The 72089-nt window shown below is 39.2% G+C and overlaps 1 protein-coding gene across 1 annotated transcript; it reads right to left on the bottom strand.

The window, feature by feature from the left end:
• Nucleotides 1-7215: 7215 nt before the first annotated feature.
• On the bottom strand, nucleotides 7216-48927 carry MTPN (myotrophin). The gene is made up of 4 exons (XM_063319641.1): nucleotides 48499-48927; nucleotides 19371-19484; nucleotides 18116-18199; nucleotides 7216-9805 (listed from the first exon to the last, which is right to left on the bottom strand). The coding sequence occupies exons 1-4, from the start codon at nucleotides 48568-48570 to the stop codon at nucleotides 9719-9721; spliced, it is 357 nt and encodes a 118-aa protein (XP_063175711.1). The 5' UTR covers nucleotides 48571-48927; the 3' UTR covers nucleotides 7216-9718.
• Nucleotides 48928-72089: the final 23162 nt, after the last annotated feature.

Consider the following 72089-nt stretch of genomic DNA (forward strand, 5'->3'; position numbering starts at 1 on the left):
AGGTATCAATTTTTAATCACAAAACTGTATCAAAGTCCATGGATCAGGGAAATTCCTACCTCTTATTACCTGGTGATCAATGGTCCCTAAGTAAGATAAATTACTCTCTCTGAAAAGAAAGCAAACTAACTTACAAAAAATAGAAATCAACTTCTATACTAGCTCTTCCTCTGCCTATTTACATATACAGAAGTTTCCCCCAGGCTACAAGGGATTATTCTATTTTAATCATAGGGCATACAAAGTACACATCCCAGCGTTAAAACAGAGAACTGAGAGACAGAATAATCACTTCATCTACCATTATAGGTAGATGAATTTGTGAACACAAAGAAAAAGCTGACTGAGTTTCTCATTTTGCCAAAAGAAAGCCTGGAAAAACCTAACAGCCAATAACATGTTAGAAAGTGACAATGTTTCTTACTATTAACCTGTCAAAAAATAAATTTAGCATAATTTCAAAACCTCTGTAAGACAAGCTTTTGTTTTTATTTAGTCAAACCCCTTAATAGGCCAACTCCCTTACTAGCTATTAGCCTTATCACTGCCGCTCTTACATTAAATAAAACTTAACAAGAAACTTGCTGCCCTCTCAGTCCTGCATCCACAGAGGGTGTCATTGCTTTTCTTAACGCAACTGCTGTCAAGAATGACAAAGGCAGCTTTAAGGCTGCTGGTCTCAGCCATCAGCTTTTTAACAGCAGAACACAAAACATTTGAACAAATATCCCAAATCCTCAGTAAATGGATGAGACAACATGGCCATTCAGTAGGTGCACACAGCTACTACCTGGCAATGGTCTGAACATTTCCTCGGGAGAGGATCTAGTAGAATACACCGTTTTCTGAAAAGGTTTACACTAGACAGGTCGAGCTCATGTCACCTCTTTCAAATCACCATTTCCTCACTCCGGTAAATTGTCACTATGTGAAAAGAACAATAATCTGGTTGAAACCTTTTTTTAAAAGGTGATAATTTTCTGCCTAGATGGCCGTGAAATTATTGATGGGTTTTCACAGCCACCAGTGGGAAAAATGCATTTGGAAGTCACAATGTGTCACAGCTGCTCTCTGCCAGGAAAATGCTTGTGCGTGCAGCAGGCAGCTCCGCATTGACACGGGCCTCTGCTTCACAGCAAAACTCAAGTTCAATAGAGCAGCATTTCTCAGTCCAAATGGCTGAGTAGCACCAAACACCTAAGCTTTTCTAAAAAAAAAAAAATTAAAAACAACAACAAAAAAATCATAGAGCATGTTGCATCTATCATTTCGGAGCAGGAAGGCAATAAACAGCATCTTCAGCATGAACACACAAAAGTGTCACAGAACATTGTAAGTCAAAATATATGAAATGCCAATGAATTTCAGGCATTGGGATTACAGATTATGTCTCACAAATGCACACACAAATCTTATTCATAAAAATATCGAATGCTGGTTTGTTGAATGCAAAACCTGAATGTAATAGCTTTCTTTGCCTTATCACCTCAACAACTATTGCCCACCACCACCACCCCCAGTCTGAAGTTCAGATGTTTATGAATTTGGCTTATAACTGTTATCAAAAATGTTTTGTCTCCAATGGCAATTGTGAAGAAATGAGCTCAAAATAGAAAATGGTCTAGGAAAAACTACTCAATCACTATGGGATCTTATTTTCATATCCTTCCCTTACCTCCTTTGTTTGTTGGTGTAAAATTCTGCAGGGCCTACTCCAGCTCCTCTCCGGCTTCTAGGTCTGTCTTTTTACCCTTCTGCATTACAGCTGGTCTTTTAAATGCTGATCTTTACTATACCGTTTTGTCTAATTAATTAAAAATAAGATATCTGTTGCTGAGTCATCCTGCCATTAAAATGTCAAACCTTGGAGGGATGCAATTGCTCAGGTATATTCTGTATTATGCTCTATCACAACTAACAAGAAAATTGGAGTCGCAAGGCCAACTACACTGTAAAATGCAGTAGAACCACAATACACATGATGTCTTCTGTTTCTGCCAGCAGTATGATGTATTAACCATCAACAGTTCAGTATGTAAATTAAGTCCCTTGCAAGTTTAAGAAAATTATATTGCTCCAAAGGTCGAAACAAAATAAAGAGTCATTTACATTCTTCCTACCTACCTGTAGCATTATGAGAGAAGCAGTCAAAAGGGTGTCAAGCACTCAAACAATGTGTAGGTTAAAACACTTGTGTTACATCCACTTTACTTCAGGGTAGCACCAAGGATCCCCGTGGCACCACTGATACTACTGTATTTTGCAACCACTTTGTCTTCCGGTAGCATTCAGAAAAAAAACAAAAACAAGGAGCAAGTAAATCATATAATTCCAATCCTCCAACTATTCAGTGGACACCTGATGTGAAGAAAAGCAGTAAGGAGATAAAACATCCGATAAAAAAAGAAATAGGACATGCTACCGTAATATTTAAAGTGGAGAACAAGCCTGTAGTAGTAAGGAAATAGGATGGGAAAGAGTCTTTACTTAATTCTTCCTCTTATGCTTTTAATTCCTCCCTTCCAGTTATAGATGACATACAGCCTTAGATGGAGTATTTTCTAGTAACAGCTACAAAAAAGTTCCCTGCCTACTTTCTAGGCACCTATTAAAAAAGAGAAAGCTGTGATGAGGGTAAAGTACAGCATTTGAAAGCTGTACATTCAGGAAGGGCACATAAAGATGAGAGAATGGGAGCACATGTCACAGGTCAGCTCTGGCATATGAAGAACAAATGCAGTTGACAGAACGTGACCTTTAGAAACCACTCAGGAAAATTCTGACATCAATTTATAGTACATTTCACTTTCTGTAAATCTCACCTCCGACAGTAAAAACACCCAACCTTCAAACCCAACCTCTGAGCTTTGCAAATTGGGAACAAGGGGATCCTCTTTTCCCCAAAGCAACCATCTGTTAAGTAAGTGCTAATTTATTTCTTTTTTAAAAGAAAAAAACCACAAAAACAAACCCAATATATATCCATCTCTTTATAGTGAGAACACAGCTTTAGATGCATCTCCTTAAGTATACAGGTTATGCAGCTTTATTGCTGTAGGCTAGGTCTTTTTTCTTTCAAGTTATTATTTAATATGGCTTTATAAGTATTTCATTTATAGCTGTCATCAGAAATTTCATTAATTTATAAGCTTGGGTTTTGTTCTTACGCTTTAACCCTCTGACACTAGAAATTGATGTACTTCCCATCTGTTTCATATCTCTCTTTAAATAAGCTCTTCAGTGCTTTTGAGAAGGTTATTGACACCAACTGCAAAACACACAAAAAACCCCTTTAAGGCATGTCACGTCCTGAGAGATAACCCTTCAATCAGCTTATAGGTTAAATGCACAAAAAAGAAGGAAAGAAATTAAGTTTTCCTGCTAAGAAGTGAAACACAGATAAGTTTGTGCATGGTCATAAACCAAACCCATTGCTGTTGTATTCATCTCAGTTCTAATGATATCTCATCACATGCCTCAAACGGAAACTCAAACATTTCCTCTTATATTCTATTTATGCCTACTATTTAGGATTTACCTACATGTAGATATTGCTATCAGGTGTAGGACTAGGTTTTCATTACAATTTGTCAAAAGTATAGTTGTGAAGTATCCTTCAGTACAACTCTTCTTAGATAATAGATAAGCACACACTAACATTGGCTACGTTTTTCATTTAAAAATAATGTAAATGATACATCTCTGTTCTAAAAGGCAGAGTTAGAGCTTTGCTTTATGCAAAGAGGTATGCAAAGGGACAATGAAAGAAAACTAAAAACCATTCTTGTTTTAGGAAGCTTCCTAAAGCACATGCAAGGCCCAAACACCCCGCAAATAAAATATATACAAGTAACAAGAATAAATTTGGGAAAGACTTTTGGAACCTAACATTAGAATATTTTTTCATTGTAGAAGGTTACCATGTTATGATGGCCATAGTTCACCCAGTATATAATGACAAATTACTGTTTAACAGCCTTTAACAATGGCAGCTATCCTCACTCTCTGCATGCCAAGAGATAAGATACCGGGAAGTCTTTTGCATTGCAGAAACTGAATTAAGTAATAACAACCCCATTCAGATATCTGTCTTAATCTTAGTCCTAATTCAACTTCTACACCTGCCCTGTGCTATAGTGGATTAGGAAATACTACAAAAGTTTAGGGCATCATGCAGCTCTCATGCAGGGCTATCACCACACCAAACACAAACCAAGCTGAATCATTACACAGAGACATGCGAATACTCATCTGGTTTGGTGGCTGCACTGATAAATTGGAAGGGGAAAAAAACCAAAAGCCAAACCCACAAAATTTTGTGTCAACCTGGAACGTATCTGTTGGTTTTCCACTGAAAATAAGTGAAAAAGACCTGGGTGGTTGGATTTATGTCACAATATGCTGCCACTCTTTAAATAAAAGGCTGTATTTCTTAATTAAGTGCATTCCAAAAAGAAAGAGGAAGTATAACTTAATTTCCATGAAAAGCTACATGCTTTTCAAGACTTCCCACCTCCAAACACTTTTAAGGCAACATAGTTAAACATTGATCCAAACTACAAAATGGTTTCTTTTACTTTGAAACAAAGCTTTGCTGAACAAACTGCATTTTCTTCTGAATGTACTGAGGAATTACTTCCAGTTAGAGGAAAACGATAAGAAACACACATGAAGGAATGCTTCAAAGGTAAATAATTTTATATAAGAACTAAACCTGAATTTAGTGTAGGTCAAGAAATTATTTTTGAGACTGAGTTTTGTATCCTTCAAATTTATGCTCAGCTTGAGACTACTGAAAGAAATTTTCCCTTTGCAAGTTTGATAGATGAATTGAAACACACAGCCTATTGTGGTTTTGGCACACTGTCCCGCCTCTCAGCTTCAACAGTCATGAGATGAACCTCAGTGCGTGACAAGGAAGACCTCTATTCATAATTTTGAAATGTTGCAAAATGAAGGTATATTTGTGGGAAACAGGAACTCACTGAAAAGTACGGTACTACAGTACACACTGTATTCTGTGGTGGCCTGCAGTATTCATAAAACCAGTAACATTTAGGACAGAGGAGAATGGAGATGGGCACACAGGTGCTTTCCAAATGCAATCTGAACAGTGAAGAATCAAGACATTCCAGGACTTCTCCTATTCGAAGCACGGCTCTCCAAATTAACATTAGATCACGATAGAAAGCAATGGTACCTAAATGCAACTTTTCTTAGTTTAAAGTTAGAAACATTGTTTTGACTGCTAAGGCAGGGAGAGAGGAGCACTGTCCCTAGGAAAAATGCAAACACTATATGTTTTTGAAGCCTTTCAAGGCACCACATGAAACAAAGTGCTTTCCAAGCAACACATCTGGTAAGTTTATAGCATAACTTAATTGAAAGCTGTTCCAAGATGTCAGATTATAAGTAGAACAAAAATATTTTGAGAATACACTTTTCTGAAAACAGAGAAACAATCAAGTGACCCAATTGAAAAAATTGCTTTCTTGAGCCAACTTCCTTTTGGAAGGGAGCTGAGAAATCCATTTGTTCCAAAAGATCAGCCATAAACAAATATTAGGAAAAGTGCTTACATGTAAAGACTAATTTGGTTAGCCAGGCACTGAGGAAAGTGAGTGAAAGAAATCTGCGTTCTGAACCTTAACTAGTATTTACTCCTACAGAAGAGCTACCCATTAAAAAACAAAAACCCAGTAAAATGAACACAGGAACTGAAGCACACACATCAATCGCCACTAGCCATCACAGTGTTTGAACTGCTTTCGTATTAGTGATGAACTTGTCCTGAATTTTTCCAATATTTGACTGAAAGGCTGTGCATACAGCATTAGAAGTCCCTGTTTTCCAAGTTTAGCACTGAAAAAGAGACAAATTAAGTTTCTTTTGAAATATTTTTTCTGTATTTATAGTTTTCCCTCACCTTCCTGTACTTTTTCTTTAAAAGTGTATATTTTAAAATAAATCTTGTCAAACAATTCAAGCAATTTGATCTAAATCTCCACTGACAAGCAAAATTATAATAGGAAATTCTAGCAAAGTCACCATAAATATGCAACAATAATAATAAATGCATATTTTATTTATAATTCAGCTGTGCTTTTTGTAAATAAATGTTTCAGTTTCTTCGATGAAGTAAAGGACAGAGTGAATTGCCTTAGTCTTCACAGGTAATGGGCGGAACATGCCTCTATCTGCAAACTGTCTCTTAGAATTTAACATGAGTAAGAGATCTTCAACATTATGCGTTACCATTTAAGCTGGAAATGCAGACTACAAGAGAAGAGAATCAACAAAACCTTTTTTAAATGGATGTAATAAAAAAGCAAAACAAAACCAACTTTGTACATTTAGTTCTCAAAGCAGCTTCCATTCCACATTTAAGTCTTATAAGTATCTGAAGATTTTAATCACCGTACATGTGAGCTGGACCTTAGATGCCTTCCATGCAAATAAAAAGTTGTAGCCAGAGATTAATAAAACACAGGAGCAGAAAGCAAACTAAAACTCCACATTTTCTTATCGCACAATTCAAGTTTATTCCATTCATTCTTGCAACACAAACTTAAAAATACAGTATCATTTAGCATTCTGATGTCTGAACCATGATAATGATGAACCCAACTGTGTCAAAACAGTTAACAATGGTGAAAAGAGGAAGTCAAATATCAAAATGCACAGAGCACTAATTTTCTTCCATCACTGCGTAGAAAGATGATTGTTTACCCATTTACAAAATATAATTAAGACAAGTTCATTTTGAAATTTTGCATGCAACACTGCAATTGCTTGACCTAGGACACTCCATTCTAACCAGCCTCTTCTACAAAAAAATTCGATGTTATGTTCAAGGATAAAGTTCCATTTAACTATCATACTCCTTTTCCCATTTGCTCCCCCTTAAGAAAATGGAGCAGAATCCAGAATATACTTAAGGTTATAACTTATTCAGCACAAATTCCAAAGGAAAAGGTTTAAGAACAGAGTGGATTTCCAAGTATATGTGATTCCAGTCTGACAAAGTATTTAAACTCTGTTTATAGAATGCAAAATAATTTACAGTTCGGTATTTTCATCTAGTTAGGACCTACTCAAAGATACAGGCAGCCACCCATTATTTTTTCCACAATAGAGCTATCAAGAAGGGAACAAATAAACAAGCCCAGTATCTAGACCATTACAAAGGTATAAGCTTTTATTATCACATTATTGTTTGGGTTTTTTTTTTAAATCCTGGGCAAAATGATCAATCACCTCTGATGTAGTGCAAAAAGCAAAAAAGTATTTCTTCTTTATGAGCCAAACATTAAATGCCATCTTCCAACTATCTCAAAAGGCAGCTTGGGTATATATTACAGCCAAATTAAACACTTGTCTCACTGAAGTTTGCTTGCATTTTTTTTTTCCTCAAGTAAAGTAAGAAAAAATCAGGTGTCCACATAATTGTAGAAAAAGGGAGGCAAAATTGCCTCAGTGAATCACCAGAAGAGTTAGTACAAAGATGATGTTTCTTTACTATGATAATGCTCACTTAAATGAGAATGGAAGGGAAGGGCAGGAAAGAATACAGAGAAAAAAAAAACTCAAACCCCGAGAACACTATGGCCAGACAACTTGACACTAATCAACACAAAAAACTTGAATAATCAAGTTTTCCACATGAAAACAGATTGCAGTTTTCTAGACTAGTATTTTAATAGCTAATTATTTAATAGCATAATATGGAGGCAAATTTATGCCAAAGATGGTTACTTTCATAGCTGAATAAAGAGTTAAACCTATAGTCTGCGTTCACACTATTACAATGACATGACAATCCAGCACTGATCAGAGATAAGATTAAAGAGTTCTCTTTAAATAGTCATTAAAAGCACTGTTCACCAAACACGCTTGTTCTTTTATCAGCAGCTCACCAATTGATTTATCACTGATTTCCAACTCTTCTGCTCTTCCTTGCCACCCATCTCAAAGAAGCAAACAGTAATTGCACTGTACAGTTTATGGCCAGAATTGATTGTTTTCTCCATTGCTTTTCTTATGGGATATCTACATGTAAATCAGTTTCTACTCTCCTTTTACAGTTTAAATGCAAGGCTTTTTATAGCTGAAACATTCTATCATAATATGCAACATGATTCAAGTAAAACTAAGTCTCCATTAAATATGAGTGGTAGTCACCAGGCTACTTCTACATATCATATTCTCAATTTCAACAGTGATATCAAAATAATATCAGCTACTTTTGTTTAAGAATTCAGCATGAAACATTATATACATTTGTTTTCTGTATTGTGTATGTTATCAGAAAACTTGAAATCTATATTCCACAAAAAAGAAAGATGTATAGTTTGTGGTACACGCTTTTCTGTTATAAAACCTGTTATTCAGTTTTGGGTGAATCTGCAGTCTAATGAAAATTTTCAAGATGAAAGCCAGAAGCTCAGACATTCCTGAGGATCATAAGATGTGACAGGAATCCCTATAATATCACTAAATACCTTCCCATGAATTATCAAGACTGTCATAGTACTGACATACTTACTGGTTAATCTTATCTAAAAGTCAATGGTTCATGTGGTATTGTTGCATTGGGAACTTTCAGAACAAGCCCCATGCCTTAATGAAATTTAAGAGGTTCATTCAGCCAACACTGAAACACTGATTCTAAGATCTGCACAGTTAAAAGGGTTTTTTTCCTCCAGTAGTTAGAGCAAGACAAGACTTCTACTTGTACATCTTCCCGTTCCTAACACCTGAGCTTAGAAAGCTTACATGTAAGTTTACCAGAAAAGTTTAGCAACAATATTCACCTGATAGGAATGTCTAAATAATTAGCATCCATTTCCACATTTGACTTGATTATCTTTGTGTACCAAACAGCCTGTAGCTTTCACATGCGTCTATAAATTTAATGCTGACATGGTGAGTAAAGAAATTTTCTCTTACAATCCTTTTGGAAATAACTACAGTGACATTTTGAATTCTCTCAAAAACAGTTGCTTAAAAATCTGTCCTAGACTAGAACAAATATCGGAAAGAAAAACCTCAAATTCAAGCATCCAAAAGTACCTTGGCAGATATTATGGAGTGTAACACCACCATGCCCCAACTGATCTTTCCTGGTTTACTCAAGAGTCAGAAAAACATTAGTGTGACATCCAATTAGTCAATATAAAGAACAGCCCCAATAACTAGTATCAAAAGTCCTCAAAACTGCAACGTAAGCTTTAGGCAGAAGAAGAATAAAGCTACCCACGGAGAGAGAAGAGAGAAAAGCAACCCAGCCACCTACATTACTACACTTCAGATTATGGCAGACACTAATAGCATGGGACTATTGTCTCCTTCACAATTAGTTTCAGGTACATAGCACAGTACTTCCACCTATAGGAATTTTTCAACAAAAATCTTAGTACTAACCTAGGAGGTTTACAAGCCAAAAATTCAAGATTATGGTCTGTCTTCCTTCTTCCATTTTCACTAGAAATGGGAAGAGATTGTGCACTGAAAAGAAGTCCTAGAGGGACGCTGTTCGTAATAGTTTTCAACCCTCTCCAAACAGATTATCTTTGATACAAGCCCCTAACTAGTCTGATTCATAAAGAATTTCCCTCCCCCCAAAGTATTTAGCTGAAGAAGCTGGAAGATGCAAAGAGTGACAGACAGGCAGCAGTGTGAGGCCACAGGAGAGACATTTAAGATATCAGTCCATCCGTCACTGAAGAAGAGTTTTGATTGCCTGGTTGTCAGTGGCTTCAAAGGCAGTTAGTCCATCTGGGCCTTTCACAGTCTTATCAGCACCCTGTAAATATATTGAGAAGGACTGTTAATTCATAAAGCCAACCTGTATGAAGTGTACCAGAAAAGTTACTTACCTTGGATAATTATATTCATTACATTCTTAATGCAGTTATATTCATTGCAATATTCATTACAGCTTCTTAATGCAGTGCATTGTTTTCATTTAGACATCAAACAGGCAAGATTTATGTACAAAACTATTCAGTATGCAGCTAATATAAATTTCAAAATTTACTTTAGAATGAGAAAAAAGTCACATAACCTTTGTCACACAGCAAGTTGCATGATCAACAAATTATCAGTTAATCTTGGATAGAAACAGCAGGATTTTTGTTTGTTTCCAGCAACTACTCATATGGATGTAAAAATTCAGTATTACACCCTTCTTTCAAATCTATGTTGCAGCAAGCTTTTTCACATGCTAAATTAAACAGGTAGCCTCTGGAAGAGCTTACTTACTAACAAATCATACCATTTCTTTCTATATTATAAAAGACTACATCCATCTAGGATTGTGCTTCTCTCCCATTTTGAAAAAAATCACTATTGCTACATAGAAAAAAAAGCCCAAATCATTCCAAGTCTAAAACTGATCAAGTTTGTTTTGAATAAGCTATGCCTACACCTAAAAGGCAACAAAACAGAATAGGGAGGCAACAGGAGGATAGAGGACAATAGAAATGCACCAACTAGACAAATAGCAGAATAGTAAGCACAAACACAGCCTCAGTGCCAGAATTATGGAAGGAGAGCAAAAGAGACGCAAAGAGTGATTACCTAGTCATGTTTGTTTTGAGCACTGCATGGTCATACACATAAAAGTGAAAAACCAGACTAAATTATCTAAATTATAAATAGAGTAGTTAAATAAAGGGATAAAAGTTATTAGAGAACACAGGAGTGACTGCAGAGATCAAGAGAGATGTTTCCTGAAAATAAGTTATATTCCAGAACACCTCCTCTTGAGAAGATATGCAAGTCTCACTTTAAAATATGCTTAATCAAGTGACAGGGAAAACACTGTGGGTGGCAAAAGCAGGTACTGCAGAGATTTGTCTTTAGTTTTATGTATAATCTCCCCATTGAGCAAGTACAAATCTCTTCTCAATTACAAGGAAGGAAGTGCACAGATTAATAGCAAAGGACACCTAATAGTTTTTAAAAAAACATAACGGACCTAGAATTTCAAAAGCTTCTTTACTGATAAAAGATGATACACATTAAAACCCCACTAAACTTTCATACATAATACCATGTCTGTTCTTAAGACAACTCTCAGCCCCCATAATAATCTAATAAACTGGATCTGGCATTACTATGATTTGCTGACAATACTACTTTTCATAACATAGAATACTTTCATCTTTGAAATCTCTACTCTCTTTACTTGTAAATGTTCAATCTGTCATTCTAAAAAAGATGGCTTTACAGTGGTTTCTAAGGCAGCAGCGCTCATCCTGTGGTCCGCTAGCCAAACTGATCCTCCTGCAGCCATTCATCTTCCTTGCAGCCCCCTCACTGCAAGACATGAGCTAACAGACTATTTTATTTGGCAGCAGTCAGCTATGGGGCAGCGAGACAGACTTCTGTCACGGAAAATAAAATCGTCTTGAGAACTCCAGTAAAGAATTCAGAGAGGGATACTTATAATTGCAGTAATGCGTAGAACGACAGAACGGTTTAGGTTGGAAGGGACCTTAAATATCACCTAGTTCCGACCATGGGCAGGGTCACCTTCCACTAGACCAGGTTGCATTCCAGAATTCCTTCCTTCACTTTCTCTAGTACCTTCCGGGTAGCAGAATACAGGCATAAGTTTTGTGCATATTTTCAAAATATGCACAAAGCCTTCAAAAAGGCTTCTTTTGCAGATGTTGATTATTTCTATTGCTTAGATAGCACTCTCAGATTACAGTCCATATGGAAATCAAAAGGGCTTCAAAGCTGTTCTTTGATGGTTACCTCGGAAAACCTGAAAGAACATAGGCTTGAAGAAAAAAGGAATTATGCGGTAACTGACCTACCAGTATTCATCTTGAATCATAGTTTAAAGAACTTTAACTTATAAAACTCTCCACCAATTTAGAGTATAAAAGATATAACTGTTAACTGAAGTAACTTTAAAGTATAAAGAGAACTTTTAGTTTACACATAGGACTGCTTTCCACCCTTATGCACATTTGTTACAAACTCGCAAGACCTGAGTTTCTAAACAAGCTTCACTGAATGTAGGCGAAGAGGGTCATGACTACCTAAGGAGGACACCGTTTAATAAACTCAGTGTTAATAAATTAGAAAAATGGGCCCTTAGCTAGGCAGAAAGATTCTTCCCTGCATACAATAGAATGAGAAGGAAATAATAAAGCTTGGGTCAAGAGGGCTTTAGTTTTCAGAAGTACAATACTGCCTGGAAGTTTAATGAAAAGTGCATAGAAGTAAAGTGATTCCACAGTATTGTCTACTTCCTCAAAGTAAAAGCTATTAACACTTTATGTTTGTGTTATATTATTTTCTTAAAATACACACACATATATTTATAAAAAAATATATATATATATATAAACTCTCTTTCTTTGGTAGGGTAATAACAAACAAGATTGTTTGCCCTCTTAAGCCACTGGGCAAGTTACAAATGTTAAACATGCTTTGAAGGCAGCACAAAAGTGACTAGGATACAGTTGCAGTTCAGAAAAAAAAAATAAAACTAAAGCCAAACATGAAGGCAGCAGATAAAGGCAATGCAGATCTGTCACCAAATCCCGTGAAACTGGAGGCACTTATGAAGCTGGTAGCAGAGTGGTTTACAGAGCAAGCAGCAAACCACCAGAATGAGTTGTCAGATGAAGTTACAGAGGAGGATGTCAGCTTGTTCCAAAAGGTTACGGATGAATTCAGACAACAAATCTATAAACACTTCTTAAATGGAACAGATGTAGGCACCTCTAAAATCCCCAATACAACAACTATGAGAGGAATAAGTGAGCAGAAATGGTCAAACTCACACCTCTTAGCAAATGGCATCCCTTTTGCCATTGTCAGAGGAGGGAAAAAAAGGTGCTATTTCTTATAACACATTTTAAGAAGAAAGCAGAGACCAAGTTGCATTAGATATTTTACAAAAAGTAGAACTATTTTGAAAGATGAACAAATGGATGAGATTTGTCACATCTTTCACAAGAAAATTTATCCTCCATTACAAACATTCAAAATAGTTTGTCTATTATAACACAATATTGGTTTCTCCTACACTAGAAAAGTATCTTTTTACTTTATGAAATCAAATGTAAGATTCTTAAAGAAAAATGTGGAGCAATTTGAATTTTATTTATCTATCTATATATATGTGTGTGTGTCTTTCTGCTTTTCAAATAGCTATCCCTTAAATCCTCTATCCCTGAAAAAAATAAAAGCCAACTGAAATACGGTAACTGATGTTGCTTCAGGCCAGTTCTTAGTACTCATTACTTTATCTGTTATTTTGTTTCGTAGAAGGATGGTACATAACATGAGCAAAATAAAAATGTGGTATTTTGGAAGACAATTTAGTAGCTTTTGACAGAAGTCAGAACTGAAAATTCAATTCCTCCCTAACAGTAGAATATCTTCTAATATTATTATGTCATTTAACATTTTTAATAATATTGAAATGGCAGAAGTGGAAAAATGAACACAAGATACGACATTACAGCTTCACTTTGAAGTCAAAACACGCTGCAAACCAATTTACTGTTTAAAATTACAAAGGCTATTTTGATATGCCTCAAATTCCCAGAAAAATATTTTAAGATTAATAAAAAGAATTAACTACTGTTAATGTAGTAGTAAGACAACAAAGTCTACCTTTGAACTTTATGCAGGAAGTGCTCTTTAGACTAAAGCTAATTACTTGCATGTATTACAGTAAGTAAGAGCAAAACATTTTCAACTGAAACTCAGATGCTGATAGAGTAGTTTTAGGTATCACTCTGCAAACCTCCATACGTCTATTCCTCAGGATGTCTACGGTACGGTATTCCATGCATTTTCCTAAATTTGAAAGATATACTGAGATTTTCCCAAAGGGATTTCAAGGCTATATACTGTATAAGAAAGGCTGGATAGTTTAAAAAGGAAGGATTATTTAAAAAGGGTAGTTTTGTAGAACTATGCAAAACGAATACTTCAAAAGATATGTTTTAAGGATACAGCATTCTGATCTCCAGCCTTACCAAAAAAAGTGTTTATTAGAAAAGCATGTTTCAACTCTGACCTAGAGCGTTTATGCTACTTCTAGTAAGCATAATACCTTAAGACTGAATTCATTCTACTTTAGTAAACTTAACTGTCCCTTGTTGAGGGCAGTAAAAATCATTTTCACCCATTGAGTATTTCTGTACTTGGGATCTTTCAGTTTTTGAGGATTAATATGATGCTCTATTATTACCTACTGGTAATAGTAGGTTAATTTTTTCGGAGGCTGATCTAGCATACACGTAGCAGTAGTTTGTTAATCTAAACATTAAAATCTTGTACCTAAATGGAAGGTAAAGCCTTTCATACTGTAAAGAAAAGTTTCAAGTATAAAGCCTCACATTTTAGGTTTTTTTCCCACTTAAGTATGATTTACGTTTTTATAATTTATGGGCTATGTCATAGGATCATAAAATATCTCAAATTGGAAGGGACCCATAAAGATCATCAAGTTCAATTCCCTGCTCCTCACAGGACAACATTAGAGCTTTAATCCTTATAGGTTTGGAAGGCGTGACATGGTTTGAATATTTTAAACACACCAACAAAAACTTTGGTTTTGATCTTTAATTTACCACATTACTGATGTTTTGGTTTAGTTTATATTGGGCAGGCCTGAACCATCAGAGATGACAACTGTGCTATAGTGAAAACCATTTAATGAATCCAATCTGTCAAAATCATGATAGTAATTGATTGTGGCTGATCACTATGTTTAGTGCAACAGTAGTGCTTGAAAACAAGCATCTAAGTTTCCTTACAAACCGCATCTAATTTTCCTATAGTGTAATAAATCAAACCAAGCATTGCTGATTCCAAAATTAAAACATCTGAACAAGGAATCAGGAAGTCCTCACTGAAATGCTAACTTCAGAACAAAGTGTGTAATAATGGCCCCTTTGAGAAATGACATTTTGGAAGAGTATAACATATTTACCCTTAAGTCATGTTAAGTCAGTAGTCCTATGTATGCACTGCAATTATGAAAGAAAAGTCATATTACTGTTTCATTTTGTTTTAAACAATGCAAGTTGTTTTATTTATGCAAAATCACTGCATATTGTTTTCATATTGGAAGAAATATCTGAACTTGAATACCAACACAAATTATGGTAGTGTGTGAAGCTACAGTTCAAAGTACTTTCATAGAACTGTAAGTACAATCATAGAACTATAATTCAACAAAATGGCTTTTTTTTGCTACGCTTCATGAACAGAAAAAAAAACAAGTAAACCAAAATATTGGGGATTAAATCCATGTGACCATTATAATGGGTCAAAACTTATAAAAACACAAACCAAAAAACCTAAACCATTGTCAACAACTTCAATACTGAAGAAAGGATTTACCAAAGAGTAAAAACAGCATTATAGAGCTGTTTGCTTTCTGAAGTTGCAAAATTACTATTTAAACCTGCTAGAGTACTCATTTGTAACCACTATATGATTATTAAAATCAAATTTCAAATACTTCCTGTAAAACACACCAGGAAATTCCACCAAATTATTCTTCACAGTACTTAATTCATCATTTTTGACTAATGTACTTTTCAAGGTCAAACCTAATGTTGTGGGATTACCTGCCTTTCACAGAAGATCTTTAAATGCTTGCAGGAAATTCCCATGGCAGCAGCTGAAGATACCTCCATTCTGTCTCTTGATTTGGCACCAATGTTTCTCCAATTCCATAAACTAACATAACGAACTAAATCCGCAGCAGAACTTTAATTTGGAGGCCTCAACTGGCAGGAAACTAACTACAGAAAATTAACTTGCAACAGGGACAAATGAACAGGGGAAATGCCAGGCCTATTGCAAGGAAGTAGTAGGAATATGCAGGTAAGAGTATTAAAAGACTGAACAGCATCACCTGTTCTGCAGGCAACTAACCTTTGCACTGGTTTAGCTATAACATGGGACTACAGCTAAACACTGGTAGACAGCATGCTCATCTCACTCACTGATGGGACAGTACTGCAAGACAGACTGCGTAGAAGCATTCCTTTGCTCTTATGTAATTAAAACTGCTGCAGAAGACCACAAATTAAACTTCTGAAGAAAACTCAAGTATCTGGCTGGGCAGATTTAAATGTGACTGCATATTGGCTGTATGTTCATCATAGAATGGTTTGGGTTAGAAGGGACCTTAAAGATCATCTAGTTCCAACACCCCTACCATGGCCATAGACACCTCTCACTAAACCAGGTTGCTCAAAGCCCCATCCAGCCTGGCCTTGAACACTTCCAGGGATGGGGCATTCACAACTTCTCTAGGCAACCTGTTCCAGTGTCTCATCACCCTCACAGTAAAAAAAACCCCGCTTCCTAACATCTAATCTAAGTGTACCCTGTTTCAGTTTAAAACCATTACCCTTCATCCTATCCTTACACTCCCTGATAAAGAGTCCATCCCCATCTTTCCTGTAGGACCCCTTCAGGTACTGGAAGGCTGCTATAAGGTCTCTCTGTAGCCTTCTCTTCTCAAGGCTAAACAACCCCAACTCTCTCAGCCTGTCTTCACAGGAGAGGTGCTCTCATCATCTTTGTTACAAACAAGGTGTGACAACAGATATTCAAACAAGGGTCATATGATAACCGTATTAAGACAAAGAACTACCTCTTAATACAAGATCTCCCTCAAACAGAACAAAATTATGAGCAAAGTTGCAGTTCATAAATATTTCATCAGCTAGCCCACGTGAATGGATGCAAGCAGATGTGGTACAACATTTAGCTCTGCATGAAGAAATCTGAAAAATACTACAAGCTTTCCCAAACTACCCAGTTGCAGTAACATTTTTCTAACCTCATCTCCTAGTCCAAGTTCACTTTCTTATAACATTCTGCACATCTTTGCAAGATTTCCTTATCTTTATGATTGTTAAGCATAACCAATTCCATTCAAATTGTAAATGGTATAGAGATCAATACATCTCCACAAGCTGCGTGAAAAATAGCTGGTTCAGGAAGCACCTTAATGCCCTTGCCAACACATACTACAATGAATGCACAACTCTTACTAGCTGACAGACAATTAGTGTGTGAACTCAACTTTTGAGGCATCTTATTTATTATTTGAGCAACTTATTTAGAATGCAAAACACTTCAAAATAGAAATGGAAAGAAATACAGCATGGGATAAAGGATACCTTTTTTTAGGTAACGTGTATAATGATCCTAAATGAAGGATCAGTCCTCACAAAAAATTTAAGCAAGTTGGATGCACCATTTGTATCTTAAGATAATACAGCATTTCTTTACAGAAAGGCATAACTAACATTAGACAGGATCAGAGAAGTGAAGAAAGTAAAATTCATGCACATTAAGGCAGTTAAGGAAAACCATTTTACCTTGGAAGTGGCATATGAAAACATTACACAGCATGAAATCCTTTGGCAAAATGATTTAAATTGCTTCATATACTGAAAATGCACTGTTAACCTCCTCTTTTCAAAGTAAGTGAGGTGTAAAAAGAAGCAGCACATAATGAATGGAGACAAAACATTGCTTGAATTCACTAATGCTTTGTAAAATGGATCACCTTTGTAATATGAATCAAAGGGAGAACAGAAACAGATTAAGTTTATTCTCCCCAGGACAAAATTTACAAGCTCTATAACAGAGAAAGGCTTATCTACCTACTTTTACTTCCCCTTGCTCTGCCAACCCAGATGGATTTTCAGTCATCTGGCAAAAGCAGAGGGAAACCACACCTCTGAGCAACTTCACAGTGGAGATTCCATCACATGAAACACTTAAACAGCTGCCAAAGCTAAATCCCACTCCTCCCTGACTGCTGAAGGAATGCCTTTTTTTTTTCTTTGCTGTTAATTGCTCTCTAGCTGGAGTTCACAATACTTTCTTAGTGGTCACTATTACTTTTGCTACACTGCAAGTGTCCTGGAACTTTCTCCTTCAACTGCCTTCACCATAATCAGAGTACCCTCTCTGGTTTGGCAACGTAAACAGCATTTGTTTGATGTTCTGAACTTACCTGGAGAATCATCATCTTATTAAAAAAAATAAATCATAGTAATACACTTTGCTAATGGATAACTTGTTCTAAACATTTGTATCTCACCTTTGACAGAAGCAATTTCACACAGGAAACATGGCCCTCATAGACTGCTGATAGGAGTGGTGTGATATTATGTTTGTCTGGAGCCTGTAAATTGAGACACAGTTATTTGAAGCACAATTTCACACAGTGGTAAAAAATTTTACTTAACTTTTTAATTTTGGTTTGTCAATAGTAGAGTGAAGGTAAAGATTTAAGAATACTATCCAGAAATGCATGCCCTTAGAATTTTTTACTCTCTTTTTTAAAAAGAAAAGTCATTGTTTAAAAAACAGTCAGTTAACAGCAAGATATTTCTTCCTTAAGACTTCTAGGTATCCCAAAGTTTGTCTGTTTTTTAAGGCCAATGCTCGAAATTGCAGGGTTTCAGCTGACAAATTTTGCCCAATTTAAAAACAGTACTCCTAATTTTCCCATTTCTCAGCCAGCTTGACTTCAGAAACCAGTTTTGGCTGAAACATTGCGCTGTCTTCTCCTCTCTAAACTACAGTTCTGGAAAGAATAAGAAATGGAGCAAATGAAATTGACTTATTTTTTCCCCCTCTCCAGTTAGAACTCCTAAGGAAGGCATAATCTTTGCAGACACCAAGAAAAAATCCAAGACATTTTGTTAAGGACTAAAGCTAAGATGTGTTGTACGTTAACCTTCAGACAAGTATTCAAAAGCACAGCATTTGGATATATGGTTAGAGTATTTAGAAACTTCACTTTACGGAGAACTACACTATTTTGAATTGCCAATACAGTGTAGCAAAGTCTTTTCATGACAAAAAGACATGGATTCCAAGCTACAGCAAAATGACTAAATTTGTAAAAGTAAAAATGTGTCTAAAAAAAAAAAAGAGAAGCATTATCAATTTAAACAGAGTTAATCCTGCGTTGGCCAAGGACGCATTGCACTGTCTTCTGAAGCCCCTTTCCAATAAATGTAATAACGCATTTCATGCAAACTTTCTTTAGATGTGATTATTGGATTTATTCTTCTAATCACAGTCAAATTAAATTTAACTTTTTATAGCTAGAAACAACTTTTCCTAGAGCGCCCAAAAAAGAATAAAAGCATTTCATAAACATAATTTTGAGCTTCTAACCTGTAGGAGACCACCTCTCAAATATTTTTAAATGCATCAAGTTGTTTAGCTTGATCTAAGTCTTTCAATAACCATTTAGGCACTTATACCAATCCCTTGTATGTGTGCGTGTGTGGGGACAGAGACCCTAACACCCTTAACATCTGTTTATAAATTGATGTACATACATTAATATCAGCTCCTTTCAATAGCAGAAATTCCAGAATCTCAAGCTGTCCACAGTCTGCTGCATAGTGAAGAGGCTTCCTCCCACCTTCAAGTGTCCGATTGACATCTTCACCCTTCAATGTAAACATAAACCTAATAATCAAAATTTTAGTGCTAACACATCAATAAGAGCTTAAAAAAAATCCATCATCTTTAGATATGCTGAAGAATATTCCATCCAAATATTTAAGAAATTGCCCAAGGAAAATGAAAATTAAGTTGCTCGCTTTCCTTTCCCTCATTTTTGTATTTAAGACTGTAAGATAACCTTTGTCCCTTCTTCTACACTGCTTCTCAAGCGTAGTGAGGACCCAAGTGCACTAGGTAACTCATGTGATTAAAAAAAAGTAATAATTAAAAACATCAGAGCTTGCAAATATACTCACATTGGCTCATTTTGCTTCTCCTTCACCCCATCTGGGATTCTAGTTTTCTGGCTAAATTATTTTACTTGCTTCTACACATATTGAAGTTTTGCATACTGAGATACATAGAAGTCAGCATCGTAACTACTAGCAAGTGAGTACAGACCATCCATAACTTAAAACCCAATTATGAAACCATCCATTCTGTTTTATAAATAGCACCTGCCAATTCTACATGACACAAAGAAGTCTGAAGACACTCAACCAAATCAGAACGCAGGAAGTTGTATTCTAATGCCAATTCTAACAGTGGATTGAGACATCTCTTAAGGCGTAAACAAAATTTAATTTAGTGAGTGCCTAATCAGCTTTGTTTCTTCACCTTGGGTTGTGCAACTAAGGATAAACTGATTTGCGCACTTCAGTAATGACAAGAAGTTACTGGAAACCAAATACTGACACAGTACGTGGTGACTTCTTGTTCTTATGTGCAAGTAACATTAGTATTTTAGGGACTGGGTAAATTTAGCATCATACCTCGAGTGCTGCATCTACACAGAAAAAGAAAAAAGAATTTCAGCTGCAGCACCAATTCATACTTCTCTGAGCCCCTGCAGGTCCCTCATTCCTGCCCCAAATCTCTAGCAAGTTCACAGAACAGAGGACTTGAAGTATATCTTCCAGACATCGCCTCCCTTCTAAGAACAGAAGAGTAGACTGTCAGAAGGAAATCTTGTTCTGCATTTGATGTTGTATATTACCAGTTTTATACTACCAGCCAAATAACAAGACGACCTCAGAATTCTCCTCTCCTATCAATACAATTTTCTATTTTTCTCATAATATACCCTGCTGAAAGTCAAAGAAAACCAACAGTGTTTAACTTCAGGTGTTTAACTAAAATAGTGTGCTCTCAGAGGTCAGGACCTGGTTTTGACACCTATTGAAGGTTTTGGCTTCGAAGTAGCATGAAGTAGCAGCAAGTAGCACAATGAAAAAGACTCTCCAACTCCTGTTACTGACCCTGAAATATGGCTACGGCTTCTGAAGCACGGTGGACATCAGGACAAAGACAGCTTTACTTTTATCTATGATTTTCAGAAAAGCAACAAGTTGTACTTCTAAACAAAGTCCAACACAGCTTTAGCTATATGGACTGTCAACACTGTACAATAGTTTGTAACATAAAACTTCAATATGACTAACCGAAGGTCTAACTCTATCTGCAACAACTGTACTGGTAAACAGTATTGTGAGGTAACTTTTCTTCTCTTTTTCTGAATTTCAGTACAAAGTGTTGGTGGGGATATGTTAATAACTGTGTTCCAATTAATATATATATATATATATATACAGATCACAGTACACTAACAGCATACAAACAGCCACACTGGTTTGAAAGTGTGTAAGGAAGCAGAACATACTTGGCTTATCTAGGAAGTTAAGCTCTACCCATATTCTTATTTGCACCTTGCTACTTCCCATCAATTTAAAAACAACTAGCATTTAAATAACACGTGATGTTTGCAGATACATAAGAATTGGAACGCTTAAGTTTAGGAAGCAAACCATGTAAGAGCCATGCAGTTACTACCCCAAAACAGTCCCTAAAAACTCCTGTAATGTCTGACACATGCTAAGACATGGTAAATAAGGGGTTAAGGGACAAGGACAAACAAGCTAACTCCCAGGACAGCACACAGTAAAGCCACAAAGTTCACATTCAAAAAGAAATTTAGAATCATCACATCTTCAGATTAGGACAGTCCAACAAAGCTCCCCTTTCTTAAACTTGTAAATATTATGTGGCTCATTGGCTTACACTATAGGATTTTTTTTTTCTTTCTTTTTGAAGAATATACCACAGATCCCTCTGTTGTCTCCTAAGCTGGTTTTGGAATAAATTCCTGCAGGAAAATGAACTTCTAGAAGGAAAAAACACCCCAACACACAAACACCAAGTTTTCTAAGTCTCCCTTAAAGACAATGAAAGCTTGTTTATAGGGTACTATCTTGCAAAAAGGCTGCAAACAAAGACATCACGAACACAGTCTATGTGGATTTGAATACTAGCACTGAGAAAATATATAAACAGCATTCAAAGTCAAACACCAGAATGTTTTAGTCCAAATTAACAGAACAAGTATATCCAATAATTACAAAAATAAAAAAAGCAAGTACTCCTAGATTCTGCAATAAAGAAAGTCAAATATCCACTTGTTTCATGGGTGTGAAAAGCCACTGTAAAACAGACCACTGAATGTTATAAAACTTCATTTGGCCTTTCCTACTCCCTGTCCATGACACATAGAAGTAGGAAGGGAAGACAAATCAAACCATTTCATATATAGGGATCATACCCTACCACAAGCACCTGCTTTAAATGCAGTCTCTAACACACATATGTCAGAAAACTTGCTGACTCTTCATAGATAATTCCTCTCTGGCCTTTACATGTCTTATTTACTTTGCCTGGAGTATAGAATCATAGAATCATAGGGTTGGAAGGGACCTCTGGAGATCATCTAGTCCAACCCCCCTGCCAGAGCAGGGTCACCTAGAGCAGGTTACACAGGAACACGTCCAGGTGGGTTTTGAATGTCTCCAGAGATGGAGACTCCACCACCTCTCTGGGCAGCCTGTTCCAGTGCTCTGCCACCCTCAGGGTAAAGAAGTTCCTCCTCATGTTTAGGTGGAACTTCCTATGTTCCAGTTTGTGCCCATTGCCTCTTGTCCTGTCCCCGGGTATCTCCCCACATGAAGAGCAGTAATCTCCAAAGCAGGGTGTGAAAACCTGGAGAGGCATGCAAGACAATCCACTGAGGTGTGAGAAGAAAATATTTTTTGCACTGTAAAAATAGCGTTTATTTAATCTTTATCACATCTTTAATTTCCACTTATTGGTATGTTTTATAGTGTACATAATAGATTAGTACAGTAGTCCATGTATGATTTATAAATAAATATCACACAATGGTTCAGGTTGGAAGGGACCTTAAAGATCATCTAGTTCCAACTCCCCTGCTGTGGGCGGGGACACCTCCCACTAGACCAGGCTGCGCAAAGCCCCATCCAGCCTGGCCTTGAACACTTCCAGGGATGGGGCATCCACAATCCCCCTGGGCAACCTGTTCCAGTGCCTCATCACTCTTACAGTAAAGAATTTATTCCTGATATCCCATCTAAATCTACCCTCTTTCAGTTTGAGGCTATTACACCATGTCCTGTCATAACACTCCCTGATAAAAGAGTCCCTCCCCATCTTTCCTGTAGGCCACCTTTAGGTACTGGAAGGCCACTATAAGGTCTCCTTGAAGCCTTCGCTTCTCCAGGCTGAAGCACCCCAACTCTCTTGGCCTGTCCTCATAGCATAGGTGCTCCAGCCCTCTCATCATCTTCGTGACCCTCCGCTGGACTCATTCCAACAGGTCCATGTCCTTCTTGTGGTGAGGACTCCAGAGCTGGAGTCGATACTCCAGGTGGGGTCTCACCAGAGCAGAGTAGAGGGCCAGAATCACCTCCCTTGAGCTGCTGGCCGTGCTTCTTTTGATGCAGCCCAGGATGCGGTTGGCTTTCTAGGCTGCAAGTGCACATTGCCTGCTCACATTGAGCTTCTTGTCCACCAACACCCCCAAGTCCTTCTCCTCAGGGCTGCTCTCAAACCGTTCTCCGCCCAGCCTGTATTTGGGCCTGGGATTGCCATGACCCAGGTGCAGGACCTTGCACTTGGCCTGGTTGAACTTCATGAGGTTCGCACAGGCCCACCTCTCAAGCTTGTCAAGGTCTCTCAAGATGGCATCCCTTCCCTCTAGTGCGTCAATCGTGCCACACAGCTTGGTGACATCAGCAAACTTGCTGAGGGTGCACTCAATCTCACTGTCCATGTCACCAACAAAGATGTTAAACAGCACTGGTCCCAGTACTGACCCCTGAGGAATGCCACTCGTCACTGTTTTCCATGTGGACTTTGAGCCATTGACTGCAACCCTTTGAGTGTGGCCATCTAGCCAGTTCCTTATCCACCGAGTGGTCCATCCATCAAATCCATGCTTTTCCAATTTGGAGACAGGACAGTGTCAACCGCTTTGCATAAGTCCATGTAGATGATGTCAGTTGCTCTCCCCTTATCTACCAATGCTGTGGCAACATCATAGAAGGCCACCAAATTTGTCAGGCACTTCTTGCTTTTGGTGAAGCCATGTTGGCTATCACCAATCACCTCCTTATTTTCCATGTGCCTTCGCAGAGTTTGCAGGAGGATCTGCTCCATGATCTTGCCAGGTACAGAGGTGAGACTGACCGGTCTGTAGTTCCCTGGGTCATCCTTTTTTCCCTTTTTGAAAATGGGGGTTACATTTCCCCTTTTCCAATCAGCGGGAACTTCACCAGACTGCCACAACTTTTCAAATATAATGGAAAGTGGCTTGGCAACTTCATCTGCCAGCTCCCTCAGGACCTGTGGATGGATTTCATCTGGTCCCATGGGCTTAGGCACTTCCAGGTTCCTCAGATGGTCCCAGAACCTGATCTTTTCCTACGGTGGGCGGTTCTTCATTCTCATAGATCCTGCCTTTGCATCCTGCAACTCGGGTGGTATGGTTGGAGCCCTTGCCGGTGAAGACCGAGGCAAAAAAAGTCATTCAGCATCTCAGCCTTCTCCATATCTTGGGTGACCAGGTCTCCTGTCTCCTTCCTGAGAGGGCCCACATTTTCCCTAGTCTTGCCTTTACCCCGACGTACTTACAGAAGTTTTTCTTGTTATCCTTGATGCCCCTAGCCAGATTTAATTCTATCTGGGCTTTAGCTTGCCTAATCTGGTTCCTGGTCGCTCAGACAGTTTCTCTATATTCCATCCAGTCAACCCATCCTTGTATCCACCCTCTGTAGGCCTCCTTTTTGCTTTTGAGCTTGTCCAGGAGCTCTTTGTTAACACATGCAGGCCTCCTGGCATTTTTGCCTGACTTCCTCATTCTTGGGATGCACTGCTCCTGAGCTTGGAGTAGGCTATCCTTGAATACTAACCAGCTCTCCTGGACTGCTCTTCCCTCCAGTACTTTTTCCCATGTTACCCTGCCAAGCAGGTCCCTCAAGAGGCCAAAATCTGTTCTCTTGAAGTCCAGGGTAGTGAGCTTGCTGCATGCTCTCCTTGCTGCCCAAAGATCTTGAATTCAACCATTTCATGATCACTGCAGCCGAGGCTACCCTTGAGCTTGACACTCGCCACCAGCCCCTCCTTGTTGGTAAGGACAAGGTCCAGCATAGTTCCTCTCCTTGTTGGCTCCCCTACCGTTTGAAGAAGAAAGCTGTCATTGACACATTCCAAGAACTTCCTGGATTTCTTGTGCCCCACTGTGTTGTCTTTCCAACAGACATCGGGGTGGTTGAAGTCCCCCATGATGACCATGGTCTGTAAACACGATACTGCTCCTATCTGTCTATGGAGGGCCCCATCCGCTCTGTAGTTCTGGTCAGGTGGCCTGTAGCAGACCCCTACCATAATGTCCCCTGCCCCTGCGTTCCCTTTAATCTTGACCCATAAGCTCTCCGCTGGGTCTTCATCCATCCCCAGGCAGAGCTCCATGGACTCCAGCTGTTCATTGACACACAGGGCAACACCCTCTCTTCGTCTTCCCAGCCCGTCATTCCTGAAGAGTCAGTATCCGTCCATTACAACGCTCCAATCATAAGAGCCATCCCACCACAACTCTGTCATGCCAATAAGATCGTAGCCCTGTAAGCATGCACACATCGCCAACTCTTCTTGCTAATTTCCCATGCTGCATACATTTGCATAAAGGCATTTCAGCTGGGTGCCCAATTAAGCTGTCTCACTAGCTGAAGCATTTGCTTTTCCTTCATGCTGCTCTTCAGGTGGTCTTCCTCTGGGGTGTTTTATCTGTGACTCCCCGGTTCCTATCTCCCCAGGAGTGCCTGGCTCATCCCTATAAGACTTCAAGTGTGCTGCAGCGTACCCAGCCCATCTTGGACCAACAGGCTGAGGGCCTTCACTAGTGAGCCACCCCTCAGACCTTGAAGCATCGCCCCTTGGCTCGTCACAGGCAAGCCAGGTAGCATCCCCCTCCCCCAACAAGCCTAGTTTAAAGCACGGTCAATGAGCCCCACTAGCTCATGAGCAAACACCCTTTTCCCCCTTTCAGAAAGATGAGCCCCGTCTGATGCCAACAAGCCTGGTGCCGTGTAGGCCATCCCATTGTCAAAAAACCCAAAACTGTGGTGGTGACACCAGCCACGGAGCCACGTGTTGACAGACTGCACATGTCTGTTTCTTACAGTGTCCCTGCCTGTAACTGGGAGAACAGAAGAAAAGATAACCTGTGCCCCAGACTCCCTTATTAACCTTCCCAAGGCCCTGAAGTCTCTCTTGTTGTTCCTGGGCTATGCGTTGCCACCTCATCACTACCCATGTGAAAGAGCAACAGCAGGTAGTAGTCTGAGGGGCAAACCAGGCTGTGAAGTCTTCAAGTGACATCCCTGACCTGGGCCCCGGGGAGGCAGCATACCTCCCTGTCAAGAAGGTCTGCCCAGCATATTAGGCCTTCTGTTCCCCTCAGAAAGGAGTCTCCTACTACTATAACCTGCCTCTTCTTCCTTGTAGAGGCAGTTCTTAAACTGGGGGTAGGCCTTGCTGGTCCTGGCATCTCTTCTGGTGTAACCAAACCATGTTCCATGCCATCCATAGGTTGGCCTACCTCCTCAAAAGCCTCATACTTGTTGTGCAGCGGCACCTGATTAGGGGATGTGGGCAAGGAGGGAGTTCGCTTGCCTCCTCTAGTACAGACTAGTCTCCATTCACTAGCCTTCTTTTGTCCACTGCCTTCAGTCTGGCAGGGAGAAGGTACGAGATCTCCTTCAGCTTCAAATATATAGACATTGGTGTTGCACGCCCCATTTTTTTTTTACTGATACACGATCAAAAAGCGTTGGAGACCACTAGCCTAGAGCTCTATCTGTATTCATGGAAACAAAGTAATCTTTTTCAGAGGCAGTTTCATGCTGGAAAACTAAACACTTTCAGTGGAAATTTTAAAGGTCAACTAAAAAAAACCCCTAAACATTACCCCTACACAAAAGTTATTCAGATTAAAGATGAACTGTTATAAAACTCACAAGAATATCCTTATAGTTACACTTTTGCAAAGAGAAAGTGCCTTTAGGCATGGAAACATCAACTTTTAATAGGATTTAAATTAAACATATAAAGTTTTGATCTTTATCTACACCAGCTGCCATTTATGTGCTTAATTAAAAGTCTCCAAGACACAAGTTGCATATAAAATCACCTATAAAATGGGAAAGTCAGAAAACTGCTTGAACGCTTATGATTCAAATTGGTAATGCATTGGTGCCAAAGACAGTAGTTACTACAGCTGCAACAATAAACCTTTTACTTGGCTAGACAGTGATCTGAAACACATTTAACATCCTAGATAAGGTTGTCAAAGATTATCTAAACAAGCTGCTGTTGCCCTTTAAGTTTAATATATACAATCCTGTGGCTGTCGATTTCTGTCTTCACTGGATGAGCACTCCAAGTTGGATTCTCTTGGTCTTCTTTGTCTACTTGAAGTATCCTGTTCCGCTAAGTCAGGGAGAGATGTTGACTTATGTGGGCAGTTGGGTTCTCAGTTCTGACAGAATGGCCAGCCATGACAGATCACATTTTGTATAGGAAACACATCATCTCTATATGGTGGCATCTAAAAAGTGAGCGACTAGAGAATGAACTATGGAATTCAAGGATTCACATTAGCAAAGAAATTAGATATTGTAGCTATAGCAACAAGCTCCAAATGCCAATTCACATTTTCATACAATAAAAGAAAATCTGAGCATAAGGTCAAGATTTGAGCCCCCTCTCATAAATAAGGTTGCTCTGATGAAGGTGTGGCTATTTATGTCAACAGAATCAGACAAAGCGGTCTCTCAAGCCCATAACAGGCTGAGGCAGGAAACAGTACAGGAAGTACAGATTCAAAGGAAAGAGCTATCTCTATATGAAGTTTTCTGAAGTTACTGTGGTTTTAGATAATATTGGCCAAAGACACTACACAGAATGCTGTGACTTGGGTATCAGCAATTTTACCAGGTGATGACTCTCAATACTGACCTCTGAGACAGTGAAGTAACCAATATTTTGGTAGGCTGAAACAAAGACTGAACCAAATAGCTGCTAAAGATTTTCTTTAAAATAGACCGTACTCTACACAGGCATATGGTCAGAACCCACAAGAACTGCCGAAGAGGAGCATGATTTTTCCTTCAAACCCACAGGAAGAAAGTCTTATGTATATTAGACAAAAAGTGACAGAAGAATTATCCCAGGAATTTTTATGGGACTTCCACCATCTTCTAGAGTCTAACAGAGCAGCAATAACATTAATAGTTATGAGGGCACTTTGAAGGAGGCTTAAGTATGTCAGAATCAAAGAATCATATCAACTTCAAAATAAAACATACCTTCAAAGGTCACACTTATGAAGACTATTTCTTTTCACTTTCTAGAGTGGACCTACAAATTCACTAACAATTGTGTAAATGTTTGTGCACAGCCTCAGAAAAGAATTTGCCCTTGCAAAAGGAAAGACATGATCACCTCTTTAATGACCTTACAGAATACATTGAGTTTACTTAGTCAGACATTTAAGGCTAAGTCTGGCATAAAACACATCAGTAATGTTTTTCTTTGCAGACCAAAGACCTAGAGCACCAGCTATGCAATAACACTAAAAATCGGTTTGACACGTTAAACACGAGAACCAGCAGTTAACAACTATCTGCTTTAATCCTCTGATTACAGGTAAAGAAAAGCTTCTCTGTGAGTCTCCCATTTCTAAACAAGACAGCACGAAAAAAGATTTTTGTAACACATTGATCTTACGTCCTACTTAGAAAACTCACATACATGGATAACAGCAGAATATTCATTTAGAAAGACTTTAAGTATCAGCTTCAGTTGAAAGCTGGGTATCAACTTTTCACTGAAGGACAGGAAAATAAAAACTTGGAGCTCAGTTCTAAATACTTTCAAGAGTTTTCTCTGCTTTTTAAATAACTAACAGTAGGGTTCATTATAGCACTCTCCAAATACAGCTATCACCCACTTTCTGGGTGGATGGAGCAATTCAATCCATAAAAAGATATGTTTAACTAATGTCTTAAGTGAGTACAGTCAAAATTAGTTACTCTTGAACTTAATTCTTCCACTACCCTCTATCACACGCATTTGCCTTGATCTACCCTTTTTTGTATATGTGTGTATACCTACACAAAACCCCTGGTTGTGTCTCATGTCCTTTTACAGTTTAATTCCAGTCAAGCTTTGGCTTTTTTAGTTCCATCCCTGCACACCCTGGGAAAGGGCCTAAATTATTCCTGACTACCCACGCCAGATTTCACTCTTCATATTCCCCCATTTCGTATCTGAGCTCAGAGAGGAGTTCTGTGACAGCCAAGCTGCCCTCCTGTCAAGCCTGCTGGATGTCCCAGAGTAATCTGGAAGGATCTGCACCTTAACAGCTGCCTTGAATAAGTTCTGCCAAATTTAATTCCTTATTCTTTTGCAGCCCTACTTAAAAGAATGAATCAGATTTCACTCACTTTGTCCCTAATGCACATTATGACATCAGCTCATTGAATATATTGCATGAACAAGTTTAGTCATAAATTACAAGTTTTAAAGCTCATTACTTTCCAGGCAGATCATTTAACCACACCAAACTAACACTGTCCTCGAACAGCCCCTGCCTTTTCTGTAAGCTCTATTACAGAGACTGTATTCCATGCCTTCCTTGGTCCAGCTTTACCTACTAGCTCCCTCTTTTCCCAGTTCCTGCCAGTTTCAAAAGTATCAACACTTAAAGCCAAATGAGCTAAACTAAACTCATCTGGTGCCACTGTAGCATCCCTACAGTGTACTCCACGTGCTTAAATCACAGGCTCACTTTGCAGTGGCACACCAACTGAAACCGAATCCAAGCCAGCTATTCAATTGGGCACCATGGTTTGACAGTAGTGTTGCTCTAGAACATTACTGCCATGCTATTAATGTCACAGCTCACCCATCAGTTTAGCACCAATTTTCTCCTGTGTAGCAATTATAGTATCACTACTCCTAGCCACAGCTTGATTCTTTGCACCCCTGCATCAGAATTAGTAGCTGAATGATGAATCCAATGAGGGAACTAATCAGTCTGAGAATTAACTTGGTCATTTTCTTCTTTCCATATGAATACATTCCTTCATCTGATTCACCACTTGGCACCTGGAACACACCAGAAATAAGTAGCTGGGACTTACACTGCAGTTCTACCACAGGAATCAAAACTCAAAACTGTGACCTCATTAAATCCTATTGCATAGGTTAACTGTATTAGTAGAGCAGTATCTGTAATACTGGTGACATTAAGATGCTCTTTCAAATTTGGAAACAGCTTCATGTCCCCATCTGTACTTATCCTGTCATACAGAAATAACTTCAACTCCACATTTCATGCACTCCTTTCATTCCAGTTTTAATGAAGGAAAACAGATTCCATGCAATCAGAGGTCCTTAGAGCACAGGGAAGCATCCTACAGGAACTACACTACTAGGTAATTCCTGTCTCCATTATTCTGGAAAAAGATAAACTCACTATACAGTCTGTTGCATTACTTTGATCTCTTTGCGTACAAGAGACGGCCATTCTTACAGAGTCTTAGATAACTCTGACATTTTAAATATAGCAATAACTTTATTGTTGTTGTCTGAGTGGAAAAGAGAAAGAGTGAAGAATCCTCTTCCTACAAAGAAAAGTTTAAGTCCTAGGGATGAGATACTTGCAATATCTTACTATGTATTGAGAATATTACTTCTGAACACTTCATATTTTTCTATCTTCCCCACAGGCTTTTGTTCACACTGTTGTATCTGTTTTTAAAAAGTCAACAAAGAGACTAAGTGAAATAGTTTATCAGAAGTATTTCCAAGCAATCTCACTGTACAGATCTATAGCAAAAGATGTTAAGAATTCAATGGAAAGCAGCAGCATCTCAGGTTTTGGGCACTTAATGTTACTCCAGTGTAGGAGCAATAGGCAAATATGTGTGAATGAAAGAAAAAGTAAAATTAAGGTATTGTGCCTTTTTGTTTCTTTGTCACAGCATAATGCATGGCCTTTATAGCAGAAGAATCACATGTAATATCCCTTTATGCAACATTCTTCACTTTAAAGTGCATGTTGTAAAAACAAAAAAAGAATCCTCCTGGGATTTTATGACAGAAGAAACATTTGAAAACAAACAGATGAAATTCAGCGTAGCATCTACTTTCTATGCTCATCTTCAAGAGCATGAGTTGTCTTTTAAAATAAAACCAAATTCCTAGTAGATAGCTAGGTAAGCTTTGATATACCTCCATCATTGCTATTGGATGTAACTGAAACATAAAGATCTTTCTTACACTGTGATATTCTGAATGCAGAGTTCCCCCTCTGATTGAAAATACCACGGTCAGGTGTCCCAATTTAATTTTAACTTTGTAAAATGAAACCAGCAGAAGTAAACTGTAATTTATGCTGTTAGATACATTTTGAAGACATATTTTGCCATAACTGAAACTATATTGGTATCCACTGAATGAAATCTTTCCTTCCAACTTAACTCATTTTTAGTTTTCACACCTAATTGTCTGAAAGAGTAAGTTCTATATTTTTTAAGCGGAACATAGATAACCTGAGCTTCGCAATCACTTAAGAATGTATTCCTTAGTCTTCTGAAGGAGAGCAAGCTTGGACAAACTACACCTTGAAAAAAAATTATCAGCCATATACTCAAACAGGGTTCAACAGACAATCTCACACTTCCACAATGGGGACAGGTGTGTGTGTGTGTGTGTGTGTGTGTGTGTGTTTATGCTTCCCCTAATACTCTCTTTCCTTTTCTCAAAGTCTGAGTGAGTCAGCTCACACCCCTTCAATCATTCCCCAGTATAACTTTTTCTGGATTCACCCGTCTCTGGAAAGACTTTAAAAACGAAAAAAGAAATGACCAAAACAGAACCAAACAACATATAAGCACTCTGAAGATAAAAATACACTTAGCTATCTTTGTCATTCTACTTGGATTCTCAAAATGGTTGTGTCTTAAGTATTTAAGCTAAAGCTCACTGCTTAACCTGTGTTTGTTTCAGTTTTATGTTCACAGACTTTTCAACTGTTTACTGTTGTCACATGTCAGCTCTGGGGCTCATCTAATCGAAAAGTTACCTCTCTAGCACTGCAGATCTAAACACCTTAACTGAGAATCCTTAAAAACAATACAGCAGAAACAACTGAAAAAACACCCCTTTGTTCTATATACTTTTATTCTTCAAGGTCAATTGTTCTATAACTTCTAAAACAATATTTTCAAGCTCACAATTTTAAGTCAAACAAAAACTTTTGCCCTTATTCTACTTGCTGTAACAGTAAAAACATAAAATGATATTTTTATATAACTAATCCATGGGTCATAAACACTGGTGGTAATGAAGGAAAACACAAATACCACACTTCCTGAGACTTGACTAATAATCTAAAAATATAAGGACAGTTTAATTCTACAAGCTTGTAAATCTAATGACTCATGGAATCACAGACTATTTAAGGGTGAAAGGGACCTCTGGAGGTTATCTAGTCCAACAACCGCTCAAAGTAGGTCCAGTCAGATCAGGCTGCTCAGGACATTGCCCAGCTGAGCTCCATACACCTCCAAGGATGAAGGATCCCACAAGATCTCTAGGCACAAGTCCTTCCCAGGACTTGATCATCCTCACAGTAAAATATTTTTCTCTTATACCTAACTGAAATTTCTCACATTCCAACTAGAACTGTTGCCTTTTACACATTCACTGTGCACCTCCAGGCAAACTTCTCTATATCCTGCCCTCGGCATACAAAGAGCAATAAAAATCTTCCCTTTATCTTCTCTTCTTCAGAGGAAATAAAAAAAAAACCACACCCACAACAACAAAAAAACCTAAAGAGACCCCCAAACCACCACAATTCTAACAGCATCTCCTTGTATGTCCTCATCAATCCTGATGGTGTTCAAACTCTTGACTCTGAACATGTTGCAGTACGTTAGTGCCCTTTCTTGTACTAGGAAGCCCAGAACTGGACACAGTACTCATATGTAGCTTCAGAAGTGGTAAGAAGGGAAAAATTTCTTTCAATCTGCTGGCTGTTTTCTTGCTAATAAAGCCCAGTATGCTGCTGGCTTTCAATAATGAAAGGGCACACTGCAGACTCATCTGCAGCTTGATGTCAACCAGGACCCTGAAAACCTTTTCTAAAAAGCTCTTACCTAGCCAACTAGTCCCCAGCTTGTACAGGTGGCTGGGTTTACTTCTTTCTATCCTATTGTCCCTATTGGTAAAGGCATCCCATTGTCTAGGTCACCAACAATAATATTAAGGAATAATACCAATCCCTGATAGATGACACTGGTAACCAGGCACCACTTAGAAGCGATGTTGCCAATGACAATGCTTTGAGTCCAACAGCCCAGCCAATTTTCCACCAACCTTACAGTCCACTTACCCAGTCCATATACCACAAACTTCAACTTGGTCACTCGCTGTATCCTTACAGGGTGAAATGGGTTTTAGGAGGAGGTGGATTTGCTCCATAGCCTTCCCAGAGACTGAGGCTAAGCTGACATACCTACAGTTCCCCAGATCTTCCTTCTCATTGTTCTTGAATATAAGCGTGATGTTTGCTTTCTCAGATTCATCAGGAACATTCTCCTTTCTTCCTTTATCAATGCACTAGCCCCTTCTATTGCCCTTGAGATTCCTTGCCAGTTTCAACTTCAACTGAACTTTGGCTGTCTTACCTCCAACCCTGCACATTCATGCAATATTTCTACATTCCTTCCAACAGGCCATTTTGCTTTCACCCTCTGTGTAACTCTGTGTATCAGTTAGATTCCTCAAAATCTGTGACCATAGACACAAGCTCTATGCCCAAGTAACAGCCTTGAAAAGCACTCTCTCAACTCAACACTTCTCATGCTGTCATGAGAAAGTCCCAGAATGCAAAGAAAGGCCCCTAAAACACCTTAACCGTCCTTACTTTAGACAGGCTGCAGTATCATCTCATTTATATTTAAACATCACCAAAAAAGGAGGCAATCTGATCTTCCATCATAGAAACGGAATTTTATAGCTCACCTCCCCTGAATTCTTCTTCCACCAATCAGTTGCTTAAGCAGATAATTGGAACCTCAAATACCCTGGTTTTAAATAAGCTTTCTTGAAAGACTCAAGAGAACTAAAATTGAATGCTATGAGTTCAAACACAAAAACCCCTCTTTTTACTTTTGCCAGTACAAAAAAAATAAACCAATGTTTACCATGGAAAAGTCAAGTGCTACTATCTCAGTTTTCTTACTACTGAAATTTTCTCACTATTGAAACATTCTATGGGCCTATGTGCAGAGAGCCCAGATTGCTCATATTACCTGATCAAAAGTGCTTTCATCCTCCTCAGTCTGTCTCTGGAGTGGCTCCGTATGTATTCTATTCTGTAACCCTAGTTCTCACCTTATGACTGCCAACAAGTTGATTCACATACTGCTAACCTTAAAGTTAGATTTGTAGGTGTCCTTTGTTCCAATATATCTATTTCTGTAAAATACGTTGAAGAAATCTGACAGCATTATAGAACACCAGTTCTTAACAACAGAGGTCACTATATAGAACTATTCACTTGGTCTGCACTTTAGGTCTTCACTTCAACAATACCACAACGTTCCAGTTTTTTTGAGGTGGCATTGTAGTTCAACTGAGCTTTTCCCCCCATAGAATAGTAACAGGGTCTAAAAAGCAGCACTGACTTTGAAGAAGCAGTTTTCATTCTTGACAAGATATAAACTGATTTAGCCAACCAAAATCGACGCCACCACTTTCAAAGGTGGTTGGAGATTACCGACAGAAACACCCTTAAAATGAACTCAGTAATTCAGGCCTAATGGCTTTTCTTAAAACCTTATTTCTAGTTTTCAAGGGTTAAAATTAACACTACTCAAAATACTCTCTTTTCCCAAGTTGGTTACACAATTTTCTCTAGAAATTTTGTCATGGTAACTAAATGGAACGCTAGCCTGAAGCGGTTTCTGCTGGGTAGAGCAGAAGGGTTAAATATCTGCATCCATTACTGAAACTGATTCATTTTTAAATTGCTACAGTAGACACACCCTCACATCAGCTGTATTAATACAAACATGAAGATAACTGAACTTCTAGTTTAGTACTTTAGTCAAGAAAGCCAATTTTGTAAGCTTCTGGGTATTTCACCATAACCCTAGGCTAACCATACCATTTTCACATTCCTGTCCATTTTTACTAATTAGAAACAAGAACAATTCAAGTGACCAGCTCATAACACAAGTCAATGCAGCATATTATTTAAGTTTTCATACATTATTTTTTTTCCCTGTAAGAGGAAAAAGCTCTTGACATGTGATGCTTCAGGGACTGCAGAACTAAGAATTGGGCAGAGCAGATGAAAAGATAAATTCCACATTTCCACTCAATCTGATGTGTTGAAAAAACTCCTCATACAGTGCAAGAAGCCTAAGGAGAAGCAACAGTTTTCTATATATTCTGCTCAGCAAGATTATCGAGTCTCAAGTTTTCTTGTCTCATCTTCTGATTCACACGAAAAATGACCTTGTTGCCCTGGTCAATGTTCAATCGAAAAGTAACAACACAGTGAAGTAACTAGTAAATCAAAGGCTGGGTGAAGTCCAAAGAGTAGAAAGGAAAGGAAAAAGATTAAGGGTTGCAATTTGTGAATTGTTTATGATTTTGAAGCAGATTTCTTCAGTTAAAAACCAGCAGTAAGTTCCTGCCAAAGCTGAGAAATCAACTCATTGTAACTGCAAGCCAGCAGTTTCCCATGGCAACTGCAAAAATTTTGTCCAGGATTCAAGTTTTCATTTAAATCCTCTATGTTTTCAAAATTTACTTACTGTCAGTCCACTAAATAAATTAATGTAACCCTGTCTCATTCAGCCTGCCAGAGAGAGACTAATGCTGCTGTTGGTTAGAGGTTCAGCAAATTCTGACCATTCCAGTAGTTTTCCAGCTGTAGCCCAAGTGGACCACAGTTGTCTGTGGACAACTGAACAGAAGCAAGTGACCTAGATTTATTATATGGGATAACTATTTTCCACTTAGAGAATTTCAGAAGATCTGGAAGTTCCTTGGTTTTTGTTTAATGGCTGAGAGCAACTGCATTAGCTAAGCCTTTCTACTGATTATCTTCGTGTTCACAGCAAGAGATATTTAATAGTGCCTTTTTGACACTGCTGGGTTTTTTTATTCCCTGTCCTCTAAATTTCATAAATTGGAGCAACAAGGAATTTTCTCAAAGCTGTCTTCTTTCTACCCTGTATGCTATGGGCAATATTTGGGACAAGCGGTCTTTATACCACCTTCTTATCACATTTTACTGAAACAAACAAAAATAGCAAAAACATCCACAAGAAACCCTGCAGATGATCAAAAAGTAAAATCAAATGAACAGATGTTGAGAAGGGAACTTCTTGAATACAGAAAGTTAAATCTCTGTGTCTAAGAGGCCGAAGACATCAATAGCAAGTTTTCATTGCTGTTCTGGATCCACATCTAGTCTTTGCTATTAGTTTTGCTTGCCACATCCACCTGAGCTTCAATATTTAAAAAGCTGAAAAAAGGTTACTCAAAGAATTTCAGCATAACATTCCTGCTAAAGGACCCTCAAAGGTTTATCAAAAAGAGGTATCTTCTGTTCTGATGATAGTGTGACTCTCTCCAGTTGGCATTTTGCAGCAAGTTCTACAACCACAGCAGGAAGATGTAGATGTCCATGTATGTTTAAAATCAGTATCTACTTTGCAATTCTCTACTTTGACAGAAGCCTCAGCTGCTAATGATAACATCAATACTTGGTCTACACAAGTTAAGAAAATGAATTATTAGCCTGATGCTGGCTTTTGCCTGTCTTGATATGGCATTTAAAGTACTCCGAAAAGCTTTTATAAGCACCTCTACACTTATTTTGGCTTAAGTCAACAAAAAGGTACTTATCAAGCATACTTTCAGGTTTTATTTATTAGTGGTAAACAAGTATTTAGCTTATCAACCATAATCAAATGCAATCTGAAGTCTTTTGTCTCAGTCAAAAGAATACAAGTCCAGAAACAACTGCCAAATAAACTGAACTACTGAGCCGTTTGTGCTTCAGTTGTTGTATCAGCACTTTTAGAGACAAACTAACCTGATACATGAGTTGTTCAACAGAACAGTAACGAACCTACTGTTTCCTAGCTACAGCTTCTAGAAACTTATGCTACAATCCCAGCTTCAGAGATGTGTCAAACATATGCATTATCGAAAACAGTTGTTCTCCCCCCACAAATCCTTAATCTAAAACTTAAGTGAAAAATAGTGGAAACCACTCACCATTTCCATTAGCAAGTGATGAAACAGGAATAAAAGGACCAGTTTTGTGGCTTCTCTTAGCTCTTATGAATTCCTATTTAGAAGTTTCATCCAAAAGCACTCGCCTGTTAGGCAACAGCTCACAATAATGGCAGCAACTAGTTCTGACAGAATAAGCTGTAGCAGACAAAGGTATTTCTTCTAACAAGAGACTCTCCGTCCAAACTACTATTTTAATTGATGAGTGTTACTGCACTAAATATTCTAGATCACAAACAGAAACAGTCAATGATCAGACACTTTCCAAGCTACCTCTGCTTAGAAGAATTGTTAGAGTTTGGAATTAAAATTAAAATGCTTTAGTTATAGCACGAGGGCTTGTCTATCATACATGATCATGTGTCACAACCAAAAATAAGAATTAGCGGTTAAATGGTTGTGAGGAATCACAGACAGGTCTAATGACCGTGTACCTTGACATAAAACTAACGTTCATTCTAAAGAGATGTGTTAAGTACTGTATCCATCGAACACAGTGCAGCATCCATTTTCACAGGCAACACTGAGCTGGCTTAAAAGGGTTTTTCCTCCAGAAGTGACTGGCCAGACTCCATGTTTTAACACTGCTGCATTTTGATCTGATTTGGATGATCTGATTTCTACCCACTGATGATATCCACTCTGAGGGTATACTAAACAGAAAATACTCCAGCCCACATGCGTGCCAAATGATTGCTAAACAGGAGACATCAACCATACTTAAACCACAAATCAGATGAGGGCTCAGTGATTCAGTACTATACCATCAGCAGACTGACAACAGACGACACTATCAAAACAGAAAAATCTACAAAACACCTATTCATGTAGTTTCATACAAACTCAAGCTTAACACGTCAGATCATCTAATCATGGAATACTGAAAGCAAGTTTGGACAAATAAAAATACACTGTACCATGCTTCACTTCCTTGGTGCCACTAAGTTTGTATTAGAGTAAAATATTAAGTTCAAGGATAAAGCAATCCAAAGGTTTACTAATAGGATTCAGGCTATTTCCATCATTAGGTCATTGCTCCAAAAGTTAACCATCTGAGCAAAGAATCAAAGCCATTACCATCCAATCTGCACTTGGTTGTTAGCTCTGAATGAAAGCATTTTCAATTACTGTAAGAGCCTCAACATCTGTATTAAAATGCTCAGTACATGTTGTCCAAAGAATGCCCAGGAAGTGACTGATTTCCTTCTAGGAGAACAGTAGGTGCCAGCTATTTGGTTTCAGTTTCAATAGATGCCAGCTTGATATTTTGACTTCTATGCTTGATCTAAAAAACTAACAATAATAATAAAAAAACACCAACCCACAATAATAAACACGAGTTCTCAAAGTTATGGTTGTACTCCATGAATTCATGAAAGGATAAACAGGAAGATGAGTATACCTTCAAAATATTACTGCTATAGTTTAAAAAATACTGAATTCAAATGTTGTAACTGGGGCTTAGCATGATAAGCATGACTGATTTCTCTAGAATCTGAACAAAGGATATGTCCAAGGCAAGATCAAGTGTTCTGTCAAACCCAAAGCAATGAAGCTTAGCTTCTAAGGAAGTTTTCATATTAAGATTAGCAGTCATTATTTTCCTGTGCACACTGAGTTTACATTTTCTTCACACAGCAATGCATAAAAAGATATGAAATATTAAAAGTTCTATAAGTTTTGTGCCTTAACACAGATTTTTGTTGATACATTGAAGCAGCTGATGACTGGAATCACACAAAACATGGAAGTAAAAAAACTTGATCAGGAAAGTTATTTTTAAATACATAAAATAAATGCTGCTTGAAAAAAACCATACACATTAATATCCACAGAATGGCTCTGTAAACTAGTTATATACGCTTTGAGTATTCAGTTCACTGTAATACTGTCATTAACACTTACCAATATTGATATTGCACTTTTATAATTTAAACAATCCATCTACATAAGTTAAGCTATTTTCTCCAGTTTTTACCAGGAACTACTGTTGACAGTGCTTTAGTAAGTACAGTCTATTAACTTGTCACAAGAACTGAAGACTGTTATACTCTAATACCTACTTTGAAATTAAATGCATTTACTGTTGAGTTAGTTACTATCTCCGAGATAAATTTAAGTAACAGATAATTAGTGCTTTATTACAGGCTAGATTCAAGTTTTTTAAACCATGCTAAATATCCACCCCTTTAGTCAAGGAAGAGTTAATAGTATTATTAAAGTTACTGAGAAGCCAGAAATCCAAGAAATAAAGATTCTCCTAAATGCCCCACTTGAAAACAGAGGATCCTGCAAAATTTTTTATACAGGCCATACACAGAAATGCAGATTTCACCTCATTGGAACTCTCCTGACCAGTCTTTTTTGTATAAGAACCTGAAACCTCCTCCTCTCAATTGGATTACTTGAATCAAGTACTGGAAGCGTTTTTGAACAAACATAAAATCCTTTTAAAACATTTATTTCCTATGGTATTTGCATTCATAGCATCATTAACAAAACAGTTTAGAAGAGATATGCTGACAGCAACTGTTCTATGGACAGCTCTCTACCTATTGTCTCAAATGGCCTTCCAGCTCATCTTTCCTCCTTGAAGCTAATCACTAATTTATAGGCCACAAGTGTGTTAAAAAGCAAGTTCATAAGTTACTGCAGTTTGGGGAAAGAAAGTGTCAGTCATTCGACAATAACTATAAAGACTTGATCTTAGCTCATAAGAAACTTGGAGCACACAACTCTGTTTTATAAACTGACTCCATAATTAGATATGCTTCAGAATATTCTTTGAACTTTGGTTGGAAGTATGACAGGCAGATCTCCAGAATACCTTTCTAGTGATGTTTTGGTCTGTTCAGCTTATTAGCCACTGCATGCAATTACTCTGATTTTCAAAGTGTAGCTGAAGGGTAAGTAAAATGATTTCACCATTTCCCTTTTGGCCTGTAATCAGTGAGGAAGGCAGCAATGGATATAAGCAAAGACAAAAATCTAGACCATTCTTGTTGTAGCAAGAAAGTTACAAAAATTCTTTCTTTGGAGAAACACAATAACCCTTGGGATAATATGTATCTGTAATGAACTACAAAACTACACTGCACACGAAAAACTAATAGAGACCGTAAAAACGGGCAAAGTGCTAAAAAGCACCAAAACCCAAGTCCCTCAAGCTACTTCAAAGCCATACTCACATGTTTATTAGTTTACAAGACCATATTTCTCTTTCCCTTCCTACTCTCCTTCATCAGGATTTCAACTACTTTCAGGATAACATCAAGTTACTTGCTGTCCCTTTATTTATATAAAAACAAACAAACACAACAACAACAACAAAAACAAACAACACACACCAAAATACACACAAGTACATTCCAGTCAAACTGAGAATTAAGACAAGAACCGTAGCTTGTTCAATAGGACTTATTAACACTGTATTGCTTTGCAAGTCAGAAAGCTACAGAACTGCACTGTGTTGAGAGCACAACACAGATACCAGTCCCTTAAACATTTAAAGGAAACTATTGTTTCTCTCCCCACCTGCAGCATGTGATTGGAGAATTCACCATTGGTGGTTGCAATCAACATAGGCTCTAACATCAACCTGCAGTAAAAAAAGCCAATGGTATATCCAGCATCCAATAAAGATTTCAAACTCTTTAATATGAGCTGTGCTAATTTGCACCTGCCCCTCCGCATAACAAGCTAAAGGAGGAAAATATCCAATTATTCAAAACTGCTAAAACTGCAACTTGTAAGAAAAACAGCTCTTGTATAACCAACTGGTCAGTTATTGGCACCTAGTAATTCCAGCTACTGCTTTTGTCCTAGTAATAGATCTGTCTGCACAAGTGACAACTGTCTCTTTCCACAGAATTGTATTGATTGGTAAATACAACATACAAGATGGAGCTTTTGCTAGGGGAAGTAAAATTAAGAATAACTTACTACAAACCTTCAACTTCAGAAGTGTACAAATTAGGTACAAAGATGTAATTTTTTTTCATACTTTTGTCTGGACACATACTCAGAAGTTCAAACAAATATAAACACAAAGCCATAGTAAAACAGCTAAGAACACTCAGCTGGAGATATGTATTAGAAAAATGAATATGTGACTTAAGCAATACAATTTTATACATCCCCTAGCTTTCCATATCTTTCCTAAATTTTCTCTTTGACATTTCATCTACTCCTTTGAGCCTTTCAGTCTCAAAAATTCTCGGACTTGAGAATCCTGCATTTCTGAGTCCACTATGTTCTGCTTAAACTTGGGTAGAACGTTTGACCTTTAAGTCCTGTCATCTCAACAGTTAAGAATATGCTCCTTCAGAATAGGCATACAGAAGTTACTTGGACTAATGTGAACTGTCCATGTGATTCTTTATTTATGCATTCTGACACTGTGGCAACATCCATTCATTCAGTATTTTAACTTATGCGGCCTGCGTGACTTACCAAGTCCATGGTACCCAAGTCAGCATTCAATGCATAATCTTCACAACTAAAACAACTTTCCGCACATTATTTTAAATGGAGACAGAATACAAACCACTACAGAATTGTTCTCTTGGACTTCTAGAGACCTTAGCTCACCTTCCGTATGCCCTCCTATTGAAATCAAAATTAACTAACTGAATTGCAAGACAAGAGCTAGGCTTGAAAAACAAGGATTTGGTAAAGATAAAACTGATACCGGAGGGAGAACTGAGGTTAGAATAAGGCAGGGTGGGAGGAAAAGGAGCAGTACTAGAAGCAAATATTTTCCTCACACCACTGGATTCTCTGCTTGTTATTCATAACTTATTCCTAACTTTGTGCCATCATACTTATCATACTAGAGACCACAAACTCAGACAAAACAGGAATTTAAGGAACGGAATACATTAGTAAAACTTTCAGCAGCAAAGATTTAAATTCAATAGCTTATTAAAATCTGATTTTGATCACTCTCTCTACTTTTTGTAGCAAACACCAGTTAGACACAGGACAAGTCAGCATAATAAGAACTGCCCAAACAGAAACAAATAAGGAAGTACTTAATTTTTTTTTTTATTTAAGCACAAAAAAGTGAAACATGAGTCACATACTTAGGCAACCTCTTAAAGCCACCAAGAGTTTCAGAGCGCAGAAGCCAATTGACCAAACTACCAGGGCTACCGAGATGATTAGGGGACTGGAACACCTCTCTTACGAAGAAAGGCTGAGGGATTTGGCTCTTTTCAGTCTGGAAAAAAGACGGCTGAGGGGGGATCTTAAAAACACTTATAAATACTTAAAGGGTGGGTGTCAGAAGGATGGGGCCAGGCTCTTTTCAGTGGTGCCCAAGGACAGGACAAGAGGTAATGGGCACAAACTTGAGCATAGGAAGTTCCACCTAAACATGAGGAGGAACTTCTTTACTTTGAAGATGGCAGAGCACTGGAACAGGCTATCCAGAGAGGTGACGGAGTCTGCATCTCTGGAGACATTCAAAACCTCCCTGGACGCGTTCCTGTGCAACCTGCTCTAGGTGACCCTGCTCTGGCAGGGGGGTTGGACTAGATGGTCTCCAGAGGTCCCTTCCAACCCTATGATTCTATGAAACAAAACAATCATAGGCCTGACATCAACATCTCAGAAAGATACTACTACATTCAACAGTTCCAGATTTGTGATCTGTCTTATGAACTCTGTTTACATTGCAGATGAAAATGGCTTCAGAATCAGTTATATCTGTACCTTCACAAAAAGGACAGGTTTTAGAATTCTGGGATGTTCGTTCAGTTAGCAAGTCATACATTCCACCACAACACCAGGTTTACAGGTGAGTTTGTAACTCCATGTTGCTCCTATAAACTACTTACAGAATTGATGCACAAACTATTAATATTTGTGAGCAACTCTTTGACACATGTCCTCAGACTCTTTCGGGTCAGACCAGGGATATTAATTAGCCATCCTGAAAAGGTGTTTGTCCATCAACCTTATACGTCTTATTGTACTCACTACTAAAAAGCAGCTGCCAAGCTGTGTTCTTGTGAAAGTTCTTCCAGTATATTTATGGCATTTTAGCTAAGAGTAATTCTACCACAAATATGGAACCTGCTAACAGCAGGTTACTGTAGCAAGCAACTGTCTTGTTTCATAAAAGAAAGGTTTAGGTCATCATGTTCAAATTTACAAACAGTAAATTGAACACCAACTTCAAGTAGAACTAAGCAGTAAACCAAAACTGTATCTTTAGAAATCACACTCCAGCTCACTCAGTGATCAAGAGGAAAACGACAGAAGGCCTAGAATACTCCAGATAAAGAAAAACCCATATAGTACAAGTATTAGCATAAAACTGAGGAGTTACAATACAGAGATATCCAAGAGGCTCCACAAGGGATAAACTCAGTCCAGCAGCTCACAGGTCAGTGCTAGCCCTGATATGCCCCTGGACAAACTGCTAAAGTATACTTGCACTGCACTGTAATCCAGCAAGGATTGCAGGCTCTCTGTCACTTAAAGGCAAGAAAACTGTTTCCAAACCAGAGGCAATTCAGATATCAATGCAGCTATAATAATGAAGTGCATTTCAGCATTCAACATAGCGAGGCAGGGTGAATTTCAATATATCCATGGTATGGTTAATCTGTAGCTCAGGTTATCCATCCAAATATAATAACCGTTTAAGCGTTCCTTTTCATTTAGTTTGTTTCTTAAGGAGTAGAAGTCATTTCAATGGACACCCAAAAGAATAGAGGTTACCCCTCAAAAGTTATTTCTCCATTCTAATCATTCTTCTCGCAGACATATTTAAGTATCTTCTCTTTTTCACAACACTTAAACCTTAACTATACCCCTGACCGCTACCTCTTTTTCAAAACGGTATTTCTAAACAATGTTTTTGGTTTAGTCTCTTCAGTTAGTTTTGCAGTAGTCAAGTTTTCTGCATTTCTCAAAACATGTATACAAACATCATTATTCCCCAAAGAACTGCAACTAGTATCATAATTTTGTGAAGGATGCAAAGGTAGTTGCTGTTTTCTAGTTGAGTTATTGAAGGTCCTCTAGGGATTTAGTTTTGTTTGTTTTGTCCTTTAAAAAAAACAAGACTCCACACCAGAAATGCCTACTAGCCAAGGATACATGTACATACTTTCTGAAAACATTTGTTTCACAGCCTACCATCACTTCAGCTTCCCAGTAGGAAAAATCTGGTGCTTCCAGTTTGGTTGACTGTCCTATATTCTTATAGTATTAGGTTAGATGATTTATCAAACATAACTGTAAGCAGTGGTGTGCTTAGGAAGCAACGATATAAGGGATTACAGCAGCCCACAAAGTGAGGAATTCTCAGTTAAGCTATGGGAGATGAAATTACTGTAGACCAAACATTTATTGTAACCTCTTTCTTACAAATCCAAGTTTATCTTGCCAAAAACTTTGTGTGTAGAGACTGAACAGGAATTATACTTAGCCACTGGGGAAGCAGGATAAAGAAAAGGAAAAAAAGCAAACACCATTCACATTAAGAAGTTCTGCAGGCTTAATATACCCTGCTGCTCTTCTAACTAGTACTTTTTAACCCTCTGTTCCCTCCCTTGAGGGAAGCAAGTGTCTCTAGTCCGCGTGGGTCCTCCTTACGCATTTAACTGCACATTTGATTCATCTATTCCCATGAAAGCTTCTGCTTTCTTGGTGAATTTCAAAAATTTGAGTGGATGTACGTGGGAAGAGTGCAGAATTCCTTCAATCCCCTCAGTTCCTGCAAAGACACCTCTGAAGACAATATATGTTGGCTATATTCAAAAGGAAGACATCAAAGAAAGCTAACAGTAAGAACTACTGTTTAATCTAGTTATCATAAAAATAGATGACACCATTAAGTGTTAGCATAACATATTAACTACAGTACTTCAGTAGAAATTTAACATTTACCATAAAGAAAAAGTTGACACAAGTCAAGAAACAGAGACCAATAAGGTGTTTCTTACAAAAGGCAGACATCTTACAGGACTATTCAAACTTTACAATTAATCTTTCACATTTTTATCGAGTAGAAGACAACAATGTCTTCCAAATGCACAGACTGGCAGCACTAAGATCTCTTTTACTAGGCAACAAAACAGTATCATTTGGCATTGGTTTGTTTCACTGCCACCCTCAAAACTACTGTTTCTGTGAAAGATTCTTTCTGAATAAAGCATCTTTAGGAGAATGCAAGATCTCTTTACACAGAAATACATAAAATGCAAATGGAGACTCTTCTGCCTCTGTAACCTTTCTTTGTCCAAGAACTACTGAAGTGGCAGAAACTTTTTCTACTTACAGAAGATAAACCATGTCATTGAAAAGAAAGGTTTTCACATTGTACTTTAAGTAAGTTTCACCTGCTGTTTGAATCAAAGTCTGAGAGACATTAAGCTACCATCTTCTTGGTACCTACTAACCAAATCTAAGATTAAAAAAAAAAAAAGAGAGAGAGATACTAATGGCTCCAAAGACAGAACCTCCGCAGTTTATTACACACAAGTGAAGATTATCTGATTATCAGAGTTCAACTCTTCTAGCCTGAATGACGACATCCATTTTTACTATTATTCTTAAAGTGCCCGGGGTCATCTGGTCAGCATTTCAAGCCCTGCCATTCAGGTATGAAACAAAATCAGAGGTCAAACCCTTTATGTTGTAATTGCCAGTAAAACGGCAATACTATAGTCAAAAGCTGTATTGTTTTCAATCAACTAATGAGGAAACAAGACTAAAACAAGAAACAAAACAAGTGAGAAGTTGGAAATCAAGTTTCAGGAAGACAGACAAGAAAGAATTTTATGAAGAAGCAGACTGTAAGATATATAAGACTGCCTCCCACATTACAGGCAGAGGAAATTTCTGCTACTGCAAAGTTTATATAAGTAAAATTCCTGAACGTTAAATCATACTTAGAACAGGAAAGCAGCAGGGAGCAGAAGCCATACAGCCGATAAGAAAGACAGTCAAAAGAGAACATCCAGCATGGAAAAGATACTTTTCTAAGAACTGTAACTATGAAAGCATGATTTGCCCTCACATATTTCATTAATTTGGGAACGAAGAGTGTGAAGTTCCAACTGAGGCTTCTCGTACAGTCCAAGGATTTATAGAGTTCTCTTGCCCCTCCTCAATGTACATTTCCTGTTGTGCAGTGAAACATAAGCTCATTCTTGTACTCTTTTCTTCCCTGAAGGTACCTCCCTTTTCTTCGTTCAGTTTCACAAAACCCACCAGTACCCCTATAAAACCAGAAATTAGCCAAAAAATTAACAAACCACAAGGAAGGAAGAGGAGCAGTCCAAACTTGCTCATATAAGCTTTGTTTCCACAGGAAACCATGCTAAGAGTTTACTAGCCCGCAATCTGTCAAGAAAACATAATGAACTGAAAAGAAAACATTAGACTTCTCGTGTTACTGGCAAGTAGGATGCTGAACAGCTGATGACAGAAAGCATATTTGCACATGGGAGAAAGAAATTAACAAGATTTGTTTGTAAATAAGCAGAAAATTCGCATAGTTTATTCCCATTCTACATTAGAAGCAGTTCTAAATTCCCATAGTTTATTCCCATTCTACGTTAGAAGCAGTTCTAAAATGTAAGATTGTTCAAGGATTGTAGGTTTCTTTTACTGTAATCATCTAACCACAGACAGTATCTCTCTTTTAAGGATTTCTGCCTCATTAGTACAGTTAGATGATGCCCTTCAGCCTCTTTACTATAGCATCATCGAGGCTGGCTCAAGCCTCTTTCAGTAGAAGATAGAACTAAGTATTTGACTTTGCACTGAAGCGGATGAAGAGTGATCACATAAATCCATTTGCTACATGAGTTGCAGTGCGACTCTTCCAGAGTGGGAATACAAAGAAAAGCTTTGTAATTAGTACTGCAGTGATCTTGTAGATATAAACTGATTCAAGATGGTTACTGCCAAAGTTTTTGCCTCAGCAACAGATACACAAGTATTGTGCAGTGAGCTCTCTAGGTATACACGAAATTCCTGTAAAACCTGTAGCAAGAATCCAAATCTGCTGCTGAAACACTCTGGAGGCCCCCAAAACGGAGAAGAAATAAGACGCATTAATGTCGTATTCAACTTCATTACACACACATAGGTACATGACCCTTATCAAACAGATGAAGTGGGATAATTATATTATTCCCAGTTATTACCTCTAGCACTATACAAAGAGAGCAGAGTATGTGAGTGCACAGCCACTTTGATGCAAAGTCCAGTAGCTGAAACTGTCAGAGAAGACTATTCAAGCTAATCTGTTGGACTTTGTACTAAAGCAGCTGGAAGTACTTGCACACATTTCTTTTTGCCAAGAGCGCTATAAGTTTGGGTAGTGCTTTTCAACCAAAGTTGACAAGTGGAGCAGGAAGAACTCAAGTCATCACAGCAAGATACGTCAGCATGTGTTAAGCTCCCAAACACAATCATTAACTTGTTCAGAGATCTAAATAATTATAGCTAAATTACATGTAAACCTCTGCTCTGATGTAATAGTTTCTAGACGATATTCCTGAACACTAAGGATTCAGTGAAGCGGTATCTTGCCCTTATGTACACTTTTCCCACAAACCTCATTGACAACTGAAGGCAAATGAGGACAGAATCCAGCCTCCAAATACTACAATGTACCTGAAGATTATTCACCCATTACACGGGTGCCTACTGTTCCAATAGCACTCACCCTAACCAGATACCAAAACACTTTACAGAAGGTTAATGAATTAAGCCTCAACACACCCGGTAGCTTAGCATCACCCTATTAAGGATGAACCCTGAGGCACAGAGATGAAGGATAACCAAACCAAGGCCACACATATGCATATACACGTAGGATCAGGGAGGCAGGACTGGGATATGGACTGTCAATTTAGAAAGTTTCACGTACTGCCAGCACATATAAACGCACAAGGGTCGACCCGGGGGGCAGGAGGGGAACAGGGCGGCGCGTGAAAAAAGGAACCCCAGGAACCGAGAGAGCAGCGAGGAGGGGGCGGGGGAGCGCGCCCTACCGCCTGGACCCTCACCACCACCGCGGGAACTTCCCACAGAGCCTGCCCCCAGGCATGTCGCGGTTCCTGCCACCCCCGCGGCCCCGCCCGGTCGACCCACGAACGGAGGGCCCTGAAGGCTCCCTGCACATCCCTCCCTCCTCAGCCCGCAGCGCCGCCTCGCCCACCCCAGGCCCTCGCCGCCGCTTCCTCCTCCTACCTTGGCCACGTAGTCCTTCACCTCATCCAAGTCTCCATTTTTGAGAGCCCACATGAACTCCTTGTCAGACATCGCGGCCGCCTAGTAGAGACGCGGGCGGGCGAGGCGGCGGCGAGGGCGACGGCGCGGCGGGCAGGAGCCCCTCCCCCGGCTGGCGGCCGCTCGCTGCCGGCCGGCGGTTGGGCTGGCGGTTGGTCGGGGGGCGGCGGCAGTTAGGGCGGTTGGGGCTCGGCGCCGCGCAGCGAGGCCGGGCGCGCGGGCAGAGGGAAGCGCGGCGGCGTCCGCCTGACTGAAGGGAAAAGCGGTTTACTTGCGCGCGGCGCTTCCGCTTCCGGTTGCCATTTCGCTCGCCTGCCCACCCCACCGAAACGCCCACGCGGGACGGGGGGAAGTGCGGGGGGGGAGACGGCGGGGGGCGCATGCGCCGCCCACAGAGTGCCGCTTCGCGCATGCGCCCACTGTAAGCGTCCCGCTGTTCCCGGAGATACGGCGGGGGGGGAAGAAGAGGGGGAAGCGGCTCGGCGCATGCGCCGTCACTTCCCGCCGCCTCGCCCCGCCCCCGGCCGCCCCGGGGGGTTGCCATGGTGACGCGGCCTGCGCCGGGCCCCTCAGGCCGTCTGGCCCGCTCGCCGGCGGGGCCGCTGAGGCTGCCGCCGGCTGGGCAGGCGAGCCCTGTGAAACTCAGCCGTGGGCAAGCCTACGCTTACCTCACCATGTGCCCGGGACCCTGCGGAAGATGCGCGTGGGGCGTTGAGTCTCCGCCCGGGGCGCTGCGGCATGGCCGGGGGCGCGGCAGGCCGCGCTGGGGGTCGGCGGACCGCTGGCTCCTGCCTCCCACCCGGCTGAAGAGCTTCAGCCTGTTGAAGTGTCTGTTCCCACTGAGGAACTGAGTGTCTAAATAGCTGTTCTGCAAAACCCGAGGCACTGAACATGCTGCAAATAATTATCGTAATGCTTCCAAAACATGAGCGGGGAGACATAAAAGGAAGTATGTGATAATTAATTAATGTGTTGGCACTTGTCGGTTGCATCTGTTTTCTGAAACCACATGTTTTGCATATGGGGCATACAGCCTGTTGTGTGAATCATGCCTGACTGCTAACAGGCAGACGCTCTTCCTAACCCCCTCTGGCAAGCATCATACTGAATCATAGAATCGTAGAATAGTTTGTGTTGGAAGGGACCTTAAAGACTATCTAGTTCCACCCCCCCTGCAATGAGCAGGGACATCTCTCACTAGATCAGGTCAATCAAAGCTCCATCCAACCTGATGTTGAATGTTTCTGGGAGTGAGGTACTAACCACCTCTGGGCAACCTGTTCCAGTGTTTCACGACTCTCATTGTAAAAAAAATCCCTCTTTTAGGTTAAAACCATTACCCCTTGCCTTATCGCAACAGGCCCTGATGAAAAGTTTGTCCCCATCTTTCTTATAAGCCCCCTTTAAGTACTGAAAGGCCACAATAAGGTCCCCCCCGAGCCTTCTCTTCTCCAGGCTGAACAACCACAACTCTCTCAGCCTGTCCTCACCGGAGAGTTGCTCCATCCATTGTCTTCGTGGCCCTCCTCTGGACCCGCACCAACAGGTCCATGTCTTTCTTGTGTGAGGACTCCAGATGCAGCGCTCCAGCTGGCGGTCTCACCAGAAAGGAGCAGAGGGGCGGAATCATAGAATAGTTTGGGTTGGAAGGGGCCTTTAAAGGTCATCTAGTCCAGCCCCCCAACATCCTGAACACCATTGGAGCTGCTCCGCTGTGACTGTCCCCAACACACCCAGTCTGGCAACAGTATGAAAATGTACAGATACTGTTTAAAGTACCAATGCTCTTATTAATGAGAAGGAGGGGGCACTCCACCATACAGCCAAAGAAAATTTGTAAGAGGGGGTGGTGGTGCCATACAGCTTGTGATATTTCTGTGTTTTCTTTGTATTTCTGAACCACAGAAATGTTAAATATGTAGGGCTTTGCAGATTTTTGTCAGGGATTAAATGGTATTTAAATGAAATATCTAGAATGTTGCTTGCAAAGAAATAAAAATTATAACCTTTCAAGTTGGATTAATTACGGATTTCACTTATAAACAGAATTTTTGAAACACATGATTTTGTCCCCGTTCCTTTTCCTAATGTTATTAAAGAAAAAGAAAACAAAAAACTGTGAAAGACAAATGGTCAAGTGCCCTTGCATTTTTTTGTAAATGCTCCCACAACATGCATAAATAAAAATTTTCAGTGCTGAATTTTCAGTCTGCAGAAACGGTAAGCTAGTTCGGATTTTTTAATAAGTTAAATCCAATTTCTTCCTTTTTTGGCAGACTAATCCTGAGTTAAGTCTGGTGCAAACATATTTAAAATTCTGTATACTTAGATATTTCAGTATGCATCAAGGAGCCAAGTTGTGACCATATTTTTTAAAATTCTGCTGAACACTTCTGTCGCTATATTTCTATTCACTAGCCTGCGAATCCAGTCTTTCAATTTTACCAACGATTTTCCTATGGTATCCTTACCCCTGTTTCATCACTGAAGCAGAAAAACTTTCACACTTCCCTCTTGCTCTATGTCGCAGGTGGAGTGCTTAACTTCACTTGTAAGAGAGAAGTAGTGAAATGTTTATTAACATAAAACAGTGATTTAACAAAGTTAGCAGTGAATGCGACAGTGTTTTACGAGATTCGATGCCAGGGTACACCTGATTATTTACCGCATAGAGGCCAGGGTCAGACCAGCTGTCAGGGAGACCCTCCCGTTGAGTCACGAGGTTCGGAAAGGACCCCCTGGCTTTCTAAACTCCTTCTCAGAGAGGAGTCTGGGTGCGGCTGGATCCAGTCCTAGTCCCAGACTTGGTCAATGGTTTATGTCTAAAGGATTATATATGCGCAATCAATCCTTGTATCACTTAGCTAAAATTTCAAAGTTTAGCATGCTATTAGTCACTCACCGAGAATCTGTTGTGGCGAGGAATCTCTCGACCTCGAGGAGAAGAACCTTAAGCGAGCGTCCCCACTCAAGGGGAGATCCTGTCGTGCAGCCCGCTGCCGTGCAGGAGAGCTCAAAGGGCTCTTGGGCTGTCCGCTATTTATGGAGTAAGATAATTGACCTATAGTCATATTCTCATGGGAACAAGATAGCTAGGTCCCCACTCCAGACAGTGTTTTGGTTATGTTGCCAGCCATCTCCAACAGTTCAAGTGCAACTCATAGCAACTCCCGCTGATGGCCATGGCTTGAGCAGGAGCCGGGGAGGGGGAAAGGGGAGAGCACACTGCCACACTCTACCAGTTCTGTTACCTAAAGTACATGGTTTTGTCGGGCATTTCTCCCCTTCTACCTCATACATGCCTTTTCTAGAGGTACAATAATTGGTTAGCTTCAGGCCCAAATTCTAAATGGCTTTTGTCTGTGTAGTGACTAATACTGGATCTTTCAGGCATGCATCCAGAAATAAAAAACCCATACCTGATGCCATTTTCTCACTGTGGGATGCTGTCATATATGCCTTAGAAGCTGCATGCACTGCCTTAGTCCTCTTTCTTTTCCTTTTTTCGAGTTTAGTTCCAACTCCTAGAAATCTGTTTGCATGTACGAACTTTGGGTTTTAGACATATTAATTAGAAAAAAAATGAGAAAGAAATACAGTGAATAAAAATTTAGCAAAGGAATTTCTTAAACAGATCTTTTTTCTCTTGAAAGCACTATAAAGTTACAGATATTTAAAAAGAAATGTAGTACTATTATTACAATCCTGAAACTCAGAACTGCTTTAACACTGGTAGAGATACAAGCCAAATGTATTACAAGCAAGAACAGTCAGCATAGCATGTCTTTATATGTTCTCTATGAATCTCTGCTTCATTGTCTGATTAAAAACTGTTATTTCTATTCCGCAGCCCGCAAGGAATTTTAGAAGCAGCATGAGATGCATTGCCCCATCTTTTAAATGGCTGGAAGAGACAGGGAGTGATAATGAGTTAAGGTGGAGGAAGACTGCTAGATCGACCAACTGTGCCTTCTCTAGCCCAGTTATTTCCATTGAGATGAAATTCATCTCTCTGCTTATTGGTTAAGCCCTGTTTTGAAGGGCTACTTACCTGCTAGCGTGTCCCATAGACTCATTCTGCTCTGCTGACCAGAGCTTCACTTCCATAAGCGAATCTCACTTACGAAATATAAACATCATTAATTTTTTTGCATGTATCTTCACGTATTTGTCGTTATACTTTTGCATAGAAATGTGGCTTTCTCTTTATCTGTTTCAACAAATCATAATTCATTATTATTATCAACTGTATTCAGTTATACAATGTTGTTATTATATAGTGCATATGCTTGTATAAATCATAAAGGCAGTACACAAATAGACTGGAATACAAGACAATTCAATGAATTTAGCTATCCAAATAAAAAACAGAACAACATAAAAACCCAAGCAAGAGACTTGAACGCATACTTGTACCCTTGCAGGTTTTATTGAAAAACGCCTGCTTGATCTCATATTTACTATATTCCCTTTGTGTAGTGCCAAATAATTCATACACAACAGCTGTTAGTTCAGCAACAATAGCCAAGCTGTAATATAAAATATCATCATATAGAATGCATTGTATTGAGGAGAAAATAATAAAGTTAACAGCAGACTAGATAAAGGTATGGAACTGACAAGAGAGATCTAGGATTGAGAGCTGAAAACTGGACAATTGATTGTCTTTCCGTTTATTCGTTTATCACATTTGTACTATTTGGTGCAGTTTGTCTGTGGTGGTGATTACCAGAGAAGAAACGTCAATATCTTAGCCTTACTTTTTGAATTCAGCAACAGTTTTACTTCATCTTAGCCAAAAAAATTTTTGGGCTTTGGTCCATGCATCTCAAACCTTATTGTACAAGATATGAAAGACAAGAATGTCCTCTGTCCCTGACTTCTTTCTTTAGCTGTGTGAATCTTTGGTGAAATAGGTTAGTATTTGCTGACATTACTGCAAATAAATTTCTTCCTAACTTTTAGAAAATCTGTGCAAATATTTGAAAAGTAAATATATATATATAGACACACACACATATATATATATAAACACACATATATATGTGTGTGTATATATATGTATGTATGGGGCCAGGTTTAGCTTTGCCTGTCTGTGATATGAAGTGTCTGAAGGAAGGGGGAGTGGAAAGGAAAAGGAAATAGGAGTTATTTTTTCCCTCCCAGGGTCACACAGGATTGCAGCCAGGGAAACCCAACAACTGTTGGCTGTAATTGTTGCGGTCCTTGAAATAGCAGGGGAAGCAGACAAAGTCAGACATATAGTTCTGGTTCTTTGGTGCTTGTTCATGAATCCCAATGAGGCTGGACCTTGGAAAATAATGCAGTAACTCGAGTGCCAGCCTTTGGTAGTGAGGAAGGGCAGCATGCTGTGGAAATGCATCTTCCCATGGAGTGGAACTGCCTTTTCCTTGGACACTATTTAGTAAATGTGATCTAGCAGTCAGTTTGGCAATTGCTAAAGAAGGGACTGGCTCTGAAAATTTAAGCAAGGAGTGAATCAGTGTTGACAAATACGCTCGGAAAGATTAGTAGGTGAATGGTATGGAAGTGTGACCCATAAATAACCCATAAATTTATTAACACAGACTACAAATCTCTTTTTGGCTGCAGACCTTCTCTCTTTCAGTATCATTTGAAAATGCCAGTAGTTTTTTATAGTTTTCTTTTGTTTATTTCACATTTAAGTTCTGGTATTTACAGGAGTATGGGTAGAAGTCCTTATTACTGTCTCCATGGCTAAAATGAACTAAAATCTTTGTGCCGTCACCCAAGAGAAGATACCCTTTTCCTATAACCTTATTTCTCTTTTCAGGAGCAGTTCATAGGAAATGGAAGTTCTAGAAATTATCTCTTGATAATCTCAGTTATTTCTCTAAGCTAAAATTATTGCAACACAAAATAATTTAGGTTGGAAGGGGCCTCTGGAGGTCATCTGATCTAACCCCTGCTCAAAGCAGAGGTAACTTAAATGAGGTTGCTCAGGGCCTTTTCCAGTCAAGTTCTGAATATCTCAAAGTGAGATGAAACCACAGCTTTTCCTGGCAACTTGTTCCGGTGTTTGACTACTTTCACAAAACAAATAAACAAACAAACTAAAAATCTTTATATCTAATCAAATTTTCCCTGTTGTACCTTTATATCTGTTACCTCTTATCCTACACCTACCTCTTCAAGAAGAGTTTGGTTCTGTCTTCTCTCTATATTCTCCTGAGGTGGTTGAAGACAGCAGTAAGATCCCCTCTCCCCACCTTAGCCTTGTCATCTGAACACTGAACAAGCCAATTTCTTTCAGCTTTTTGTCATATGTCAAGTGCTTAAGTCGGCTTATCATCTTGGGCATCTTCTGATGGACTCACTCCAGTGTGTCAATGTCTTTTTTACTCTGGGGACCCCGAAACTGGAAGCAGCGCTCCAGCTGCCGCCTCACAAGTGATGACTACAAAAGGTCAATCACTCATTACTGATTATTCCTTTGAAGGCTGAAGTTGCCTTCAAGCGAACTGTTGCAGTGAAGGGTTAAACGCTGGAGAGCTCATGCTGGCAGGAGTGACAACACAGTCTCTGTTCCAAAGCAAGGGACTGTTCAGTATAGCTGAGCATCACAATCAGGAGAACTTCGCCCAAAGCTTTGCTGATGGTGCAAGAGTCTGAATAGGTTGCAGTTTGCCTTTTCACAACAGTTTGGGCTTTGCAGTGCTGACAAAGGTTAAATCTTTTGCTGGTAAGCAAATCAGAGTTGGGCACATTAGGGACCGATACTAACAAAGAGGAAACATAAGCAACATCATTTTTCTCACAGTACTAGTTGTTAAAGCAATAAACAACTGCCTACTAGAAGTGATACCAACGTGATTTTCTAGTTAAATGAGAATAAATGGCTATTGAACTTGCTCAGCTGCATGGAGACAATTCTAAATTCTAGTACTATAGGTGAAATTCTAGTATTTTAGAAAAAGTTAAAACAGTGAAATTGCTTGGCTCTGTAGAGAAGAATTGCATACAATCAAATTCTGCCTTTTTTAAAAAAGAGAGCCATTGAGGAAAAAAAAAGACATCTCATGCATTTTTTCCTAATTCAGAGAAGGTGTCTGTGTGAAAGCTACAGTTTGGAAAGTGAGCGTATGTTGGTGTAGCTTATTTGTTGTGTGAATGCACAACTGTAGGGGTTGGGTAATACCGTAAGTAGAAGAAACAAACAAAATAATGTTTTGAAGTTTCAAGATAAGCCAGAATAAAGCATTTTACACTTCAGCCTTTCTTTGCTTCCATTTGCATTTCCATCCAGATCAGTGCCTTGAGATAGCAGACAGCTGTGTGCAATCTTCCAGATTTTAATTTAGAGAACAGTCATAGGTCTGCTTTTAGCTGAACGCTTTGAGTTTCTACAAAAACTGCCTCTGGAGCTGCTGCTTCTTAGATCTGCAATATTCCACCTGTTGACTGTGTAGTTCTGTGTGTGGTAGGGTTTCCTTACCATTAGTGAGCTGAGAATTTCCTGGGACCCCTTTTTTTCGTGGTGGCGAGATTGCAGACAGGAGAGACATTGACTGCTGGCTTCCAAATATTGTTCATTTTGAAACAGTGTCATAATTTTTTTAGTGCTTTAAGCACTGTCTGAAACCCTCCGCTTTCAACCCAAATCACAAAATGAACAACATCCCAAGATACAAAATGAAACTTAAACATAAGCATTTATATCACCCACATAAAAAAGCTGAAATACGCTGTATTTCTGCCGTTTGAATGTTTTATGGAACAGTATTTATGGATCTAGCTGTAAATAGCAGAAGCAAATGCAACTACCTGAGTATTGTACACAGATTTTACAGTGTATATAGCCTGTGTGTTTACTGTAAGCTATCATTGTTCTAGGAAGTACCTACATTCTGACATATGGAATAAATCCTCTTTAATCAAAACCACAGTTTTCAAGTTTAGAATGTCCAATTTAATCATACAGATTCTATACAGAGAATTTAGTGTTTGAACATTTGAAAACACTGATGAAACATGTATGTTACTATTCCATTCATTACCATAATAAAATTGGGACCACCGGTTCCTCCGTGAGATGTACCATTTCAGACCAGTATGGTCCTGGCTTTATGTAGGTTGTTCTGCAAGCGTCAGAGGATAAACAAAAGACCTTCAATATAATATAGGAAAATTCATTCAGTTATGTATGTTTGTGCTAATTTAAATACTCTAATACCTTAAGGAATATTTTGCATATTCTAATGTGTTTGATAAAATGAGTGTCTGCTTATAAATACAAAGGCAAGGACAATAACTTCTTTATTTTCTTGGGGTTTGACGTTTTCAGCAGTGATGTTTAAAAAACAGCAAGCAATAACAGTAGCAGTCACAGTGCCACAGGGAGACACTGTTGTCCAAACCATAATTTTCTATGCCTTCATTTTCCCATCCATAATCCAATGCTTCTCTACAATTGTGAAGAGCCTTGAGAATCTCAGATGAAGGATGCTGTATCAGTGAAAAAATACTCTAAGTATGTCATTGATGGAATTGTTCCTGACAATCATATGCTGAGAAGCAGGATAGGTAACTGTGAGGAATCAATTATGATATGATTGTTACTACTCATCTTTGGTGAAGAATTAATAAAAAACAAAAAAGAGTTGGGATGCTGTATTGAAAAGTAGATTTCTTCACGATATCCTGCTTTTGCAGACTATTTGTGTCAAAAAATAAATATGTTTGGAAACAGATGTAAGAAAGGCCTTAGCTGCACTACAGATACTTGTTCCTGGCACAGCACTGAAAAAGTTTGGTTTTCTACATTAACAAAAATGGCTTTTTTTCACAATAATTATCCATGTTCTTACATAATTTATATTGCAATCATGTATCCAGTTGTGTCTTTCTTGTAAAAATATGGACAGGATATATCAACTAAAAAAGCTGTTCTTGAGATCTCTTTTTGGTGTTTTTCAGATACCCATGTGACGTGGCGTTTAGTTTTTATCAGCAACCTTTTTCTTAGTTTGAAGCAACAACCTTTTTTTCAGCCTTTTCCTTGTCATTCTTGATATCTTTCTTTTGTTCTTTCCATGTTTCACTCTTTCTCTTGCTCATTTGCTGTTTAATACATGGACTATCCCTTCATATTAACAGAGGCAGAACTGTGGTAATGCTCTTACCATAATCTATTTATGTAACAGTTTGGGTTAAGTTCTCCTTCTTTTGCAAAAGGGAATAGCTTCCTTGAGTGGGTGTATTTCTCTTCTTGTTACATGGATCATATGGATTATGAAACCTTTTGCTCTCAATTTGGTGAGGATCTCCAGTACAGCACAGTCTAGAGCGGTGTTTTGTTGCAATGCCGCCCCTTCCCTCCTCCCAAGGTATGTTTTTTACCGTATTCTCCATGGTCTTAGCAGGGGGTGGGAGGAATAAATGACGTCCTAACTTTAAACAGCTTAAAATTATATCTTTCACCTTAAGTGCAGTTACTGAAGGCCCTGGCAAACCTATAACGTGCATTGTTCCTGCACAACGTGTGGGAACACTGCAGGAGCCTTACAATAGCTGAAACAGGACAGCTCAGTAATGCTGAGTGTATTCTATCAGATTGCTTACATCCTGTATATGTCATACTTCAGAAACACAGCTGCTAATTTTTGTGGTGGTAGGTACAGTGACACAGTACACAGCCGTCATTACTGTTAACAGACTGTAACTCTTCCATTACCCATGTACCTATAGACTCAAACATCTGCATTGCTCTTCCTCATCCTAGGAGATGCTTTGCTGGAGCAGGGGAACCAGCTCAGGTGCCTCTGCACCGTGCTCTCCAGTGCCTCCCAAGGTGTCTGCATTACCCTCAATAATGGAAAAGACTGTGTATTGTAACCCCTCCTGATTCTGCCACTTACATTTTATTGGTACTTTTAATTAACTGTGCATATGCTAATGAACACCTTTGTTTAATTTCTTAGCAGATTCATGAGATTATGAAGTATCATATAACACAGAGAAGGAGAGGGAGAGTCCTATGCCCGGAGTATTTCTGCAGCTATAGCTGTTTATAAAGCTTTGTGCTCATCCACCATGACTTTGCATAGTCACTTGTTATCCATGCTTCGCGCCATTCAGTCAATATGCTCAGGAGCTCTGTCGCTATTCTTGTGAAGATACATACTCTGTTTCTCCCAACGGGGATGGACTATAGAAGCAGCCTGTCAATACAGTCTACCTGGATAAATCGACACATGCTGACCACAGACTGCGTATGCGTCATTCCGTGTCTGTCCTCTGTTTTTGATATGGTCTTTATTAACTTTCAGAGTCACTAAGAACATCTTACTGAGTACTGGCAGTGTTTTCTCACAATTCCCATTTGAAATGCAATTGCAGATTACATTGTGTACATGCTAATAATAAAGATTGTACTGTCCTATGCACAGAGCTGTGACATTTATTTCTCTCTCCATCCACCAGATGTTACTCTCCAATTTCTTGCTGCTGTGCAACGTGAAATTCAGGGCTTTGCAGGGGAGGTGGTAATAAAAACAAGAGAAAACCAGTGAATTTTCCTATGTCTTTAATATTTCCTTGTTCCTCTCCATGGAAACTGGTAAGTGCTTGGCCCTCTCTATTTTTTTTTTCTTTAGGAGTCTAAGGAAACTGAAGGATATGTGTGTATCTGTCTATTCATTTGGTATAGACTTACTAAACGAGCAATGTCACATATATAAAAAGGATAGGGACGCAGGACCCAGAACAGACTTTTGTACCACTCACTTTACTTCTGTAGTCCCTATTCAGAGCAATCAGAGGTAGATCACAAATAAGCAAGTCACTATGAGCCACGGTTGCAGAAACAAGTTTGCTCCATTACAGGTAGCAATTAGACATTCATTTTTGTTTATCTGTTCAGATACAAATCCAGAACAAAAGGGTTCCCAGTTCCCAGTTTTCCTCACTTTGTGTGAGGGCGGTTCTGACAGTGACACAGCTGCATAGAAGATGCAGGACTTATTTTTTAGTATCTGTTAAAGGTGACATCAGCTGTTGTAGGACGGAAAGGTCTATCAGAAATCAACAAATATTAAAAGATTAGAAGATTCTCTTTTAACTAATTACACATATTACCCGTCTTCCCTTTTTTATTTCCTATCATATTGTTGCAAGTGAGTCTAAATCTACTATATATCTTTTTGCCTAATACCATTGAGGGCTTATGTAGTTAACTATCTCACAGTCCAGTAGAGGGCAAGTACCAATACTGATTTTGGCTAAAAAAAATAACTATATTCCTGGTGAATGTGCTGGTTTTGACAGACCTATCACAGAGAGGTATCTCAAAGTATAGATTTACAGATTTATACCAAATTGGGAATGTGGAAGATACAGTTAGATGTGAAGCTTAGTAAATATTACCAAATTTTCAGTCATTTCTTCTGTTCACTCTGGGTATGGTATCTGATAAAACATAGATATTTGTAAGTAAGTGAGCTAGCTAACTAAACCCACTGTAGCCTTTTTTTGGTTTTTTTTTGGATAACTGAGCCTACCTTAATGTCAGTGTTGGTGGAATTGTTTTAAGTGCTTCCAAGAAAACGCTCTTCCAAGAAATAAAAAAGTTCTGTCAGGGATGTGTATGCACTCAGCTGCAAATCAGGCAGGATGATGAGCGCACCAGATAGCGAAGCGGTATATGGGAAAAAGAAACTTGATTGCTCGATGAAGTGCTCTAAAACATACTCTGTGAAGTACAAATTGCTACCTAACCCTTCAGCTTATAGCCCTACATAGGCTGCAAGGGAATATGAGCAGGTATATTGGAGGGGAGAGGCATTTTGATCAGTTATAGCACTTTTGTGGACAGGAAAAGCCTGTGAGGCAAAGGAGGCCCTGGCAGCTGCAGATCAGCTTTCCCACTGAGCGGTGCCACTGGTTTTGTGACAAAAAGTGGTCATCTGTGTACCCATTGAGCTTAACTCATCTATTCCCACTAACGGAATAGATGTTCCTGAGGAACTCACCAGAAGAGTGACAACTGAGGGGGCGATTCAGGGAAGTAGCTGCTGAACTATTTTGAGTATTTCAATATGATATTCTGCACGTATTCCAAGTCTGGGACTGCATATCTCATTCAGCCAAGAAAAACGGAGTGTTATAGTGTTTTCCTACTTCATATTCTCCTCCCTACACACACCTCGTATAATGAAACCAATGTGGAAAAACTGCCTCCCATAACAACTCAAGATCCAGTAAATGTGTAAAATTTGGGTAGATTTGAACACTTGCTGAGTGAAATGATTACGGTGACCAACTCCTATTTATACAGAATGCCCATATTTGACTGCACACCTGTTTTCTAGCTAATAAAATTATTTCCTCAGCATTACCTTCATATCAGTGCATGTGATATGCCTTGAATATGCCAATTTCAAATAGCATGGTTTTCCTTTCTGACATGAAAAGTGGCGACTGTTTAAATCTCCTTATGTAAGTGTCGGTCTGGTCACTCGTTTCCCTTGCTGACCGCACTTGGGAAAATCTCCCGTCTCTTTGTGGCCATGAATTATATTCTGCCTGACCTCTAGTGGTTATCTTCCTGAATTGCGTCTCCTCCTGCCTACGGAGGAACTAAATTCACTTAACGTTTGCCAGTCAGGAAAGGCATGAGCACAGATTTAAGACTACCCCGGGTTTAAGAGGGCGCAACGCAAAGAGAAACCACATGGGATTTCAGGACCAGATGAAAATTGGTTGCACGTCGCATGAGGGATTAGTTGCGTGTGGTTAAAGACTTTAAGATCACCACAGGAGTTTAGGCATATCTTCTATACATCTGTGAGTTGAAATAATGCCTCGCCATCTTTATAAAGTGCTTTCAGATCTGTGGATAAGTTTTTAATGAACTTAGGTAGACTTGATCTGCCAGTGGTAAAGACGTAGGGCACAAAAGAGATGCTATCCTGACCTGATGTTATAAAGCAGCAATGATATCTTCCGGATCTATGCAAGGGTGCATGTAGTCTCAGTGCATTGTTCTGTACGTATTCATCATATACCAGTGCCCATATACTCAAAGGTTATCTCTGTTGCTTGTAAAATCAAATTAAGGCATCATTTTAGCTATAAATCTTACCTCTTTGCAGGTAATTATGAAGCATGCCTTTATGCATGCATGTACATGTAAATTATGCAGATATGTATGTGTGTGTACATATTTCTGCATGCTGAATCTGCATGCAGACTTCTGTATGCTGTAATCTTATTTTGGCGGGTGCAAAATCAGTCTAATGTCCCAAAACCTGTTTTTCCTTTGAGCATTAGTCATATTCCTGTTCTGTGCATTTAAACATTTCATAACTGTCTGCTTACTTAACAATTGCTGTAACAAGCTATGGATGAAGCATAAATAATTCATGATCACTGGAACAGACATGGAAATAACCAAGAGTTACCTGAGAAATGAATGGGCATGAATTCACACTGCTGTTCCAGTGACTTGTATCTCATCAAATCATCTCCACCACATTCCCAGATGCTGCTGCAGTTTTCCATCCAGAATCTTTTTGGCTTCATTTGCTATGCTAGTAGAAAACCAATCTTGCTGTTAAATGTGCATCCACTTCTAAAAAATGGTCCACTATATATAGCTTTTCTCCTAGAAGAATGAATGTGGCTTTAGAATGTTTAATGTCAGTGCATATGCCAATTTCTCTTGGTAATGATTTTAATGCAAGCAGTTCTGCTTCAAAATGTTGACATTACACATTTTTTTACCCTGATATTAATGTTTCCTGTCTGTATTACAGATACTAAAATTGGTAGGAGAAGCCTTCCTGTATTTCAGAAGGGGTTTCTGGTTAAAAGATCCATCAGATTGGGTAATGATATAAAATCTCAGTGCACCATTGTCTAAGAAGGAAATTTGCATTTCCTATGCAAGTGGCAAAAGCAAATAGGAGAAAGTGTGGGAATGTACTCTGAGTAACAGTAAACAGATTTTTTTTTTTCTTTTCTTTTTTTTCTTTTCTCTGGAGCCTGTCACTAAGTAGTTAGTTGTACCTAACTACTGCTTTAATAGATTAATTTTTAAATTAAATTTGCACCTTGTGTGGTCGATGAACCAGCCATGGCATTTGAAGCATTAACTTCGTAAACTGCAGTTTTGGAGCTGAACTGAAAGTCCTGTGTAATATTTCACACTACCACCAGCGAGTACCTGTTCCATTTGCTTATGGTTAGGGGAATTTTACTTTGTGATCATCTGACATAAAAATAAGAGCAGTAACTAATATTTCAAGTCATCATTATAGAATATCAACAGAATAGAATCTGAATTAAAACTCTTTTTAATAAACTATATTAGTGGATTAATAATGAGATTGGGGGCAAGAAACTTCTGTAATCCATTGGCAGTTTTGATATTATCTACTTTTGTAGCCTTGGGCTAGTAATTTTAAACATATTATGTCAAGATTTTCTGAATCTGCAAGTTATGAAAGAATAAAATTACATAGTTTAGGTATATAGTGTCTGTGCAGAGTTTTGACCATGATAAGTAGGCTTTACCTGCTCAAGATAATTATTAATGAAAGTAGATTGAGATTGCAAGGTCAAGCATTTCTAAATTAGGGTGTACCAGAATGATTATTGTTCACTTTACCATTATTAACCAGTGGCTAAAATTTAGCAAAATTAAGAAGAATTGGGATGATGGGCAGGCAGCCTTAATTAAAATCACCATTCACAACTCATCTGAGAAAAAGATCTAGATACAGGAAAAGGGTAAAATCAGTTTTAGCCTTGCTGGCTGAGATAGGTATCCAAACAGTTGGGTTTGATGGTACCGTAGATTCTCTTTGTAAGAATCTAAGAACTGGATTTAATCCACACTGGTGTTTTGAAAGGATTGCTTATTTCACTAGTGAACTTCAAACAAAACATGTTATTCCCTGCCCATGGTTCGTTATGTATCTAAAAAGATACCGGGCACTTTGTTTGGGAGTCATATATTTTTCACTGCTGTCCTTAATGGAGTGATTCCAATTGAAGGAAACAGAAAGAGTTAATTTATAGGTGTCAGCAGCACCTGTAATGGAATGCAGATGGCAGGTTTGTGCTGGTATCCTGCCAGTAAACTGCCTGTGCTTTCTTCAAATAGAGTCACTACTGCCCTCCTGTCAGAATGGATGGAGGCAGCAGTCAGCTCATCCTCCCGTCCTTAATGCAATGTTAGAGCGTTAATTTTGGAGGAGCCAAAATTGTGATTTTGTACCTTTTTTTTTAATGAGATATTAGACTGAGTTCAACTGGAAGTTATTCTGCACTGGGGTAGAAAAGTGAGGGAAGAAAGGGATGGTGCAGGGTCCCGTCTGGACCTCAGTAAGAAAGACACAACAACAAATGTCTCAGTAAAATAACTGCTTTAATAAGAAGAATATAGACAGCAAGTAAACCTTACGTCCTTTCAGATGCTGGGCACACTACGTTCGTGCAGCATCGTGTGGAGCATGGATAGATATTCCCACAGCACTGCACAGAGCAGAACAGATCCTGTTCGTGGAGAGAAGCTCTCCCTTTTGGTCACTCGAGCTAGTGCATAATTTCCTCACAAGAAAACAACTCTGTCCCTATGCACTTTTAGATAAAGGCAAGGCCAGGCAGGTGGTGCCAAGTGGGAGCTGCCTGCGGGCTCCTCAGTTGCAATGATCTGGACGAGTTTACCCTCCAGCCAAGGACCTCGTGCAGCCTGAGGGCCCCACTGGGCGTGCAGCACAGCACAGCCTTGCAGCTACTCAGGTGAGCTGTCATGTGCATCGCTGACTCCTAAACGTGCAGAGGTTTCTTGGTCAGGATCGATACAGAAGAGGGGAAAGAAGTAGGTTGAATCTTTCGGCGCCATGCCTTCTTTTCCAGCCTGCATCCCTCTGCAGGGACCGCAGACAAATGGACGTGGCTTTTTTTCAGAGCTTTGCTAGCACAAGGACTGGAGTAACTAAACCCAAAAGATTCTCATTTCTTTCCCTGTTTTTCTCTGGCATTCCAGTAAGCAATTTTTCATTTACTTCACATACAAATGCACATTTTCTCGTGTTGCCTGGCTTTGTTTTATCAGTATTTTCTATGTAAACTGTGTCTAAAGCAGGTTTTCCTGACTGAGAATTAACTGAGCCTTTCAGATGCAGCAGACAGTGCGGAGACCTGTAGAAAGGACGCATTTGCATTAAGCCCTTTAGATCTGACAAGCTATAGGATTTTCATGCAGTGTTTTGTACGCAGTTTCAATATTTGTCATTTTCAGATGAGAAGCTAAGATTTCTCACCAGCATTACAAGTAAACTCAAACAAAACTTCAGGCATAAGCTTTTCAATGGATAGAACATTTAAAGTTTTCTCTGTAATATACTCATGTCGAAGGAATCAATTATCCTGAAAAATTAAGTGAAAAAGCAACATCTGACTATTAAAATAATGCTAGGTTATCAAATAAACCGTGTGCAAATTTCAGAGTTGAACATCCCCAAGCTGTTAAGGGATGCAACATCCCTCCTTTAGCTTCCACAATTTCAAGGTAACATTTCAGTTCTTACTGTAGGAATGGAAGGAGATCAAATAGCCAGCAGTGACAAGGTACATTATGACATCCACAATAATGGGCAAATTTTTGTTAAAAGACAGAATTCTGCTCTGTAGAAAAATATGCATTTGCTGTCAGGTTTACAAAGAGGACTGTTGTGCATGAAGGGACCAGATTCGCTAAAACTAGCTGGGGAAGATGAAAATAACGCCTTGTGTTGTCACTGTCACTTCTTGTGGATTGCAAAGGATAGACAGGCAGGCAGGGCATGAAGGGTTACCGATACCACCGTTTATTTTGTCTCAAGAGCAGGAGTGATGAGTAGATCTACACATCTGTCAAGGCTCGGCCTCTCTGCATGAGCTTCCTTCATCTGGCTTCTCCTTCACTCCTCCCCACAGCAAGGTCTTGTGTCTCCCATATTGACAAGGCTTGCCTTGGACATACCAACGCGATACCCCTATTGAGGGCAACTGTGAACTAGAGGCCTATGAGGGCATGGGCTGAGGTCATAAAACGGAGGAGAAACAGAGGCACCACGTTGCTGCCAAGGAGCTGGCCACCGGTCAGATCTGGCATGTGACATTGTCCCGCTGAGTGGCACAATCTGCAGCCACAGCCCAGAGCTGTGGCTTTTCCCAGCCACACGACCTGAAGCACCAGAAATGCCTCTCAGCTGATGGGCAGAGGTAGCGCTCTCTCTTGTGCCTCAGAAAAACAAATCTGAGAGGTCTGTGTGTGCTCAGCAGCAGAATGGCTGAAGGCATTCACTGAACCTTGTTTCCAGCGTGATTTTTCTTAACAAAAGCATTTGTTTGTGCTTCCAAACTGGGTCTCAGTTTAGATGCCCTCAGAATCTGGAAGGATTCACATCTCTGCGGTTGGAACTGTCTCTAGTCTCTACAGATCTTTAATCTGTGCGGATTTTTTCCCCAATGGTTATAGCTATGTGACATGATTGCTGTTAAAGTTCAATGTATAAAACAAAAATCAGTGTATAAATAAGAAGAGCTGTGAAGATGCTATAAAATATATAATGCTATTTTGTGAATAAATTTTTCATTTAATACAACGTTTTATATACTGACTAGCTTCCTTTGATCTATATTTATTATCTGCCACTTGCCTCGAAATGAGAAATGTAACTACTTTGATAAATGGATTTGAAAGGTGATCTAGTTTCATGGTCGCTTCTTTAAGTTACCATTACATGCTTTGCTAAAATGTTATTTGGTAGCTTTCTGAAGGAATACTTTGGTGCTCTGGGGTAGTGACAGCTCTCTCCTTTTCACTGTATGGATATATGTGAGAGGAGATGTGAGAGGCAGGAACTGTTTCACTTTCCTCTGTGCAGATAATCATTAAAATAGGCCAGTATTCTCTTCACTGGCATGTGGAGGTCACTCGCTTAAACCCCTTCTTCAGACCTTTAAAAACCACCCTGGTTCATTTTTCTTTTTCTTAAATTTGAAGTGATCCATGACATTTAGTTTTATCTTGAGCTGAATTTGTCAAACAAAAGATAAACTTACGTGCTTGCAGATTTGCTTATTACATGATACACTTCAGGGTTTTTAAAAATAGTAATCCTTTTTACTTTGATAAGAAATGTTCCCTTATAGTGGATCATTAGCTCAGCAGCAGAATTTGTTGCATCTGATATTATAGAGCGATTCAGTGAAGGTTTTTCAGTCTCCATATTTATATTTTTTAGAGAACAAGCTCCCACAGAGGGCTCACACCAGAGATGACAGGGTCTTGCAGGGCCAATGCTGAGTGGTGGAAGGTCAAGCCAGCTAAAGGACAGCCTCTCCATGGGATTTTTCCTCACTGTACCCAGTGAGGACTTTCCCATTGACTCCAGCAGCTGCAGACTCATGCTGTATGACCAGAACCACAGGCCCGTACATAATGGTAGTCTTTCATGCAACTTGGGATGAAACAGATTCCATATGCAGAATATGACCCTAGTTACATCTTGATGTACCTAGAGACTTGCACCTGTCAAATTATTTATGAGAGCTCCCTAAGTGCTGTTACTCCTTCAGCCCACTCCCTGTCAGGAGGTAGAGGGCTGGGAAAAGTAAGATACTTATCTGGGGAAACATTCCAAAAAAGCAACGCTTTCAGGCACTTTCTGTACTTTTGTTTCAGCCAAAGACGCATCGTACTCTTGCTACCTGTGAAGAAAGGACTGTCCTGTTTTTCACTATTGCGAATGGCATTCTCTAGTGTTGACCCACCATTCGTCTTATGCAGATAATTAACATTTATATATACATATATATTGCAATTTTTGTCAGCAGAATTTATTCTTCACTCTGGTTTCTTGGGTCTCTTTTTCTTTCTCCTTTTTCACCAACAGCTCTTGTACAATCACTGGCTAAAACACCTATCTCTGTTAATCACAGTTAGATGTGCAGATTTTTAGTGCATCAGCTGTACACTGTTTTATGGTACCTGCTTTCTGTTTGAATCATCCATCTCAAGACAAAGGACTGAAGCAGGACAAAATAAAAGTATAAGTACCATTCAGCACTCTGCAACTTAAATAATCCCTTTTCAAAAATGCCGACGGAGATTGGCAAGGATATCGCAGTGAAATATAAGTTCATTACTCATCATAATAGAGTGAGCTGGGAGGGGAAGAAAACTGCCTTGTGTGGGTGTATTCATATATAGCAGGCAGGAGAGGAAGCCAGATTTCTTAAACTGGAAACAATAAGCCATTTATTTGTTTCTGGATGGCCCAAGCAGAGAAGAAAGTTCAAATTTTGGACCTAAGTTTTCCAAGTGAACGTCTTGTAAGCATTTCATGTAATTATTTTTTTTTTTTACTGCTTCTCTACATATTCTTTCCAGTGGTAATGTTATTTTCTCTAGCCTTTTGTTTTGCTTGCCTACAGTATTTCTTTGAAGGCTACTTACTCGACCGTTTCTTTACTCAATGCCAAATCTACGCGAGGAGAAAGGACTGCGCTCTCGTGGGCTGATAAGTTACTGCAGCTTAAAGGGCAGCAATAAGGGGGCCTTTGTCAGGCGCTCTCTGTGCTTAGAGTAACGGACAAAAATATTTGCCCTTGGAATGTAAAGTTCAGACTAGCTAGAAAACACGTCAAAGTGCCAGTTCAGCAGGGGAAACGAGCGCGTCCTTCACCATGCGTTCTTTCCTCTGTTATTTTAAGATCTTTCTCCAGCTTTGCTTAACTGCAGGCAAGGAAGCTGAAATCTTCTGCTGAATCAGGGTCTGTATGTGAAAGGTAAAGTTATAACATGAATATGGAGGAAGGTAATTTAAAAACAGGAGGAAAAGGTGACAAAATCTTTTTGTTACTCTTTCATTGCTAACTGTCACACAAAACCCTTTTTACTAAGAACAGTGAATGTGATGCAGCTCCCGAAGAACAAATCTGATGACAAGGAGTCATAGGTTTCCATTGTATTTGCCTGAAAGAGTAGCAATTTAGACCCAAGTGAATAATTCACAGCAAACGATTTATCTGATGAGTTTGGCATCTTTCTTAGATCATGAAATATCCATGAGCAAATTGTAGCTTCCTTACATGTACCCATTTTTTCGGTTTGATGAGTGCATTTTTGAATTTTTCTCTTTCAAGCTTATGATCAACAGAAATGCTTTAAATACAGAATATGTTGCAATTGGTCATATAAGTCAGAGATTTTCATGTTTTCTGGCTCTTTGGGATGCTCTTTTGTCTCCATTGTCTCATTCAAAATGTGATGGGGATGGTCAGTGGGTCTAGAGCTTTGGGATTTCTCTTTCCCCACAATTCCTCCTCCATCCACTGCCTTTTTATACTAAATAGAGTAAATGTGAATATTGACGCATATATATGAAGAAAACATGAAAGAAACGTGAAGAGAATTCATGGGGGTAGGAAAATTACCAGAGGGATAAGTGATACAATTGTGGAGAGAAGGCTGATTTGAATTTCTGGGTATCCTATCCTCCTGCCCAGTAGGTTATATTTAATTGTCCTGCTTTGAAGTTATCTTTTCTGTCTGTCATTCTCTCTCTTTTTCTTTTTTTTTTTTTTTTTTTTTTTCTCCCCAATCACTGATGCCAGTAAACTGGCTGGCTAAAGTCCTTCTGTAACACAAAAACAAGATGAGGCACAAACAGTACTGAAGCGAATTTCATTAAAACTACGAATGAACATCAGTGGATATTTTTCTTTCACTCATTTATTCAGTTCTTGTGGTAAAATAAAAGGGCTGCAAACATGTGACAGCTGAGGAAGGCATGGAAAGATGCTAGCTTCTTAAAAGCTTTTTGTGTAAAAAGATATTCCATCATTGCGCTAGCAAGCTCCTGTTATAGTTTTCTGTGTCAGCTAATCCTTGGAGATCGAATGATGAAGCTTTTCTACAAAAGGAAGAAATCACCAGCTAGGGAAACAGGAAAAGGAGCAGAAGGAAAGGAAAGCAAGAACATTATTATGCCAGATGCTCACTTGCAGCTGATTGATTATATAGAGTCATTCTAACGCAATGTATTAACTTGTCCAGCTGGGTATGTGCCTGCCTAATATGATAGCACTACTGTTAGCAGGAAAGTGGTCCTGGGCTTGAGGGTTCAAATAAGGATTCAGAAAACTAGAGCTCAGTCCTAGTCTGGTAAAAGCCTTAGACGAGTCTTTTATCACCCCATGTTTGTCTTCTCCATGTGCAAAATGGGTCTCTATCTCTTTGTCTTACCTGCTGTCATACCTACGTTGTCTGCAGCCCCCATGGGCAGAAACTATTTCTAGCACAAGCTGGTCCTTTTAACAGTCAGAGTTGTGGGTAAAGTTAATTACTTAGTAGCACACATCAGGCCTCACATTCAAAGCGTGGCTGTCAGCAGCGCCAGCCGAAAAGCACCCTTAGCCACCTTCAATTCAGGAAGGGCACAGCCTTCCTCACCTTGCTGCCTCTGGCCTCTCACCGTCACCTGGTTCTGTGTGGGATCATGTTTCTCTCCTACCCCCAGACCAGTCCTGGCCTTCACTCCCCAGTACACACTGAGAGTCTCTCAGCAAGCGGAGATCCTGGCACTCATTGTCTATCCGGGGCAGAACAATAATCTGTACAGTGAGCACGCTCTCTCCTAAAAGCCATATCATATTTACTTAGAATAAAATGTTTTCAAGAAAAGTGTATCACAAAACCAGCAAACGCCAAATATGTGTATATACTTGCTGTTTTTCCTAAGTCTTAACATTTCCTGGATCCAAGAAGGCTGAATATCCTTAGGCTCCCTCCGCAGACTGTGCCTGTCAGCCTGGCGGCAATTCTGGTAACTGACCTTCCTTCCCTTCTTCAGAAGTGCTTTAAACCACATTACAGTCCTTTTGATCTGCAGCCTGTGACTTTGTTAGGAGAGTGATAGCTATCTATCCTAGTTGAAGCTAGGATGATTGAAGCTAACAGCCTGCCTGCCGCGTTCTCACTGGAGAGTGTGCCGTATGTCTTCTGTCTCCTCTAGATATGTTGTGTAGCTTTTCTGCATGCATTCCCAAAACCCCAAATCAGTTTTTAATCCGTAAATTCCCATAAGGCACAGTGATACCTCACTGTAAGTATACAGTGCCTAACCACCTGGGCAATATTCCTGCCATAACCTGCAATATTTGTCCTATGATTGCATGTAAGTTGTCCTGTATTATTGCCCAGAAGTTCCATATATGTTACTATAAGGACGTGAGAGAGGTCCTACTGAGTAAGACTGATGGTCCATCAAGCCCAGTGTCGTGTCTCAGACAATGGCACTAAGAGATGTTGTTTGGAGAGTGTATGTCAGTCTTGATGCTTTCTTCAGTACTTATACTGAATATACTCCAGACACCATTATGCCATTATACCCTTATACTCCAGACATCCATGATTATGGTACTAGGGTTGTTAGAGGTATTTGCTTATGGACCTGTTGTCCATGATTTTTTCTAACCATTTTTGAACCTGCTGATACACTATCTACATCCACAACTTCTTTTGATGATAAATTCCAGATGTTCGTTACCCTCTATGTTAAGAATTACATTCTTTTATTTATTTTAAATTGGTTTCCTAATAGTTTCAATGAGTATCCTCTAGCTCCTGTATCTGTGGTATGGTGAATAACAGTTCTTCATTCACTTTATCCACTGCTTTGATTATTTTGTAAAACTTTATCTTACCTTCCATCATCCTTTTCTTCTCCAAATTGAAGACTTCCGGACTTTTTAGTGTCTTCTTAGAAAGTAGCTGCTCCATCACCATAATCATCTTAGCTTCCCTCCTCTGTACCCTCTTTAGCTCTAGTACGTCCTTCTTGAGTTGCAGGGACCAGAATCTCACACAGGACTCAAGATGTCAGCAAACAAATGTTTTAAACAGCAATAAAATAATGCCCTTTGTCTTGTTCTAAGCGCCCTTCCAAATTAAGTAAAATATTTTTTTGATTTGTTCACAGCTGCTGCATATTGAATTGATGTTCTCAGAAAGCTGTTTCTGGGATCTTTTCTGGCAGTTCCGAGTTTGGTATCCTGTAACCATGGTTCAGATTATTCTTTTCCTATGTTCATTGCCTTATGTTTGTTGTAAAACTTGCATCTACACTCCTGTGAAATATTTTTCTACACTGTCACTCTATTTTGTCAAGTTCTTTTGGAGTTCTGCACTATTGACGTGTCATTTGACCACTTGCGAATCTCTCAAACCAACATACAGCAGTCCATCAGAAAGAAGTGTATTCCCAAGGTTCATACAAACCCCATATTTTTTTGCTGGCTGCAGAAATGCGAGAGCAGGTGAGAAGGCCCATATGCCATGTCTTTTCAAGACCATGCTTTTGTGCAGGGCTTCAAAAACATGGCCTCAGCAGTTTGATTTAACACAACTGCTAGAAAATTCAGCACAAAAGCAACTACACCTTATCCTCACTTCTTTCCATAGAGCCAAAGAAAATCAAATCATGTCTGTGTAATGTCACACTAATTCTCCTGAC

This window comes from Chroicocephalus ridibundus, chromosome 1 (assembly GCF_963924245.1).
Source record: "Chroicocephalus ridibundus chromosome 1, bChrRid1.1, whole genome shotgun sequence".
Lineage (NCBI taxonomy): Eukaryota > Metazoa > Chordata > Aves > Charadriiformes > Laridae > Chroicocephalus > Chroicocephalus ridibundus.

Bases quoted from the DNA above. Each gene is read 5' to 3' on its own strand.
- MTPN (XM_063319641.1), bottom strand. From the start codon at position 48,570: ATGTCTGACAAGGAGTTCATGTGGGCTCTCAAAAATGGAGACTTGGAT. The intron at 18,200-19,370 runs GTATGTACATCA...CTCAATTTACAG, and splicing joins TGAAAGGAGCTGATATTAAT to GCTCCAGACAAACATAATAT. The intron at 9,806-18,115 runs GTGAGATACAAA...ATATATTTACAG, and splicing joins TGAAATTGCTTCTGTCAAAG to GGTGCTGATAAGACTGTGAA.